At 34.8% G+C, this 60,874-nt stretch overlaps 4 protein-coding genes across 7 annotated transcripts; 2 read left to right on the top strand and 2 right to left on the bottom strand.

Annotated features, from left to right (window-relative positions):
* The first annotated feature begins 10,174 nt into the window (after positions 1-10,174).
* On the top strand, positions 10,175-13,834 carry LOC127798121 (60S ribosomal protein L30). 2 transcript variants are annotated; one of them, XM_052331452.1, is made up of 5 exons: positions 10,175-10,339; positions 10,625-10,730; positions 11,278-11,379; positions 13,334-13,402; positions 13,570-13,834. In XM_052331452.1, exons 1-5 carry the CDS (start codon positions 10,319-10,321, stop codon positions 13,608-13,610), a joined length of 339 nt encoding a protein of 112 aa, XP_052187412.1. In that variant the 5' UTR covers positions 10,175-10,318; the 3' UTR covers positions 13,611-13,834. The 2 variants fall into 2 exon arrangements, with proteins under 2 accessions (XP_052187412.1, XP_052187411.1); XM_052331451.1 differs by having other exon boundaries at positions 11,266-11,379.
* A 4,132-nt stretch (positions 13,835-17,966) lies between these two features.
* On the top strand, positions 17,967-40,542 carry LOC127797586 (protein ROLLING AND ERECT LEAF 2-like). Of its 2 annotated transcripts, none has more exons than XM_052330617.1 (6): positions 17,967-18,179; positions 19,507-20,673; positions 21,549-21,620; positions 26,907-27,115; positions 37,929-38,182; positions 39,415-40,542. In XM_052330617.1, the coding sequence occupies exons 2-6, from the start codon at positions 19,557-19,559 to the stop codon at positions 40,088-40,090; spliced, it is 2,328 nt and encodes a 775-aa protein (XP_052186577.1). In that variant the 5' UTR covers positions 17,967-18,179; positions 19,507-19,556; the 3' UTR covers positions 40,091-40,542. The 2 variants fall into 2 exon arrangements, with proteins under 2 accessions (XP_052186577.1, XP_052186578.1); XM_052330618.1 differs by having other exon boundaries at positions 19,490-20,673.
* Positions 40,543-43,413: 2,871 nt separating this feature from the next.
* On the bottom strand, positions 43,414-45,415 carry LOC127796443 (NDR1/HIN1-like protein 13). 2 transcript variants are annotated; one of them, XM_052328590.1, is made up of 2 exons: positions 45,152-45,415; positions 43,414-44,375 (listed from the first exon to the last, which is right to left on the bottom strand). In XM_052328590.1, exon 2 carries the CDS (start codon positions 44,365-44,367, stop codon positions 43,573-43,575), a length of 795 nt encoding a protein of 264 aa, XP_052184550.1. In that variant the 5' UTR covers positions 44,368-44,375; positions 45,152-45,415; the 3' UTR covers positions 43,414-43,572. The 2 variants fall into 2 exon arrangements, with proteins under 2 accessions (XP_052184550.1, XP_052184551.1); XM_052328591.1 differs by lacking the exon at positions 45,152-45,415 and adding an exon at positions 44,481-45,129.
* A 7,153-nt stretch (positions 45,416-52,568) lies between these two features.
* On the bottom strand, positions 52,569-54,441 carry LOC127796897 (ETHYLENE INSENSITIVE 3-like 1 protein). Its single transcript, XM_052329304.1, has one exon. It carries the CDS (start codon positions 54,435-54,437, stop codon positions 52,569-52,571), a length of 1,869 nt encoding a protein of 622 aa, XP_052185264.1. The 5' UTR covers positions 54,438-54,441.
* Positions 54,442-60,874: the final 6,433 nt, after the last annotated feature.

Here is a 60,874-nt window from a genome sequence, read left to right as displayed (position 1 = left end):
TTTGAATTAAGTTTATGAAAATAAATAATATACTTTCAATTCAAAATTTATTTTGATAGACATAAAATGAACCTAATATAGTTATAATTATGTCTTTTTTTAATTAGTTTTTAATATAATATTATCGTTATTTTAGTTATGCACCATTCAATACTTTCATAATAAGTGAATATGTATAATAATGTGTGATTGTTGTCATGTATTTTGTTAATTATGATAAATTAAAAATATCATAAATAATAAGAAATACCATATATTTTTGTTACTCACTATGATCAATTAGACACTTATAAAATATATAAATAATATGCGAAGCCTAACACTTTAGGTAATTTGTCAACTAAATTGAAATTTTTGATTTTAAATATGAATTATAAAAAAGATACGAATTGTATTAACATGTAATATGTGGGTGTAACCGTCACATGTTTATACATTTAAACCCGTACAAATAATATAATTGTTATAATGTTCGGCCTATTTGCAAACCGTCACCGCTAAAACATCACTACTGCTATTATATCCAACATCCCAATCACACATAGGTTTTCTATCATAAAAGTTTAAATAATAATAGACTAACAACAAATTTAGATAATGATTTGTAATGGAAAAGTATGCACTTCAGGATATTTATTAAAGTTACTTGATAAAACTTGCAATTAAACTGAATTTGTAGTCACATGTCATTAAATTATAAAATATTTATCATAAAAGTTATAATACTCTATCTTATATGATATATGATTCAAGTATATTAGTTTTCTCCTTTTGTTATTGTTTATTTTTCATCTTCATTGTTCTAGTTCAGATCCACTTTGTCATTCATTTTTTGTTCTAAAATATTTGAAATTTTCAAGTGATTTTGGTGTTAGTGTTGTGTGCTCTTATGCTAGATTTGAATGATTTTTTTTTAATCCATTTGAATGATATTTAGCAGGCTTATTTTTATATATTCATTATATATTTGTATAAATTAATAAAAGTCAATATTTTATTCATTCATATTTTTCTTCAATCAATTATATGAATGAATCCATAGATTTTATGTGTAAGAATCTTATTTTTAAGGTATTGAGACCGTGTAACAGGATTATCTAGTAACATGATTTCTTAAACTATTTATAGTCATTAGATTATTTGGAGGAAAATCCGATTAATCAAGTATGGATCAGTACAAGATTACCATCATTCGGTATGGGGATACCGATAGGAGGATGATGTGTCACATGCTATGTGACATGAGATATCGCTAGTAAACATGTAGGTGGTCGTTGGGAAATGATCAGTTGAATGTGATGTCGATGACTGATCACATGGCATGGTGGATAATGGTCGAGTCATCAAGTTGCGATGGTGTATTAATCCTTATACTTTAATCGACACGGTTGTGTTTGTGTATTGGTGTGCAGAATTTAATAGTGAGTCGAACCATTAAATTAAGATGTGGGAATATTCATATATGTGGTTCTGTATTGCTGATATATGGAGACAGGTATCGAGAATATGATCTGTCGCCTTCGTTGATATTTGATATGGTGAATGTTCTATGCGATCTACTATTGATGTGATAGGACAGTCCATGCCTAAGGTAGATTGAAAGTCAATAAAAATATTTCCTAAGGTGTCATATAGTCACATCATCGCTATCTATAATATATTGAATTGCTGCTATGCGTTATTTAGGAACTTGAAATGTTTTATGGATTTGAAAAAGTTTCAGTGATGGGTCAAGGGTTGACTGATACCAAGAATGATTTTGGTGTTATCTAATTGATAACGGGTAATGAATCTAAAAAGTCACACACCATATATATAGTGTTGCATTTGGTATTAACGTCATGTGCTTAAAATGTATCTGAAAGTGATTGGTCAAATGTTGACCATTGGACCCTGTTAATAATGCATAGTGCATAATAAATTGCATGATTTATGCATCATTAAAAGGGAGCAAATGTGAAAAGAGATTGAATTAGAAGAATAAGAAGAAAAATGGGGACGGGAAATTGAATAAAAGAAAATGAGACAGGGCCTCCGCTTTTTCTCTATCTCATTTTGCGTGCATGTATATTTTATCTTTACTTTATATGAAAATATTATGTTGTCATAAAAATTATACATGCGAGAGTTACGCGTATAATTTTGAGACACGAACAATGGTGATATGTGAAACCTCTATGTCTAGCATGGGAAAAGGTAAGATTATACATGCGAGAGTCACGCCTATAATTTTGAGACACTGACAGCGGTGATATGTGAAACCTCTGTGTCTAACATGAGAAGAGGTAAAATTATACATGCGAGAGTCACGCATATAATTTTGAGACACGGACCGTGGTGATATGTGAAACCTCTGTGTCTAGCATGGAAATAGGTAAAATTATACATGCGAGAGTCACACGTATAATTTTGAGACGAGAACAGTGGTGATATGTGAAACCTCTGTGTCTAGCATGGAAATAGGTAAAATTATACATGTGATAGTCATGCGTATAATTTTGAGACGCGGATAATGGTGATATGTGAAACCTCTGTGTCTAGCATGAAAATAGGTAAAATTATACATGCAAGAGTCACGCGTATAATTTTGAGACGCGGATAATGGTGATATGTGAAACCTCTGTGTCTAGCATGGAAATATGTGATCAAAATGGTACTATTCGGCATATTATGTGTGAACTAATTAGGACCACCACATATTGAGGTGGATTCAATATTAGTACATAAATCGTTTATGTACTTTATCCTTACATCGAACAACATGTATGTATTTATTTATATTCAATTGTTGAATATGCATGTTACTTAAATATTTTAAATTATATATGGTGTGTGTATTATATTTCACTGTGTGTATCTGATACACGATAAAAAAAAAAAAAAAATTTACCCGTATGGCCGTACATTCGATTCCCTTCAACTATAATCTTGCAATTTTTTTAATTGAAAATTCTGTAAGTAACTTTTTTTATTAAACAACATGAGTTTAATAAATAAAGAAAATAACTATCTCAAACCCTTCATGTTTTTCTTCAAGTTCATATCTTTTAATTTTTTTCTTGACTTACAATTGATGATTAGTAATGTATATTTTTTAAATAAATGATTCCTATCATAATTTTTTTTTTATAAAATATTGAGGAAAGTGTATTGATACGTTTTTTGCTTATTGAAAATTATAGTTTGATTTATAATTTTTCATCTTGTCCATAAAAATTCAAAATGGTATAGTTTCCCAATTTTTCATTTAAATGATAATAATTAACTTTTATTTTGGACACAAATATTTTTTCTCATAAGTTTTGAATTTGTACTAATAAAATTAAACTGCGTGAACCTAATATATTTAGAAGTTTATTAACATAAATGTTTAGAAATCTTTATTTTTCTTTATTGAATAGCACAAAATGTTGTATTTTCAATATTGTCATCCATTCTAAAATGTATCTTGTACCTCAAATGTCACTATTAATTTACTTTATTATTAATTTTATTTTAAAAAGTAGTTTAATGAAAAAATTGGCTTAATTTTATTTTTCTTTTTACCTGATCAATGGATATTTGTATTATTTATTGCACCCATTGCATATATATGCACTATTATTGGACATTAACTTCTTGCTACAAATATTGTATGAAATATAACACCAACCAATAAATGTTTCAACATCCATTACTTTTGTTCAGAGCGAAGATATGTTACTTATAATATAATAAAGATAGTAATAAAATTTTAATTATTTTAAATGGTGTTTTGAATCATAGCAATTAACTCGTCTATTTCATCTACGAATTTAAAGTATTATATTCAATAATTTTTTACATGTTATTCAATAGTCCATTCCATCATCAAAACTTATGAAATTGTCTATTTTTTGCTACTCTAATAGAACTTGGAGGTTTTCTTTACTTTCAATAACTTGAATTTTATATCTAGTTATAGAAAATATGTGATTTAAATGTGATACAACATATCGAGTTATTTAAGTAAGTCCACAAGAGAATATAATTATGATGTGGTAAGAGGTTAACCTATAATATAATTATCATATTCATAGGTAAAAGATGTGAAATGGACATTTCAATAATTGATTTGACCGATGACACTTTTACATTGATATACATTTTGGTTGCACCTGTCAAGAAGACTATGAAGTCTCATGTTAATAACAAAAAGTTAATAATGTTATTTGTATGGTAAATTTTAATAGTATTTAAATGTAAGACAACAATTTTTAAAAAAATTAACAATAAAGTTTATATATTTGTTTGTACTTGTAATATTATCTAGCTTGAAAATTTTTAATTATCATAGAAATCTATATATATATTATAACAAAACAGCCGTCAAATTTTTTCCCGCCCATTTCCGATTACTATTTTGATATTTTATTATGTTTTTTTAATTTTTTTTGCTTACCTGAAATAGAATTTTTATAAGTTATTAATTAAGTCTTGGAAATATAGTTCTTGGAACATGTAAATGGTTTTTTCATAACTAAATAGTGTTTGGAAAATGTGTAATCATGTTGGTATATGAAGAGCCAAGATAAATATTATTAATTTATCTATATTATTAATTTTTAAATATTAGCATAAATTTTAATTGAAATAAATTACAAAAAAATGAGACTTTTTTAAATCGGGATAAATCTTGAGATATTAAGTAATACTGTTGAATACCGACTGTCAAGTAAATTTTTTATTTTATTTTTATTTATATATAGTTTAATTAATTTAAATTTATTTTTTTATAATTTTAAATGTTATAATTTTATATATAAATTAAATGTTATAATTTTATTTTTTTTGTTGCTTTTTAAAAAATGTGACATGTCTTAAATGTGATAATTGATTGCTAGGATAAATATGTAAAGTCATGTATGGATAATCAATTTTAAAATTTTGATTATTATTATTTATATAATTAATTAATTATTTAAATTGTCTTTATTTTATACATAGTTTAATTATTTTAAATTTATTTTTTTATAATTTTAAATGTTGTAATTTTATATATAACTTAAATGTTATAATTTTATTTTTTAACTTTATTTTTGTTTGTTACTTTCTTAAAAATGTGACATGTCTTAAATGTGATAATTGATTGTAAGGAGAAATATGTAAAGTCATGTATGTATAATTAATTTTGAAAAATTGATTATTATCATTTATATAATTAATTATTTATTTAAATTATCTTTATTTTATATAGTTTAATTAATTTAAATTTAATTAAATTATAATTTTAAATGTTATAATTTTATATATAACTTAAATATTATAATTTTATTTTTTAACTTTATTTTTTTTGTTGCTTTCTTAAAAATTTGATTTGTTTTAAATATGATAATTGATTGTCAGAAGAAATATGTAAAGTCATGTATGGATAATCAATTTTGAAAATTTGATTATTATCATTTATATAATTAATTGATTATTTAAATTATTCTTATTTTATATATAGTTTAATTAATTTAAATTTATTTTTTAAATTTTTAAATGTTATAATTATATATATAATTTAAATATTATAATTTTATTTTTTTAATTTTTTTTTTTTACTTTCTTAAAAATTTGACCTGTCTTAAATGTGGTAATTGATTGCGAGAAGAAATATGTAAAGTCATGGATAATTAATTTTGAAAATTTGATTATTATCATTTATATAATTAATTGATTATTTAAATTATCTTTATTTTATATATAGTTTAATTAATTTAAATTATTTTTCTTATAATTTTAAATATAACTTAAATGTTATAATTTTTTTTTTACTTCCTTAAAAATTTGACATGTCTTAAATGTGATAATTAATTGTTAGGAGAAATATGTAAAGTCATGTATGGATAATCAATTTTGAAAATTTGATTATTATTATTTTATATAATTAATTGATTTTTTAAATTATCTTTATTTTACATACAATTTAATTAATTTAAATTTATTTTTTATAATTTTAAATGTCATAATTTTATTTTTCAACTTAATTGATTATTGTCATTTATTTAATTCTCATTTTTTCCATTAGTCTACACTGAAGATGTGTTATATGTTGGACTTGGAGAAATTAAATACAAATTAAATTTGTGTTTTGAAAATTATGTTAAGTGAGTAAGATTCAAATTGTGTGGCAAAGCGTGGGAAAAAAGAGAAATTTAATGGTGGCATGTGATTTGATAAATTGAGGAAAATAGGAGAATTTGAATGAAGAAAAATTAATAAAAGAAAGTAAATATCTTTCTCTTCTTTCTCTCCATTCCCGTTCAACTCTTCCATTTCTTCTCTTCTCCTTTCTCGATTATTCTTCTCAAATTTTCTCTTATTCTTTACTTTTATTTAGTAAATTTTAACCGTATTTTTTTATCCAATTTGGTCTTCTGGTGTAACATAGCACCACTATTCTGTCAAGTGAGTGATGTGAATGTAACTAAGAAAAATTAGGCTTTGAAGGTTCGTGTGGTATGCACATATGAGACAAATACACGTAAAAATTCCCCCCCCCAAAAAGTCTACCCTTGAATGCATATTTCAAAATAAAGAGGTTGGTTATCGTTTATTTTTTTTTTCTGTTATTGTGTAATTTTTTTATTTTTTACGCATTGCTTATTGTATTACATGTTAATTTAGATTTATTTTTACATAGTTTCGGGATAGAGTTATGTGCTTTTAATTATTTGTCTACCCTTGAATGCATGTAAGAAAATCTTTCAAAATTTATAATTTTTTTGTTATATTTTCATGATTGTAACACGATTATTTTATTTATTTTTTACTTCTTTATTATGATTTTTATTTATTGTAACTATTAAATTATATAATTTTTATTTTAATAATTTTTTTTTTTTTACAATATCCATTCATCCATGCATCGCATGGGTGATCCACTAGTGACAATAATAATGAAAGGACCGTGTTTATCATTATAGAAACTAAGACCAAAGGGTTATGCTAGTTTTTCCCACAATGTCACTTTCATTATAATTACCCTAATGTCCCAAAATTTTCATGATACTAAATTAATTATAGGCAAATATCTGTATAGAAACAAAAAATAATTTAACAACGTGTTTGCAATATTATCAAGCTTGATTTTTGAAATGTTTGAAAAATTAAAATCTTACTAATTTACAAGCACGTGGAGTTCATATTTTGCAATGTTTCTTGTTATGCCAACATGGTCAATGTTACCGACTCCTACCAAGCAACCAATGATATCTATAACTTGTGCACAAAATTATAATTGATAGTTGTTTTTCAAATATTGGTAATTATAAAATATTTTTTAATTTTTTATTAGTTTTTCATATCTGTTAGTGTTGTGTTGTCATTGACCCTTGCATACATGTTTTTTTGAGTCATGGAGTGAAATATATGTCTTGGAATTTGAATAACTTCATCATGTAAATTTCTTACATATGTTATAACAATGAAATAAATCACGTATTCATTAGGAAGCGGTTGATATTGTCCTGTTGTTGCAACAATTTTGAAGTTTCTTATTGCAAATATAGAGCTTACGATCAGTGTCGTATTTGTTTATTTGATTTTTATGTATTGTTGCCTACATTCTATTATCACACAATTTCAATAAAATAAAACTTTAGTTTTTGTTTGTAAACATTTTACAATTCTTACAACGTATTCAAAATTATATGATTAGTAATTGTTAACTTGCTTTTTCATCAATGAAAATCATGTTCAAACTAAGTAAACCATTTTTACTTTGAGATTGATTAATCACCATGTTCTTGATATTTTAATTCTTATTATCCAATAATCTCTTGTTAGTTTCAGAACTTGAATAATAATAAATATTTATGAATATAAAGTGTAAAGTTTAGGTAGAATAACAAATTATTAAGTTTAATAATATTATTAGATTATATTATATAAATTCAATGTATACATCTAGTTACATTCAAATAATATAGATATAGTTAATTAATAAAATAAATAATTTAAAAATCTATAAATCACCACAAAATTAAAAAAATGAAATACTAATTAAAGAAGATGTTAGATTCACCATAGACTAGGTAGATTCAATGTATGCATCTAACTATATTTAAATAATGTACATATAGTTAATTAATAAAATAATAATTATTAAATTATAAATAATTTTAAAAAATTAAAATATAAAAATCACCACAAAAATAGAAAAATAACTTAATTTAATAATAATAAATATTTATGAACACGAAGTGTTACTTGGATGTGTGAAGTTTAAGTGGAATAAAAAATTATTAGACTTAATAATATTATTATTAGATTGGATAGATTCAATATACACACCTATTTACATTCAAATAATGTACATACAGTTAATTAATAAAATAAATAATTTAAGAATCTAGAAATAATCATAAAATTATAAAAATGAAATACTCATAAAAAAATATTTACTTGAACAACTATTTATTTTTTTCCTGTATGCAAACCGTAACTAATTAAGCATGCGGTATATTTTGTATCAATATTTCAAATGGATTATTGAATTACCGACATAAAACAAAGAAGAAAAATAAAAGTAATATTAAAGCAAACCATACTCATATATGCAAACGATATAAGCTTAGTTTGACTAGACTTTTATTTTTTAAACTTTTAAATTAAGTAGTGTTTAAACTGTTAATATGTTTGGATAAATGTACTTTTAAGCTAATAGTTAATAATTATGTGTTTGATTTGAAATAACTGATAAACTATTACAACATGATAAAAATACGAAAATAAACACGTTATTAAATGATTTAAAATTTTATCATTTTTTTAAAAAAAAATTTAAAATTTTATCATTAGATATTAATAAATTATACATAATTATTAAAAATATATGAATACAATATTATTATATGTATTATATATGTTACATAACAACAATATATATTATTATGTGTTATATATAATATATTATTATATGTATATATAAGTGTTTATTATTATTATTATTATTATTATATATATATACACACACAAACAATAGCTGGGAGGCGAGCACGGATGGAGACAGGTAGTGACCAATGGGGCGATGGATGGTTAGCGACGGCCAATGATGGGGGAACTTGAAGTAGATCGAGGTGACAAACGACCTGTGACGGAGAAGATGATAGGAGCAGTGGTGGGGGAGACGACGACCGATGGGGGCGATTGTTGACTGAAAATAGCCGGTAGGGGTGACGATGATGGTCGACGGTGGTAGTTGGAAGAGCTGAAGAATAATAAGAAGAAGAAGAAAAAGAAAGACAGAGGTTGAAAAATAAGGCATGACTGGAAATTAGCAAAAATACGGGAATAAAATAGTAAAATACTTTGTCAACCCAAATACGGGAATAAAATAGTAAAATACTTTGTCAACCCAGCTTCTAAATAAGCAGTGTTTTGCAAAATTTATTTTTCAATAACTTTTGCAAAGCGCTGGTGAGGTTCATCCAAACACCTCACCAATTTTTTCTTAACATATAAGCTATTGATATAACTTATAAGCGATTAAACCACTTTACCAAACTAAACAATAGAATCCACAACTTAAATGCTTTCAATTAATATGTACAAAAAGTTGTGTTTTTGTGTGCGTGTCTCTCTACACACACACACAACTTCGTTACTTCTATCAATTTACATAAAAGTGGATAGTAACTGTCTAATAGTTACTTTTGACTCACAAGCTCTTTATGAATGGATTTGTTAAATTCATAACTTCGATTTGAATCGATATTTATTACATATCTATGCATCATAGTGACATAATATATTATTAAAAGCAAACTATACTCATATATCCATGTGTGTTTATTTAATGGGATGATTTGTTAGTTATATACGTCGAATAAATTTATTACCCCAACTTGTCAAAAAATAAACATTACTATCTCATTATAAAATAATAGAGAGGATCTAAACTTGTTTACAGAACACACGTCAAGTGATTGAATCATGATAAATTAGATTTACACTAATAAATCGTGGATTTAATTTTTTATTAATAAAATTTTTACTTATAATTTATTTTCTCTCTCAAAATTAATAACACAAACGACGAGACCAATCATCCCCCCCCCCAAAAAAAAAAAAGTTCAAAATTTTGGAAAAGAGTAATAAAAATTGAAGTAGACTTGTCTGGGTCGGGCTACGCCGAATACAAAAGCCCAATTAGTGGTCGGGCTGAACCGTCGGCGGACGGTTCATTCATCAAAACCCTAGTTTTGTTGATATATAATATAGGAAGGACTGCATCTTCTTCATTTGCTTCAGGGTTTTGCTTCTCCGCCGTCGAGATCTCAGGTTCTGCAGTGCTCTCCATCAGCAACAAAAAATGGTCGCCTCCAAGAAAACTGTAATATTTCCCTTTCCGAGCGTTCTCACTGGTTCTGTTTGGTTACCGAGAAAATGTGTTCGAAATCAAGGATCCTGGGTTTTCAATTACCGACACTTTTATTTTTAGATCTTGGCGATCAGTTAGACAAGTTGCGAACAACTAACAGTATTTTTGCTTAGCGAATTCGCGGCGTTATGTTACTGAGAATCAATGTTTTGTTGACAGCTAAACAAGCAGCTTAGTTTTGAGCTTTACTTCGGATTTTTAGTTTTTCCTTTTCTTTTCTGTTCTTTTTAATTCCAGAAGAAGACTCACGAGAGCATCAACAGTCGGCTTGCTCTTGTGATGAAGAGCGGAAAGTATACGCTAGGCTACAAGACCGTTCTTGAGTCTCTCAGGAGCTCCAAAGGTAATGTTTTGTTGGCTTTATTTGTTTATTTGTATTCTAGATCTAGTTCATTTCTGCTGCAGAAGATGGATGAATCACCCCTTACATCACATCCTGTTTGGCTTACTTGCAAGATGGGGGTTCAGAGAAGCACAAATCGGATTCAAATATCCTTCTAAGACGGAGTGTTGTAAAACAGAGTGGCTTTACTTGTCTTCTTTGAGCAATGCTCTCGCAGTTAGCTGAATTTTGTGTTTACTGTAAATAACGGTTTGGTTGTTTAGGTTCAGAGAAAATAAGTCATTGTACTTGTTTCATTGCATTGACCGATAAGAAGTTGTGGTTCCTGCTTCAGAGTCGCATGTTTTTTAGGTTACTATTGTTAATCCAGGCACTTAGTTCGCTGGATCAGAAAAATGCTAATTTCCTTTGTAACAAGCCAGTGTTGTACAATTTGATCACAAGCTTTAATCCCCCCTCCCCCCAAGCGCGTCAATTGTCTTAACTAGAATATAAAAGGAAAAAAATGAATCTTTTACCCATTTCTGTTTTTTAGTTTCTTTCACAGCAAAACTGGTTATCATCTCCAACAACTGCCCCCCTCTTAGGAAGTCTGAGATTGAGTACTATGCAATGTTGGCCAAGGTTGGAGTTCACCACTACAACGGGAGTGAGTTTCTTACCTCTATTACTTGGCTAGCTGTTTTGCCCATTGATGATTCCTTTTCTGTTTCCCTTTTAGTGTCTTACATATAAATATATATATTTGCTGCAAATAAATTGGTATCTTAACAAGTAAGAGCTGTGCTTGTTATACCACCGTGTTTTATCTTTTCTTTATGTTTGAAAATTTCTATTGTGGCATCTAAGAGGTCGTTTTAGCTTTTGAGAATGTTCTAACTTCTTGTTGACACATTAGTGCTTTTCAATATTTTATATTTTGAGTGCATGCATGTTTGTTTTACAGCTGCTTGCACCATTCTCCAACATGGGTGCATGCAATTCTGTAACGGTTAAACTGAACATAAGGTCTTTGCTTGTGGAAATGTATAAGATCATATAGCTCTGATGAAATGCTCCTAAACTTTCCATTTTAAACTGAATTATCTGTACGGGGTATTTATCTAGATTAATCATGCAGCATCATCCTTGTCAAGTGTTAATAACTACTGCTGCATGTGTCGTCCTACAAATTAAAGCTTGTGAGTTAATTAAAAAGTAAGACTTGAATTGTGAATATGGTCGATAAACATGTTCTTCAAACTGTTTATGCTGTTTTCCTTTGTTGCCAAGGGAGACCAGGTTCTGCTCTGCCCCATCACCCAGAGATAAAGTCTGATCCCTTAGGTAGAAAGGAAATAGAGAAACTAGAAAAGGTTTTTGATACAATTAAAAGGAACACTCTCAAATGTACCTTGATCAATTTTTAACGATTTGGTTGAAAGTTTTCCAGAAACCGTTTCTTGCGATATTTTTCCTGAGCTGTAATTACATTTGATTTAAAAATTGAACTTATTCATAGATGTGAGATATGTTTGAAGTAGCCCGATTTTGCTCTGTATGTCTTCCTGACTGAAAGCCTAATATTGTTCATTCAGTTATCTTCAAAGTTCAAATATTTTAGATAGTTTCAGAATAAATGTAGTTTCTTAAAGGCTCTTGTTTACCCTCAAATAAAACTAGTATACCTCCAGGTTGCAATTTTGAGCAATTCATTACTTAATAATTCAGTATCCTCTATGTTTAGTTCCATTTACAAGTTCGAAGCTGCTTGCTTTGGAGACAAACTTCTGATGTGTCCTTTTATGGTCAGTTCCCTAAAAAAAATAGTATTGTGTCTTTTTGAAGTTTTCTTCTTCTTTTCTCTTTTTCCGTCGGCTAAATTTATAGGTAGTTCTTGAAATTATAACGCCAGTCTAATAGAACAAGGAATTGATCTGAAAGAGGGTTGGTTTTTACTCCTATTTGAACTTATTTCTCTTCTCTGGATAATTGCTAAAACTGCAATCTATAGTGCAACTTTTTGGCATGTGGTCTCTGTGGCTTTGTGAATAAGGATGAGAAATACAGATGCCTTGTGTGTAAAAGGTCATACTGATTCAATTGCATATTTTCCATATTTCTGGCATCGATAATATATTTGGCCCAAATTCTACAATTACTTGGTGAATTCTGATTTGTGTTTAGCCCAGTTCTGTTTCCTAGCAAGGGCGAATCTTGGTTGCAACAAGGTTACCCTATTGTGACTAGAAGGTCACAAGTTGGAGTTACGGAAACAGTTTCTTTGAAAAGTAAAGGGTGAAGCTGTGGATGAAAATAATTCTCTCCTGACTCTTGTAAAGCCGGGAACTTTGTGCATTAGGGATGCATGAGCATTGTTGCCTCTACTTCTTGCAAATTTATTCAATTTTTGAGTTAAGTGACGCAATATAAAAAGCTCAAACAACAAAAATGTGGCTAGTCTGTCTATAAAAATTTGGCTTATTGGGATGTTATTGTTTCCAAACAAGTACCATAACTGGCCTTTAAAATCCGGAATGCTGGGGCCATCATTTATGGATGGGCTTTTATAATCTTTAAGGGGTTACCTTTCCTAAACTACATTTGGAATTTTGTTATGTCAGACAATGTGGACCTGGGGACTGCCTGTGGGAAATACTTCAGAGTTTGCTGCCTCAGCGTAATTGACCCAGGTAAGAATTATTTTTTTATTTGAGCCTTACAGAAGATTCGTCAATGGATAGAAATGAATGGAAATCTAGAAGTCATGTAACCAACCCAACTTAGTGGGATAAAAGCTTGGAATGTTGTTGTTTATACAATATGATTTGAGTTGATAATGTAATATTCTGCCTTTCAGGTGATTCTGATATTATAAAGAGCATGCCCGCTGATCATTGAGGACAAACTTGGTGGTGAAGGCTCTAGAGTAATTTTGATCCAAGTGATGAAAATTGTTGGTTGTTTCTCTATAAGAAGTGTGGTTAATGTAGATGATACCTGTTCTCTGTTTCTGTTAAGATTATTTTACCGAAATTCTTAATGATTTTAAGTCGACACTTCATCTGAGATCTCCTAAATAGCTATTAAAATATCATATTTTCGGGTTGCTTCTTGTGGGAAAAGATGGCGTGATATTGATAGCCAGATCTTGCAATTTGGAAGCAAGTGGCAACCTCTTCTCTCTGATGAGAAGGTGCTTACTGGCTTCTTTTTACAATTTTTTGCCTAGTATATTGGTTCCTTTTTCAGAAGCTTGTTTGTGTTCTCATTTTAATCAAATGGTACCTTTGAAAATGAAAGGTGTCTTTAGATCCATTGTCACGCTCTAGGTTGCAAGGAAATGGAAATGTGGAAACGAATTTCTTCTAGAAATGTGGTAAATGAAAACGTAGGGTAAATTATATATGGCTTTTTTTTAAATATAATTTTATATATAAAAATTATATAAAATAGTTCAAACATAATACAAATCAAAATTAAATCAATTATAGAGTTCATAAGATCAAATTTTACCAAATCAAATCAATTAAAAGTAATGTTGGAATTCAATTAAAAGTAATGCTGGAAACTTTCCCTATGTTTAACTCATGGGTCATGTCACTTTTCTATCCCCCAAATCAAACTCCAGTGGAGCGTTCCGTTTTCACTTCAAAAACTGATTGTTCATCTCACCTTGCAGAAATAAATAAAATGATTGGTTAATTTTGATTCCTATGCCATTCTTCAATCATTTACCTTACAAGGTTAATCAATACTAAACTACCTTTCTCATTTCATGTCAAAGGAATCTGGAGCAAACAATAATTGTTAATAGACAACAACAACAATTACATGGGAAAATATCATGAAAATGAAAGTGCATAGTACAAATTTTGGAGTACACTGCATTATTTGGGGAGGGGGTGTTTACTTAGAGCGACGGGTGAAGAGGAGGGGAACGAAACAAAAGCGAGAAGGAAAATGAATCAAACCTCGAAGTGGGAGGGGCGAGAGGGAACGACCACGACTAATAGTGAGGGAACTAGAAATTGAAGCGATGGGCTTGATCTTCGGTGAATTGTGGTGAGTGAGCATCGGAGCAACAAGAAATGATGTGGGATTCGAAAAGTAATCGCTAGAAGAAGAAGAATAATATTGAAAAGAAAATAGGAAAAAGATAAAAAAGAGACTGAATAAGAATAAGGAAAAGAAAATAGGGAAAGTAATTGCTGGGATTCTTGCCTGATCTATATGGCACTAATTGGAAACGCGTTTCCAACAAATTTATATAAATTCTGAAATAACCTAATTTTTTTCATAAATTACAGAAACGACCCGAAAAACTTTTTGAATTATTTTTCTCATTTTTGAAAATCAAAACGACTTAGAAATGTCGAGATAGCTAATATGGGCCGTTTCGGTGCTTCATAGGTCACATTGGCATCATGTAAATGGCCATACCTATTATGAGAGACCTTGAGGTGTTTTTTGTTAATATAAGAACTTGTTTTATATAATTTTTGATTTAAATTTTTTATATTTATGTTAAAAAGTAAAAATCAAAATTATTTTTATTATTTTTTGTATTTTTTTCACTTTTTCTCGTATCCTTTGTCTTTGGCAAATTTTTTTGATTTTGTTTACGAAGTTTTAAAAATGAAAACAAATAATTAAAAATGAAAAGTGTAATCAAACGAGTAATAAAAGATGTGTCAAATATAATACAATTGTTATTGTCCCTTCTAATTTTACATAGAAAAAGGTTATCATAAGATTTTTTAATTTTTTTTTATCTAAATTTGATGTTTAATCTGAAATATATTTAACAATTAAATTTATCTTATGTTTAGAATGAATAATATAATGAACAGAACGGTTGTGATACGTAATTGAGAGGGTGAGCCTTATTATAGATGTAAAGGGAAATAATATAGTTACGAGTAGAACTTATTAAAAATTTGAAATTTATGTAACTAATCAAAATAATATATATATATATATATATATTGAAGGGTTGTGAATGGAATGGAATGTGTGTTTTTGGATCAAAATTTTCCTCAAATTAATGTTAGATCCTTTGCATATGTTGAGTAGTGCTTGCTTTCTCGTCTTGAACTGTTGGTTTTCTTGCATTATTGAACCTAAAATAATGTCACGTATCAAACATATTTCTCTTCGATTGAGCCATCATTATGCCTCAATCTCATCCTCGAAAAGCTACCACATCATGCGTGCCTAGTTTGAAAAGTAAACAAACATGCAAGCTGCGACAAAAAGCTCAAGTCTCAACAAAGTAGTAATAATTCTTAATTTTTTTTTTTATTATGTCCATTACTAACGTGTTCAGTCATCTTATTCTTAGAATTACATTGAGGAGATAAATCGAGAAATGTGCTCAAATAATTATGATGGTAAGCCTTAGCACCACTAATATCATTCCTAAAATCCTCCCCAAAAGAAAACATTCTACTTCTTCTAAGAATCAAATCCACACTAGGAATCTTCAGACAAGCTTTTAACCTACCTCTTTACCACTTGGTTATGGCCCTTGAGGACAATAATTCCCAGTTTTACAGCATGAGAATGGTCATCTCACATGTAAATCATCAATTTTTTCGTAACAAAAGTTTTATTTATTTATTTATTTATTTTTCACTTTTTGTTGTTTAATAACAGTTCCCTACTCTTCCAAAATGGGATCATACAGAACCCCCCCCCTCCCGGCAAATCTTAAATGCATAAATTATAAATGATTTTTCTTTTAAATTTAGTGGGAGTTGTTGGAAGAACAATGTGATGTGCAGCAGCCTGCCAGTGCCATGCTCTTATCTATTTGTGTCATTCTTTCCGTTGAAGGTAGGTAGCGCATATGAAACTTGATGTCAATCCGTACAGTGCAATCATAGCGCAAAAGCGAGATATTCGCTGTGGTAGCACTTAAAAAATATGCGAGCATGGCATTGGTACCATAACTTTGTCAGGACACATATTTAAAGGAAGGAATTAACCTACATTGTCCAACAAAGGCCTATTAAAGGGCGTTAAAAAGGACCAAATTACATTCCCTCAAGTTATAAATTTATAAAATTTGTCACTCGTTTTTTTCTTTTCATGACCGTCGATGCAATTGTCGCTGCATTTACCTTATTGCCTCACCACTACCACCTCACATTCCTACCACCGTCTTATCGATCGTCACTGCATCCTCCCTCCACCAATGATGCAATGCCGATTCGCGAGACGAGACGACGAATTAGTAAGGTGAAGACATTGACGGCCATGAGAAGGAAGAGAGGAGATAGTAGCGGCAGTGATAGATTTTACAAATTTGTAATTTAAGAAATAATATTTTAGTCTTTTTGACATTTTTTGATAAGTCTATTGATGCATCTATCATGCAAACTATTACTGTTCTATTTAAACACATAATAAATAATAATTTTTAAAATAAAAAATATAATTTATATTTTTATTCACAATTATATATCAAAATTTATATTTATATATTTGACTTGATTTATGATATTATGGGACACACACAATGTAATATTATAACTACATTATTATTATTATTATTAAATATATTGTGAGTTAGTGAATTAGTCATCCATTAAACTCTTGTTAACAATCTAGGTGATTAGTTATTAATATAATAATAATAATAATATATCATATAAGTTGAAAAAAAACATAAAATAAATATATTTGTACATTTTATAAATATATATAGATATATAAATTCAAAATGTGAAGATGTAGATTATAATTTAGTAAAATTTTCCCAAATAATTTATCTATTTTATTATGCAAAGGTGTCTGAATATTATATATTTTATTTAAAAAACACCTTTAAAAAATGGACTCTAGTAGAGCAATAATTATTATTTTATTATTGCACAAAACTCATACGTTATTAAAATGAAAAAAAAAATAAATTCAACCATCAAGTGGGACTTATTTATTTAATTTTTTATTTTTAAATTATGTGTACATGACACGAAGACTCTTTGAGGATGAATATAAGATATTAAATATTATATATTTAATAAATACAATGACGAGAACACTTTATAAATAAATACAAATACGTGTATTATTATTATTATTATTATTATATAAGTAGCAAAGTTAAGGCGTTACAATGCCACGTGGACAAGAGAAGAGTCGAGTGGGCTGGCTGCGTAGGGCCGACGCGTTCATTCGCCTCAATAATAAACGTATTAAATTGGGCCCCACACACATACGTCCCCCGAAGAAATCAATTTCCCCCCTCTCTCTCTCTCTCTCCGTTTTTTGCATGGAAGCAGCCAAAGCTTCCACCGCTCGCTCTCTCTCTTTCCCTGAAAAGGCGATCTTTCCATCTCCCTCCCTCTCCCTCTCCCTCTCTCTCTCTCTCTGGCGTTAGATATTCTGGCGGTTCTGTCAAAAGCGTTTTCTGTGAGATTCACCGCCTGCCGTAGCGTCCGGTACAAACTTAACGCTTGACAGGTACTCAGCTCTTTCTTATTTTGGTCTATCGGATTGATTTCACTTGAATTCGATCGGTTTACTTGTGCTATCTCGGTTCGGGAATTTTAGGTTCGTTTCTGCTTACTTGCTTGATTTGTATTGCTTCCCGGACGTGATCTCTCTTTCTAGATATTTCCAAAGGGTTACTATCACTTGTTTTGCTCTGTTCTGGACTTGAATTCGACTGATTGATTTTCAGTTTCCCCTCTCTCTCTACACTTATGGAGCGTTGCATTTACTCTTGTTATGTTGATCACGGAGATTCGTGTATCCACCGTTATCTGCTTATGTAAGTGAATTTTGATAAGCTCTATTGATTGATTGCTCGAGGGAGTCCATTGATCAGTACTCAATGAGATTTCTCATTTGGGGTTTCTGTTTTTAGGCTTAAATTTGATTGTCTGCAACTTTTCAATTTGTTCCTCTTCTTCTATATTGCTCAGAGACGTTTCTTGCTTCAAAATCTTTGGCTACTCAGAACATACTGTTTGCTAAGGAAATCCAAGACATCTTTTTTTAGTAGTAACTTAGCGGCTTTAGTGCTTTGGTTTTTTTAAATGTGGAGTGTTTATTCTTTTTTTTTTTTTTTGGATTTTGTTTATATAGTGGTTTGTTTAGTGCTTAGATAATTGTGCTTTATTGTGAATATTCATATAGAATTCTGTCTCCTGAGTTCTCTCCGTGATTGTGGCCGGGCCAGTGTTTTACTTCTTGGTGTTGATGCCTGATACATTCCCTTCTATATGGAATCTATGCCTGCATATGTTTTATGTTTTATATTGGGTTGCCTAATTCGTTACATAACCGTCTTAACGAATTCTTAACTAAATTCCATATCATGGTGTCTGGTTGTTCACAGTTTTGGCTGTTTTTTTCTTTTGTAAGAGAAAATCTTGGATGGTTTTCATTTTTCTTGTTTTGTCGTTTTTTTTTTTTTTCTAATTTCTGGTTCATATTGTTATATGTGTCTTTATTCCGGGTATCTAGGCATATATATAGCTGTAGCGAAAACTTTGGCTCTATGTGGTAAGTTATCAAGGAAAAATTTGAAATTCATGATTGAGTAGCTTGCTGCTAGAATTAGGTTAACACTTTGTGTTGGAATTCTATAAATGAATTGTACTTGTGCAGCTATTTTATCTTTCCATTTCTAAGAGGGCGCATGATATGGTTTGGCAATTATATCTTTTACACTTTTTTCCCCTCTTTCTCTCTTTTTGATCTCTTTAGTTTCTGAGAACTTGAATTTCTCAGGATCAAGTCTTTTGTTGTATTTCTCATATACGCAGAACACCTTTCTTTTCAGGAAGAAGCCCATGCTGAACCAAGTGGAACTTTAAGAAAAATTCAGGATTAATGGGGGCTACAAGCTCTAAAATAGAAGAAGATAAGGCTTTGCAACTATGCCGTGAGAGGAAGAAGTTTGTGAGAGAAGCACTTGATGGCAGGTGCTCCTTGGCAGCTACTCATGTTGGATATATAAATATGCTAAGAATTGTGGGAACTGTTCTAAGGAAGTTTGCAGAGCCTGAAGCTCCAAATGGATCTTTTTCGTACACTTCTGCTAGTGCAACTCAAGAACCACCTGTGAGAACTGAGAGGTCCCCATCTCAGCTATCATTATTTTCTCAAACAGTGTCACTTAATGTAGATGCAACTGAAAGCATGTCTCCATCTTGTTCGCCCACTTCTGGTCAGTATCAGGTCAATCACATGCAATTTATGGGGAGTGTTTCAGAGAAAGTTGAAGAAAAGCCTTCTACACCAATTATGGGGTTCATAGCTTCTTCAAAAATCTTGCAGAGGAACAAACTGCACTCTACTGAATTACCCGAGACACAATCAACAGAAACCACTCCATTCCCTTCAGAAACTCCACCTTGGGATTACTTCGGTCTTTCCCACCCAATTGACAATCAGTTCTCTTCACAGGATAGAAGAGGATTGAACTTGGACCAAGAGTTGGATAATGCCAATATCTCTAGTGAACTGAGAGAGGAAGAGGGAATTTCTGAGTCTGAAGTTGATGAAAACAAAGATCATTATCCTGGAAGGGAGAATTCTCAGGAGGACTCAGAAGATGAATTTGATGAGCCTTCTACTGATACACTGGTTAGGAGTTATGAAAATATTAATAGGGCACTGAATCACAGTGCTTCTAGTGCTTCACCAGTCACTCCAGCTGCTAAAAGTCTGGAGTCAGAAACTGAGTTTTTGGATGGACAGAGACATAACTCTCCTGATTTGTCACCATTGATAACCATGCCTTCAAGTGTTGGAGTTCCCAATGATATAAGGAGAGTACTGGTGAATGCAGATGGCCCAGAAAATGAGGTTACTCCTAAAGATTTCTTTTCAAGCATGAAAGAAATTGAAAATCTCTTTGTCAAAGCTTCCGAGTGTGGGTTAGAAGTGCCACGGATGCTTGAAGCAAATAAGTTTCATTTCCGTCCAACTTCAGCGGGGAAAGAACGTAAACTCTCTCTCTCCCTCCCTCCCTCCCTGTGTTGCTTCTTGAATGAATAATGGCTTCTTTTATGGCTTTGGTTCTCTAATTTGACCACAAATATATGTGTAATTTGAAAATTTTTGAGGGTGAGGTTCAGGAATATTGCTCCAGGTTTTCTTGATTAAAACTTCTATTATATCTTATGATACTAGAAGTCCTCAACTTTCGTGAAGGCTTATTGATTTTGACACCCTACATTGTTGAGAAATGGATGCTTGACAGAAAAAAAGGAAGAATAAAATACTCTGGGCTTAATTGTTTGTGAAATTAGAAGGTTTAATGGATTTAATGAGGCCATAATAGTTAGTGGTTCTAAATGTGTGCATGAGAGGAATAATTATGAACCGAAAATAATGGCTACCAAATATGATAATAATAGTCAGCTCTTTGAATTTCGTAAAGGGGTTAGGTGAAGTAGAAATTGGGGAGTTTAGAACAGTAGACTGCTGAGATGTTACATTGAAAATCTCTTTTGCCTCATCTTCATGGGATGGCTAATCATAAATATTGGGGAGCTTTGCCTCATCTTCAGGTTCAGGAGGGTATATCTCTCCAGCTAGGCCCTGACAAATTCAAGGGAGTGTTTGTTACATGGTTGAATAATATATAAGATTTCTGCAGTTTCTGTTTTCTGGTTTCCTGGTAACTTAGATTATTTTGGTTTGTATGTCTTTGTATGTGACTGTGCTTATATGGAAGCATCTGGAAGCAAATGTGTACATGTATTCTGACCAACAAAATCCAGACAAGCAAACAAAATAAAAAAAGAAGTTAACAAAATTGGGATTAATTTGAGGTTCAAGATTCTGAAGGCTTTGACCAGAATTAATCTAATGCAGGTCTGTCAACAACTTTGACATTCTTCAAGAATTGTCTCTCTTGTGGGGAAGATCTTGACCAGGTCCAGGAAGGTATATCTCTCCATCCTGATGTTAGATCTGTTAACTGTCATTTTGAGCATGTAGTCTATTCTGAAATCTTCATATTGTTGTAAGCATGCTTAGTAACTTTCTTGATGTTGCTGAACATTTTATGGAAGACAGGTGATACACAAGGAATGACTACATTACCTTATTTATAAATGCAACATTAATTTTTCTTAAAATTTGTTCAAAGTTCCATCAGCTATCCAAAGTATTGGCCTATTTTGGATTTAAACAAATGTTATACCTAATAAGCTTCCATTTATAAATTGAGATGTGTAAAGAGCTATAAACGATAGAAGAATCCTTAGGGGTCCATGTAAAGGAAATAATACTAATGTTTGTCACTTCATTGTTCCATGCACTAGTTTATCCAACAACTTAGTATTTGCAAATACTTTGAACTCCTTTTAGATTGTTCTTGGTCACATTGATTTACAGAAGGAATTTGAAAGTAAGAGTCTTGGATGTAACTCAGTTACTAACAAGGTATATGTGAAAACAATTTTCCCTTGTAATTAATGGGTTGTATTTGAGGATCGAGGGAGCAATAAAGGAAGTTTTCAATGACACCTAGGTACTTACACCAAGAGCCACAGTGCCTGCTGTATGACACATATTACTCTATTGGTATCGATGAGTAAGTTCGGTTTGAACTTGTTTATATTCATTTATTAAGTAAGCAAATGAATTTGAACAAAAAATCTCGGCTCATTTAATAAATGAGCCAAGTCTGAACAAAGGCTTGTTCATCTCGTTTATGTTCATAAACAAACTTGCTTTATGTTTGTGAACAAGCTCATTATAATTCGTTTAAAGATTGTTTATTGTTCATTTAAAATATTATGCACTTGTATTTTATATATTATGTGAAAATTGAATATATTCTTACTTTATTCGTACAAAATACAAGTCCTCTTACAGAGATGAGGAATGTACAACATAGGAAGGATTTACAAAGGCTAAACAATAGGAAAAATTTGACTATACACAAATAGGAAGTTCCCTAAACAATATAGGAAAGTTTCCTAAATTATGATTTAGAAATTTCCAAAAGCTGAAGATATGATTAGCTTCTAAGGATAGCTTGACTAACAACTCTCTTTGAGATTCTAGCCAAGTTTCCTTATTTCTTTCTTTGGGAACCAACACTCCCCCTCAAACTTGTGAATGGATATCCACCATTCCCAGTTTGCCTACCAACTCTACAAACCTTTTAGTGGGGCAACTCTTTTGTCAAAAGATCAACTAGCTGTTTTTCTGAGGGGACATGGTACACAAATCAGGCCAGCTTCCAACTTCTCTTTTATGAAGTGTATGTCTATCTCCACATGCTTGGTTCTATCGTGTTGCACGGGGTTATGTGCAATACTTATAATTCATTTGTTATCACTACATAACTTAATTGGTCCACTACTAGCAATCTTTAGGTCTTCTAGAATAATTCTTAGCCACATCAATTCACACAGCCCTAGAGCCATGGCCTTGATTCGGCCTTAGCACTAGCTCTAGCTACTATACTTTGCTTCTTACTTCTCTAGGGCACCAAATTCCCCCCTAAGGAGACACAATACCCTGTTGTGGAGCGTCTTTTAGTTAAAGACCTTGCATAATCTGCATCCGTATACCTTGTAATATCCAAGTCATTGCTTGATTCGAACAAAATTGCTTTGCCAGGTGTAGTTTTTAGAAAATATAGGATTCTCCTTACTGCTTGCATATGTTCCTCTGTTGGACTATGCATGAATTGACTCACTAAGCTAACAACAAATGCAATATCTGGTTAAGTGTGTGACAAATAGATTACTCGCCTCACCAGTCTTTGGTATCTTCCTTTGTCCATCGGCTAACAATTAGAATTTTCCCCCAACTTGATGTTGGGTTCTATTGGGGTATCTGCTCCTTTACCTCCCAGCAATCCTGTTTCCTTTAACAAATCCAATATATACTTCATTTGTGACAGAAAAATCACTTCTTTAGAGTAGGCCACCTCTATTCCCAGAAAATACTTCCAACGCCCCAAGGTCTTTGATCTCAAATGTTCTAGCAAGACTCTTCTTTAATTGTTTATGCTCTTCAAAATCATTCCTAGTCACTATAATGCCATCTACATAGACTAGTAAAGCTATCATTCTTCCCTCCATCGAATGTTTAATGAAGAGAGTGTGATCTCCTCTACTTTGGTGATATCCTATTTGTTTCATAGCCTTCGAGAACCTATCAAACCATGCCCTTGGTGACTGTTTGAGCCCATAGAATGCCTTCTTTAGTTTGCATACCTTTCATGCAACTCCTTTGTCAAATCTTGGTGGTGACTCTATAAATACTTCTTCTTCTAAGTCTCCATGCAGAAAGGCATTCTTGACATCAAATTGCTATAACTGCTACCTATAACATGCTGTTAGGGCTAAGAGGATCCTTACTTGTCACGACCCTAGGGGTGAATCAATAAATGGTTGTTAATAAATACTTGTATGTGTTGTTAGTTGCTAACTAGATGGGGGTTAAGTGGTTAGGGAATTAGTTTATTGTTTTGGCTATTATGTTAGTTAGTTGTTATATTGTTAAGAATACTGATTGCTAGAAGCTCTATAAGAGACCTACAATAGTATGAGGTAGGGCATCATAAAATAATGACAAGTCCTTTTCTTTCAATCCTCTCTCTCTCTCTTTTTTCCCTTAATCTGTTCTCTCTCTCCCTCTAATTCTGTTCTTCTTCTTCTAAATTCCAATTCAAACCTTAAGACATCCTAGAGTCTTGACATTACTGTTGTCATCTTTGCCACAGGTGCAAAGGTCTCTAGGTAGTCAATGCCATAGGTTTGGGTGTACCCTTTAGCAACTAACCGAGCCTTATACCTTTCTAGAGTGCCATCTGCATTATACTTTAAATTAAAGACCCACTTGTAGCCCACATGTTTGATTCCCTTTGGTTTAGACACCATTTCCCAAGTCTGATTCTTTTCCAAGGCTTTTATCTTCTCCTGCATTGCTTGTATCCAATTTTGATCCTTTAAAGCCTCATCAATTGTCTTAGAAATAACAATGGTATCCAAAGAGGTGAAGAAACTTCTATGCTTTGGGGACATACGATGATAAGAGAGATAATTAGCCAATAGATGTTGTGTACAACTCCTAATTCCTTTTCTAATAGCAATAGGTAGATCCAAGCCATTAGGAATAGGATTAGAAGGATTAGAGGGATGAGAGATTTCAGTACCTGAACTTGGAGGAGATGCTGGTCCAAGTTGAGGATTCGAAATAGGCTGAGTTCTTCTCTTGAAGACATAAGGGGAGCCTTTAAACCTGAATGAGGATGACAACATTGGTAGTGGCTGTGCTTCTTGGGGGTCTGGTATGTCCTATTCACCCGAGGGAGAAGTAGATGAGTCAGGTACAACGGGGTGTAACTCAAGAGGCAAATCTAAGATAGGAAGATCACCACCTTGGTCACCAGTAGGAACATTCTCCCCCTGGTGACCAAGACTAGAGGACCCAAAGAATGACTGAGTTTCAACAAATGCATCATTGGACACAAAGAATTTTCTAGTGAGAGCATGATAACACTTGTATCCTTTTTGTGTAGGGGAATAACCAAGAAAGATGCACGCTTACTTGATCATACTTAGCATTAAAACCAGTCAAAAACTCAACAATTATGTTCCTCTCAAATATAGAAGTAAGGGTACTTGCATCTTCACTACACACCATCTTAATATCTTGATAGTGATCTAATTCCAACCAATATCCATTCATCTTATTATAATAATTAGTTACTGTCAAAGACCCATGTTTTGTACTACTTATCTTTGTTTTAATTTCAAAGATAACAAAAGCATCTTGCACCTTAGCATAAGTATGTTTCACAATATCTCAAATCTCTTTAGCAAAAGATACATATAGTTCTTGCTTACCTCAGGCTGCATTAAACTCCAAAGCCAAGACATGATCATTGAATCCTCAATATCCCATGCAGGAAAAATCGGATCCAAGGCCTTGGGGGTAGGCTCAGTTAGATGAGTTATCTTCCCTCGACCTTTCAAGAACATCCACACAAGCTGAGACCATTGTAGATAGTTTCTACCATCGAGGCAGTAGGAATGATGCATTCCCGACAATTCACTAGTTGAGATGTTTCCCGTAGGTGAATCAAATGGAACAACATCTCCTGCTGCTGTAGGGGGAGGAGTGGTTTTTTGAAATTTCTGACATGGTGGAGGAGATTAATGGCTGATAAGCTGGAATCAAACCAAAAACAATATTGTGGCAATGAAGGCACACAATCTTTTGATCGGATTAAGAAGATAATGAAGGCAGATCACTATTGCTTTGATACCATGTGAAAACTGAATATATTCTTCATTACTTCATTTGTACGAAATACAAGTTCTCTTATAGAGATGAGGAATGTACAATGTAGGAAGGATTTACAAAGGCAAAATAATAGGAAAGATTTAACTATATACAAATAGGAAGTTTCCTAAACAATATTGGAAAGGTTCCTAAAGACTGATTTAGAAATTTCCAAAAGCTGAAGATATGATTGGCTTCTAAATTAAGGATAGCTTGACTAACAACTCTCTTTGAGATGCTACCCAAGTTTCTTTATTTCTTTCTTTGAGAACCAACATATTATAGTACATATAATGTATTATATGTAAATAATTATATAATTATTTTTTTCTTTTCATAAACAATTTCTTTCTCTTTTTCTTTTCTTTTTTTCCAATGAAGTTATTTATCTTTTGAATACACTCGTCTATTGTTCATGAACAATAAATGAGCCTGAAAATGACAAACTCATTTATTCGGTTCATTTATTGTTAATGTTCAAGCTTGAAATGAGGCTCATTTAAGTTAAATGAACCAAACATGAACATGAAAATATATAAACGAATCGAGCTTGAAGACATTCATAAGTAAACGAGCAAAGCCCTAACAAAGCCCAACTTGACTTGTTTACACTCCTGGTGGGGGGGGGGGGGGGTGTTTACCCAATATGAAGGAAATACTGAAAAACAATTTATATTCCTTTTTCTTCTTTAAGTAGGCACTATGAACATCTCTGTACCCATATAAATAAAGATACAAGAAAGCAGCAAACAAAGATGCACTCACCATATCAATGGTAGCTAAAACACACATGATATGTACACACACACACGTTTTTGCAACAAAAAAAATGATAAGCATCTTCACGTTTGCCTGAATGTCCAATTGATTATTGTTGATTACTTATCTGTTTTTTTCCCCTTTTTTCGGTTGTCCACCTAGAGCAAGCTCAAACTTCGGTGAAGTATTTAACTTGGCATCGTACAACATCATTACACTTCTCTTCATCCTTGGATCCTAGTGGCACAAGAGATGATATCGAAGACCCCAACAGTAGTGCATTTGATAATTTCTGTATGACCTCAGGAAGTCATGCGTCTACATTAGACAGATTATATGCATGGGAGAGAAAGCTTTATGATGAAGTCAAGGTACTTGTTCTTCATTCAATAACGAATGGTATTTAAACATTACCTTTTGACTCAGATTCAACTTCCAGATTTCCTCATTTTAATGGGGGATATTATTTTGGTCTAGTGTTTGCTACCTCTCCTGTACAATTTTTCAAGTTCATTTGTTTTGCTATGTTATATTGAGAAACATGTTTTTGTTATGTTGAAGCCTGCCAGTCCACAATGATCTCTCTCTCTCTCTGTAAAGTCAAAGTGGCTGAAGCTAATTCTGGAGTCAATTGGCATGCTTTTGAACATTTAATGTAGCCTTTCTTATGTTTTTGGCTAGATGATCTGAAAACATGAACATGAAGACTGATAATCTTTCGGGATTCACCAATTTCTGTTCTGACTTCTGGGCTATGATTATCATACTCATGCATGTAATGAGTAACATACGGTTATTATTGCTGCATTTGGGGTGGAGAATAATGGTTGTAGTGGAGTGCCTCCCACATGCTTTGTCCACGGGGTGGGGGGGTTGGGCTGAAGGAGGTGGCATTGCAGTGATGCAGTGCCATCATGATTGTGATTAGATGTAAAATGACATATCTGACATTCCAATCCCTAAATTGAGTATTGCCATAATAGTGATATAAATATTCAATTTCTTCTGTAAATGGACATGCTATTGACTGTCACCATTTTGTGGCAATATATCAAAATTTATTTGTGGAATTTGATTTTGTATTTTTCCCTCTGTAATTCTCAGTTCTCAGTTCCAGGTGCCCAAAATAACTTAATATGGTATAAAGATATATCCTCATAAATGTAATTCATTAATGTCCGAGGCCCTTGCCTGGGCCTTTTATTGGTTTGCAACATTGTGACTCATAGTGTGACCAAATTTCCATAAAGGGTGTCCCAAATGGATGAGGAGCCCCTGCTTTTTGAGCATCTTTGGAGGGTTATTTTTGTACATCCTTACCATTGCTTGCAGATAGGAGGTACTTGAATGTCACAACCCTAGGCTATAGGAGGGATAATTGTGTAAATTGGGGGGGAGGGGGGGCTAATGTTGTTATAGATTGGTTAGAAACGGCTGGGGCCTCGTTGTTGTAAATCAGTTTGAACCGTGGCTGTTACAAGGTTGTTAGGGTTTCAGTTACTGCAACTGAAGGTAGCTGATGAACCCTATAAGAGGGTGGTTGTACAAGAAAGAAGGGATGCAATTGAAGAGTGAATTTTTCTCCCTTCCCGATTCTCTCTCTCTCTCTCTCTCTCTCAATTCTCTCTTACTTCTCAATTCACATAATTAACGCTTGTCAAATCCTAGTGCTATTAGAGCTGACGGTCTTGGCAGGCGAAGTGGGTTTGTTAAGCGAGTTCGATGGAATAGGCACGGTCAAACCCAAAGGTTCGAATTGAATCGGGAATTAGACGACATGGGATAAGATGATGGCCGGTGGGTTCATTGATTTGGGTAATTCGAGCTTACTAGAGAGTTGCTTTGACAACCAGAGATAGCAGTCGAAAGAGACATGGCGGAAGGAACAAGAATGAGACAATTGGAGGCCCAATTGGATGAGATGGAGACAGGCTTTCACCAAACTCTCAAACAATTAGAGGGTCAGTTCGAGTTGGTGGAACTTGGCCTCTACTAGACTCAAGAGGAGGTGAGTAGGGGCAGAGTCGAGAATGCGGTGATGAAGGATATGATAATGTCAGTGGAGAAGAGCGTGAAGGCTGAGATCACCGACATTCGGGGGGACATTTCTAGTCTCAAGGAGGAGTTTTCAAGGTTCGGGCAACAATTGAGTATTGTCCTAAGGAGTTCGCCTGCTGATTTTCCTTCAAGAACAGTCACCGCTTCGATCTTGATAGGAGCAGGGAATCGTAAGCATACTTTCGATCTTGTGGAGATAGAGGATTGATCATAATCCATGGCAGGGGCTTTCAACCGAGGGGGATATACGACCCAGGGTAATATGCCAATGTTGAGGCTGGAAATACCGGCATTCGATGGGGGCAAGTCGCGTTGGTGGTTTTAACGCTGTGAACGGTTTTCCCACTATTATTGCGTGGTCGACAGTCAAGAGGTGAATCTGGCTACGACATACCTTAATGACATCGCAAATGCATGGTTTCAAGGGTGGAGTGGTGGAAGATCTGAATTAAATTGGTAGGAGTTTGCAAAAGAATTTTGTGCTCGTTTCAGGGAAAGGGCTATGACCAATTTGGTGGAAGAGTTTAGCAAATTAAAACAGGTAGGTGTAATAGATGACTACCTAATCAAGTTTGAAGAATTGAGGTCGTTGCTCATGTTTTCACACCTGACTTTAGAGGAACCTTACTTCGTGTCGAGTTTCATCAGTGGCTTAAATGATGAACTGCGACCAACAGTAAAGATGATGCAACCAACCACTGTTAAGCAAGCTACAGAGAAGGCCAGGCTCCAGGAGTTAGCACTTGAGGCGATCTTTAGGAAGCACCGAATGCTGACTAAGAATTTCGAGGGAAGTGGTTCTTAGATCAGTAGTAGTGGGAGTTATAAATCAGTCAATCGGGCTGTGGAAAAGAGGGGTTGATGACCGAGGGATCATCAAATGTGACTCCAATGAAGGCTCTTTCGATGGAACAAAAGAGACAACTTAGGTTGTGCTTCAGGTGCAGCGAAAAATATGTTCCCAGCCACCAATGTTGGCGACAACTAATGTAGATGGAAGGTAGAGATGAAGAAGTGGAAGATGAAGAAGAGGGGTAGAGATGAAGAAGTGGAAGATGAAGAAGAGGCTGTCATGGAAGAAGAGGAAGAGGCTGAAGTATAGGAAGCAGGGGAGGAAGATGGTGAAATCTCATTACATGCTCTTCAAGGCTGTCTATCAGGCAAGATAATCAAGGTTAAGGGGCAACATGGGAAGAGGAAGTTGATTGTCCTAATTGACAGTGGGAGCACCCACAGTGTTTTGAACGAGGCTACTGTTAAGGAGTTGAAGAGCCCAACATTAGCCACGTTTCCTTTAGCTGTTATAGTGGCCAACGGCAATAAGATGTTTAGCAAGCTGAAGTGCCCGAGTTTTCCATGGGTGATGCAAGGTTAAGAGTTCACTACAGATCTTAGACTCTTGAAATTAAGAGACTGTGACATAGTTCTTGGGGTGGATTGGATGTGGATAGTCAACCCCCTAGTGTTTGATTTTAATAATCTGGAGGTGACATTTGAGGTAGGGGGAAAGAAGGTGACACTGATAGGGGGCTTAGAGGTTGGAGAATGCAAGTTGATCACGGGGAAAAAGATGCAAAAAATGTTGCAACAAGAAGGGAATTATGAGGCACAATTATATTCCCTATATGTTGTGGAGTTGGGGGAAGACAACAAGGGTGACCAAGTGATTGGTGAGTACTCCACCTACGAATATATCTACCTTACTCACACTTTCAAAGGTACACTCCCAAGACTCTTTACAATTATTGTTGGTTGAGTTTAAGGATATCTACACTTTCAGAGGTACACTGGTTGAGTTTAAGGATATCTTCGCTGAACCCTCCACCTTAGCCTTAAACGATTTTTTTGACCACTCCATATACCTTAAGCTTAATGCTGAACCTGTAAACATTAGATCTTACAGGTGCCCCCCTGTCCAGAAAAATGAAATAGAAAAATTGGTTAAAAAAATGCTATCCAAATTGGTCATACAACCTGTCATGGCCTTAGGAGCAATAAAGGGACATTATTATAATAGAGTATAATAGTTAGTTAGGGATATTTTACAAGTTGTTAGAAGCACATGGGTGCTGCTAGGATATTGATAGAAATTAGTTAAGCATCTAGCTATGCCTATAAAAAGGCCAATTGTAAGATGAGAGAATTTTATGCTTGAATTGATTAATGAAACTCTCATTCTCTCTTTAAGAATTCTCTCAAATCTCCCTCTCATTTCTCTCTACTGCTCTCCCTCAATTCTCTCTAATTTCTCCCCATTTTTGTCCAAATTCCCCTTTAAATATTCTATTCTTAATCCTAAGCCTCTTGGATCCCTCCGAATGCCAATTTCAGCCCGCTATGAACCCTAGGTTCATGACAAATTGGTATTAGAGCAGCGTTTCTTGGCTGTTAATGTCCGAAGGCTATCAACGACTCCTTTGTGATTGATTTCCGACGATCTAGGCCGCGATTTTTAGCAACCCAGACTGGTTCAAGGAGCTACCATCTATTGGTGGTCCTTAGCCAATCATTAAGATTGCAATAAGGAGTTGATTCTTCAGGTTGATCGGAAATTATATTTGAATCGAACAAGAAGATTTCCACCCGTAGAATTCGTTGCGACTGGCTCTTCCAAACACCGAAGCAGACTCAAGGCCGGGTGATTTCGAATTGGAAGTGTTGTTGATTTTTGGAGGCGAAGTCGGTAGTGACGCTCGGTTGTGAAACTCAAGCGTGTTGCCGACTTCTGGAGGCGACTTCGAAGGACGATCAGGTTAGTGAATTTTTAGATCCGACCGTGATAGAGGAGGTGAGATATGGCCACGATTCTCGGCAACCCAGGCGAATGCAATAAACTATTTGCTAGTGGTCCTCAGCCCAAAAGGTCGCGATTGGAGTGGGATTCCAAGTATTAGCAGTTATGTGGGTGTCGTTATTTGAACTCGAGAGTGACACCATATAGTGGGTTGGAATTGAGAGTGTCGCGATACAGTGGGTGTAGTGATTGGAGTAGCAGTGAGTTCTGGTGATTTTTGGAATTAGAAGCAATTGCAAATTGGGCTAGAAATCATGTAGTCATCGGCCTTACCTAGACCTCTGGGGGAACCCATTGAACATCAACCCAATTGAAAACACCAACCAATCAGGTTGGGAAGGATTCGAGTACCGAAAAGAAGCAATGACTACGTGGGACACGAACTGAGGAGCATTCGCGATTGGTGCGGGAGTCCGTTGAAGGCGGTGACGCAGATGACCAAGAGGTTCATGAGTGAGTTGGACAAGGAAGTAGGAGACCTGACCGTTGTCAATTGCGGTCGGTGGTTAGGCAGAGCAAGTTTGGCGACTCTAGTCACTTGGAAAGTGGTTGATGTTGGGAGATATTAATCTCCAACAATGATTTACGAAGGTGATCTAGCAATAGATTCGGAATGGGCGAGGCAAGATGTTAACGAACGGCAGTGAATTTTAATAAGTCTTGCTCGAAATTGGCATGAGAAGGAGCGTCAGACGGATTTCGGCTTGAATCCGGCAAATTGTGTCTATTGCATTAGAGTCAATCAGCATGTGTAATTGAGGACGAAGCAGAAATTCGATTTCGACGCACAGAGATTGAGCTTGGGCTAATAGCTAAGGCCGAACTTGGAAGTGCGAAGCAAATTCCAATGAGCTCCGGCAATTCCGACAAATTCGAGTTAAAGGCCGGGGCAATCAATTTCAGTGATTAGAAGTTTAATGACTAATAGCAGCGAATTAGTGAAGAGCAGTATGTATAGAACCCCTATCCCTTGGTCTTCCAAGTGTCATGTCTGTGAGATGTTGACCATGGGAAGTAGGGCACACATGAAACAAATGGGGTCTCAATTGCAGCCGAATGATGTTGCATTTTCAGTAGTTAATTTTCATGCAAGAGAGTAGCCTCAATTGTAGCGGAACAATGCTGCATTTTTAGTGAGATGTCCTACTCGGGAGGTTTTGGGAAGCAGTGCCCACATCAGACAATCAGATCCTCAACAACAGCAGAAAAATGTTTCATTTTCAGTTGACCAGAAGCATCAAATATGGGGAAAGAAGTTTGAGAATGAGTCTAGCCGAAGAGACAAAGGAACCAGGAGTGGGATTGATGAAGAGTGCGAGGAATTTGGCCATATGTTCCACGAGAAGCTGCAGGAGTTTGCAATGATACTAATTAAGAAGTATCATTACAACTTTCCCGTTGAATACTTCGATGATTATCGTGGGAGTTTTAACAAAGACGAATTCCTTAAAATAGAGCCGCTGAAGGAGAAATTGTGGAGGCAGGAAGCAGATTCATTGCTCACCTCCAATAGTGAGCAGAAGAAGTATACCGGTTTAGGCGAAATTGACAAGGAAGATGCCAACTCATTACCCTCGTTGGCTAGTGCATGGGCTGAAGGATTTGGGGGTGTTTCAGATCAGAAGTTTGTGGGAAATGGAATAGCATTGGATCAAGAAAATCTAATTGAAGGACCCTCAATCTACACAGATATTGGGGCTAGAATCCTTCCTCCTATTTTGGACCTACCAAAAGCTAAGGATTCTTTGACTTGGGGTAAAATGGGCAGCAAGAAGGTGGAGAGGACTGAGGAGTACATGGAATGAGGGATTGAAGAATTGGGGGATGGCAGTCCAACGGTTGGCAACATCTCAAGCACCCCTACTGGTACTGAGAATCTAAATGTTAAAACCCTCAATATGACACCGTGGGAGGAGATAACTATTGAGCATGAAGCTGAGATGTTCGCTAGCAATTTGGGAGCCAAAGATCTTGGAATGGAAAGGACCAGAACAACCTTTGATTGTGGAGATCTTAAATCTATTTCTTTTGAGAGAATAGGAATGGAAGGAGTTGTTGAATTTCCTACTATGGATCAGCAATATGTTTCTGATCTGGAGCAATGGAGAACGCAGAAGGATAAAGCAAAACAAGATGAAAGGAAGAAAGATAAGGAATTCTTTGTTGAAGGGACCGAGACCCTTGATGTTTTGCTCATTCATGTTTCCATTGGTGTGGCAACAAGATATAATGTTGTTGCTGCTGAGGAGAAAGAAAAGAGAAAGCAAAAGAAAAGGGAAAAACAAGATAAGAAGGAAAAGCGAAGAAGAAACCAATGGGTGAAGATGGGCATTGGATGAAGAAACAATGGATTGGTTGTAATAAGTTTTTTTGGAACAAGAAACCTTTCAAGGGGAGGGGAATTGTCATGACCTTAGGAGCAATAAAGGGGCATTATTGTAATAAGGTATAATAGTTAGTTAGGGATATTTTACAAGTTGTGAGAATCACATGGGTGCTGTTAGGATATTGTTCGAAATTACTTAAGCATCTAGCTATGCCTATAAAAAGGTCAATTGTAAGAGGAAAGCATTTTATGCTTGAATTGATTAATGAAACTCTTATTCTCTCTCTAAGAATTCTCTCAAATCTTCTTCTCATTTCTCTCTACTGCTCTCCCTCAATTCTCTCAAATCTCCTTCTCATTTCTCTCTACTGCCCTCCCTCAATTCTCTCTAATTTCTCCCCATTTCTGTCCAAATTCCCCTCTAAATATTCTGTTCTTAATCCTAAGCCTCTCGGATCCCTCCGAATGCCAATTTCAGCCCGTTATGAACCCTAGGTTCATGACACAACCCAGTCAAAGTCCCTTGGCTTCTCTTGTTTTGCTTGTTAAGAAAAAAGATGAGATTTGGCATTTTTGTGTGGATTACCACCAACTTAACGCCCTCGCTATCAAGAACAAGTTCCCAATCCCTATTATTGAAGACTTACTTGATGAACTAGCTTCAGCCACCATTTTTTCTAAGTTTGACCTACGAGTTGGGTATCATCAAATCCGAATGAACCCTGCCAACATCTTGAAAATTGCCTTTCAAACCCATCAGGGTTTATACAAGTTCACCGTTATGCCCTTCATATTAACTAACGCACCTGGAACCTTTCAATCCTTGATGAACCACATATTTGAACCCTACTTGAGAAAATTCAATGATATTCTCATCCACAGCCCCACCTATGAACAACATTTAGATCATTTGAGAACAGCATTTGAAATCCTGCGATTCAACCAATTGTATGTAAAGTTGTCCAAGTGTACTTTCGCTACTAAGCAGGTAGAGTATTTGGGCCATATTATATCAGGAGAAGGGGTGGAAACAAATCCAAAGAAGATTGAATCCATGGCTGAATGGCCGCAACCAAGGACCGCAAAGGAGTTGAGGGGATTTCTGGGTCTTACGGGCTACTACAGGAAGTTTATTCAAGGTTATGGCATTATCAGTAGGGCCCCTGACTGATTTGCTAAGAAAATATGGCTTCCAATGGAACCCAAATGCAGAGGCTGCATTCCAAAATTGGCTTTACCCGATTTCTCGAAAACGTTTATTCTGGAGACTGATGCGTGCGATGTGTGGATAGGGATGTGTTGGTACAAGAGGGAAGGCCCTTGGCTTACATTAGTCAGGCCTTAGTCCCACGACATGTGGGATTGAGCATATACGACAAGGAGTTGCTTGTGATGCTTTTTGCAGTGGAGAAGTGGAGGCATTACTTGGAGAGTAATCAATTTGTAACATGGATAGATCATGAAAGCCTCAAATTTTTGTTGCAGCAGCGCCTCCATATTCAATTGCAGAAAAATGGTGTTACTAAATTGTTGGGATTGGATTATGTGATTCAATACCCAAGGGGGAAAGAAAATATAGTGGTAGATGCATTATCGAGAAGGGATGAGTCAGGCAGCTGCCAGTCTATATCTGCCATAGTACCTGATTGGGTGAAGGACATCACGGCTAGCTATGAGAAGTCGGAGTGGGCTCAGTCTCTTGTGTCACAGTTGGCCATACGGCCTGCAAATCAGCCTGGTTATGCACTGTCAGCAGGTATATTGCGGTTTAAGGGCAGGTTAGTAATTGGAGATGATACTCAATTAGAAGAGCAGATTTTACAATCTTTGCATAATTCTCCATCGGGGGGACATTCAGGAATAAGGGTCACTTATCACAGGGTGAAACAACTGTTCTATTGGAGGGGACTTAGGAGGGATGTAACTGCTTTTGTGTTGGCCTGGAAGGTGTGCCAACGCTGCAAGCATGAGCAGGTTGCTTACCCGGGGTTCCTGCAGCCATTGGCTATTCCAGATCAGGCTTGGGAGCAGATTTCCATGGATTTTGTGGAGGGGTTGCGGGTTGCCTAAGTCCGAGGGAAGGATTGTCATATTAGTCGTGATAGACAGGTTGACTAAATTTGCCCATTTCATAAGCTCATCCCTTCCCTTTACAGCTCAAGAAGTGGCATGCACGCTGCTGGATTCCATAGTTAAAATTCACGGGCTGCCCCTATCTATTGTATCGGATAGAGATAAAATTTTCACCAGAACTTTTTGGCCGGAGATGTTTTGAAATCTAGGAGTGAAGTTGCACATGTCGTCGGCCTATCACCCTGAAACTAATGGGCAAACGGAACGGGTCGACCAATGTTTGGAGAATTATCTCAGGTGTGTTAGTTTTTTGAGGCCTAAGAGCTGGAATAAGTGGCTGCCACTCACTCAATGGTGGTACAATTTGAGTTATCATAGTTCCATCAAGCGGACCCCTTTTGAAGCCTTATTTGGATTCAAACCCCCGTTATTACCTGCTTCCATACGATCCTTAGACACTGGAAGGGCAGTGGATCATTATTTACAGCAACAGCAGGAGGTGTTGCAGGTGATAAAAAAAAGAATTGGCTATCGCTCAGAACAGAATGAAGCAAATGGCGGACAGAGGAGTGAGAGGGAGTTTGATATTGGGGACATGGTGTATTTGAAGGTCAAGCGGTTTCAACAGCACATTTTTTCTCCTACACCAGCATCCAAGTTAAGTCCTAAGTACCACGGACCTTTCAAAATTGAAGCTAAAGTGGGAAACGTGGTCTTTTGCCTTCAGCTGCCCCCTGAAGTGCAGATTCATCCAGTTTTTCATGTGTCCTTGCTGAAAAGGTCTATTGGACCCCTCGATACTACCAGTTTGGAACTTCCCCTTCCATCTGAGGACTTAGAAGAGAATGTGGAACCATTGGCAATTCTTGACAAGCAGGTTGACTACAATGCTTCAGTGCCCCTAACCCAAGTCTTGGTACAATGGTCTCATTTACACCCACGACCACACCTCATGGGAGTACCTTTCTGATTTACTCAAACAATTTCCTAGGGGTGGCTCAGTTATAATTTCTTGGGGACAAGAAAATTCTAGAGGGGGGGGGGGGGAATTGTCACGATCCTAGGCTATAGGAGGGATAATTGTGTAAATTGGGGGGGCTGCCATTGTTATAGATTGGTTAGAAAAGGCTGGGGGTTGCCTCGTTGTTGTAAGTCAGTTAGAAGCTGTTGTAAATCAGTTAGAAGTGTGGCTGTTACAGGGTTGTTAGGGTTTCAGTTACTGCAACTGAAGGTAGCTAATGATCCCTATAAGAGGGTGGTTGTACAAGAAAGGAGGCATGCAATTGAAGATTGAATTTTTCTCCCTTCCCGATTCTATCAATTCTCTTTCAATCTCTCTTACTTCTCAATTCATGGAATTAACCCTTGTCAGATCCAAGGATCTAACACTGAACTCGAACTTGTGACTTTAGTCACAATGGAGCATCTTACTGTTATTATCAAGGCTCGCTTTTAGTGCAATAAAATTCCCATACCAATAATAATTGTAAGTTTATACCTTATAAGCAAAATGATTTACATTACTACCCATATACTGGGTAAAGCAGTAATGGATTACCCTGTAACAGGAATATGGTCTGCCAGAAGTTCAATTGTAGTTTCAAAATTTCAATGGAGCATTGATTATATTTTTGCTTTGAGTTTTGAATTCTAGAACCTCAATCAATATGTTTTATGTTTCATTCTTTAGCTTTGTGCATTTCTAAGTTCACCAGAAATCAAAATGTTATCTGCTTAGCTTCTGTATTTCATATTTGTTCTTTTGGTCTACTATGAACCAGCTGACATCATAAGTTGAAAAGGTGATTATTTGGAATGATATCTGCCTCTTGAAATCTGGGAACTAACTTTACTTGTCATCAAGTAGTTTTGAAATATTACAGTGTATGTGCAGTCACTAATTAGGGTATCCCGAATAATTTTGTACTGTCAGGCCAGTAAGTTGGTCAGAAAGGAGTATGACCTAAAGTGTAAACTTCTAAGACAACTAGAATCCAAGGGGGAATTTTCCAGTGGGGAACCTTCTAGCAGGAAATTTTCCATCAGGATTGATAAAACTCGAGCTGCTGTTAAGGATCTACACTCAAGAATCAGGGTTGCAATTCACAGAATTGACTCAATTTCAAAGAAAATTGAGGAGCTAAGAGACACAGAGCTGCAGCCACAGCTTGAGGAGTTGATACAAGGGTATGTGGTTTTTAATCCATTTTGTGTAGTGTTTCAATCTTTTGGCTAATGGGAGGTATGGAATGTCTACAGAATTTTATTTGTCATTGGGGTTACTTGACGCACTAACAAAATTTTGTTCTGTTCTAAAACCGATGAATCTCATAATACTTGGTCCAAAACCCTCTGTTTAATAGCATGTATAAACCATGGTTTATATTTAGATGTGAATCTTGATAATAATTTGAATCTCAGTTATTCAAAACTAGAAGCAAATAAATAAACGAAAGACATGTACAAGTTTTGTGCCCATGGCAACTCCTTCAGTGACCACCTGAGATCATTGTCCAGCTTTCATCCAAAGCATAGCCATCCTAGTCATCAGGGATCCTGCTGCAAGAATACATTATACTGATCCAATATTATTATTCCCCTAGTGATTACCAGCAAGATGATCCCTTACTAGAGAAGCCCAATCCGTCCTACATTTTCTTGAAGATGAGCTGAGATTTTTTATATGTTAACCTGTGAAACTTAACATAAGACAAATGTGTTTCCAAAATCTCCAAGAAATTAACCCTATTGAATAAAATATGCCATATAGAAGATAATTGAAGCGGTGGTTGGTGGCTAAGATTAAATCTGTTGACTAGAGTAAATTCAAGTTATTGAGAGCTTAATGAGCACAGGAAAATGGCTACTATATATGCTTTTATGCACTATTGTTATGCACATTGAAGCATTAATGGATTTACACAAATATTCTTGGTTACTTGTGAATTTAGTTCACTAAATGGGCACTGGACGCTGCAATTTTTGCTCACACACTTGGGTCTCTTGATTCTCCACTATCAAAAAGCCTATGCATCATTACTTGACAAGTTTAAGATCAGGATTTGTCCTTTTTGCCTCAGAAACAAGTTGTGAGCATCTTTTTTCTTTATTTACTTTCCCAAATTAAGAATGCTTATGTGGTCAATGTGATCATTTTTGTCTTTAAATTTTAGCAAGAACCTTAGTAATAGTTGAGGAGTAATCTGATAGACAACCATTCATTAATGGACAACAAAGATGTCTCTGTGCTAATCTGACAATGCTTTTGTGCACGATATAGTATCAGCAAGGAAATATGCATATGTACGCTTACACGCAAACGTGTGAACATGACTTCATATTATATATGCATGCATTCTTTTTTATTTGTGTAAGTTGTGCATATAATTAACCATGTGACTGACTTATAAATATATCAGGTTAAAACGGATGTGGGAAGGGATGTCCGAGTGCCACGCCCTTCAGTTCCAAATTATTTCAGACACATGCAATAACGGAAACATCAAAATCTCCTTACAATCAGAAGCACACAGAGAGATTACCATCCATCTTGAAAGTGAACTGAGCTTGCTGATTTCAAGTTTTACAAATTGGATTGGGGCTCAGAAAACATATGTGAAGGCTATAAATGACTGGCTTTCGAAATGTGTGTGTCTTCCACAGCAATCTTCCAAGAGGAAAAGGAGGATGCAACTCCCACCAGTACGAAATTATGGCCCACCCATATACGTCACATGTAGTGTTTGGTTGGACTTGCTCGATACACTTCCTTCCAAGGACGTTGTGGATTCTGTGAGGGGCTTAACCACAGCAGTAAGCAACCTGTTACCTCGTCAAAAGAAGCAAGGGAAGGGTATGAATCCTCAGTCATCATCCCAGCAGGCTGGCAGCAACAGTGAGATACCAATTAATTTATCGGAAAACAAAGTTTCAGAGGATTGGGTAGCAGGTTCTCATCGTTTTCAGTCAAGTTTGGTGGGTTTTATAGGTCAGTTGAAAAACTTTGCCGGGTCTTCTTTTAATATGTTTAGTGAACTTGAAAGGGCCATTCAAGAAGCTAAGGTTAGTTACAATCAGTTCAAGTCACAACCGTGAATGGCTTTTAACTACCCTAGAGAAGGAAACAAACCAAAAGAATTAAGGAAAGAAGAGATAGGATATAGAGAAGCAACAAGCACCGCAGACAGTGGCCATAGATTGGAGAAATATTGATCAATAACCAAGTGGGAGGAAGTTACTTCTGGAATTTGTGCATCGGGTAAAAAAATAAATAAATGAGTACTTCATTGGAGGTTCCCCCCATTTTCATTTTGGCAGCAAATAAGGGGAGCCGGTTATAGTCGGCAATTACTGCAAGGTGAAAATTTTAAATGGAATGCTTGGTTTGGTTGTAGGGTAAATCTGTTCTTTGTTTGTTTATCGTGAACCTGTACAGCTTATCTGAACATAAGAATATAGAATCGAAGGTTATATATGTATATTACATGGATAATGTCTATATTTCCAGTCGTCTGGCTAATTTTAAATTAAATGCTATTTCTTAGTCAGGAATTGGTGCATGTCATACTGCCTGTGGTTCAGCGCAGGCGCATGCCTTATAGTGTAAAGGGTTTATAGGTGGTATAAGTGGTTTCAACCCTGAATTTATTTGTTTCAACCAGAAAGATCACTGTGACTCTGAGTTGGCTGTGACTTTTGGGTGCTGCGTTATGATCCGAGGCACATTTGAAACAAATACAGCTTTTATTGTGCATAATCTTTCATGCAATTTATCGACAATTGACCATTTCCAAGGCTGAAATGGTAGTTGGAATCTTGTGTGCGCTTGCCTTGGGTTACCTTTTCTCATCCTGAACTGTAATAATGGAATCCTGGAATGTAAGACTTGGAAAGCTATTGCCCAAAGTACTTGTTTGGCGTTAAATATCTGGATCTGTTCATACAAAATTCTTCACTTGCAGACTGAAACTTTAAAATTCTCAAGCTTGAAATGTAGTTTTGTACTATGTCTTGGCAGTATTTTTTTTCATTGGCAGAGAAGAAGTTATGTCAATTAGGGGACAACATAAGAACATGCGTGAAGTGAAACTCTACTATAGAGAATCAGGGGCGGAGGGGGTTGGGGGTGCATGGCCCGTGGTCGCCCCCCCCTAAACTTTAAAAATTTCCCCATACACAAATTTTACTATATACTCCCAAAAGTTGTGAAAGTTTTGCAATTGGCATAATTAAATTTTAGTGTGCCCTAAATGTTTGTATCTTGTGCACGAGCTAAGAATGTTAACTGCACTATAATTGGATATTAAATGCATATGGATTGAAATATATTAAATGATTTACACATGTCTCCAATTCTTTTTTATTTATATATTAATTTTTTAAACCCTTTAACGATATACATGGATCTTTTATACAATTAACCAAATAGACTTTATTGGCAAAAGAACATTAATTTTTTATTCGAATAAAGATCAAATCTTTATAAAAGTGAATTCAACGCCGACTTAAGGCATGGGCCAACAAGACCTATGCCTAAGGCCCATTAAAGAGGGGAGGCCCCCAATAAATTTTTTTTATCAAGTTCAACAATAAAAATATTTTAATATTAAAAATATTTTTTATTCAAAAGGGCCCAATAAATTTCTAATGATAAATATTTTAGTATTAAAAATAAAAATTATTATTGTTAAAAAAAATCAAAGAATCAAATATTTTTAATTATACTTGATTGTTTCATAAATACAAGTTATAAAGAACAAATATTTTTTATATTAAGATGTGTAGATATTTTAATAAATCTGATAAAAATAAAAGAGTATTTTATAATTTTTTAAAAAGTTAATAATACCTATGGTCAATATATTCTTAATGTACTTAAAAATAATATAAAAAATTTTGAACATGTGATAGGGCAAGGATATAATATTCACGTGTTGATGTTATAATATTTTTTGGAGTCATACAATGCATTATTTTTTTCTTCTACAAAAAGATGAAACTTTTACAATATCATATTTTAAATAAAAACACTACTTGTGATACTAAATTTTATAAAAATATATATATATATTTTTAAATACATAGATAACTTATAAAATATTATTAACCATTCATATTATTGTAGTTTCGGTGAAAAAAAAAATTAAAATTAAAATTAATAAAATCTTACTTAAGCTCAACTATGTCACAAGAAAAGTTAAATAATTTAACTATATTGTTAATTAAAAAAATTACTTTTTAAGTTAGAATATAAAAATTTAATTAGTAATTTTATATATTAAAATTAGAAAATAAAAATTTTATATTTTTTAAAGAGTCTCCAAATTTTAAATGAACTAAGGCCCCAACTCCATGCGCTGACCCTAAGTGAGTTTACACTCTTTATACATCAATTTTTGTGTATTGATCTAATGTGCAAGGTTTGTTGGTTATTGCATGTGATGGTTTCATGCATTACATGATAGTATATAGACACACAACAAAATTTTAAGGTGAATTAGATTTTATAGTCATTTTTAATTTTTACCTCTCTTTTAAAAGAAAAACAAAAAATGACACTTAGTGGGCGTTTTTGTTTCCAAAAAAATGAGTAGGATTTAGGTTTCCATATATTTATATACATATTTTTTTGTTTCAATAATTAGGGACTCGTACTTATCAACTTAACATTTATTCACACTGCATATGCATTCATCATCAAGTTAATATAAATTTTTCCTAAAAGATTAAATTTGACATTGACAAACACATTTTTTACAACAAACAAACGAAGGAATAATAAAATACCACCAATTAAATTAAACGGTCTTCAATTTTTTGGAATACTCTGTTCTTAAGTATATATATATATATGTAGATTACACATTCATAAGATTAGGTTTATCTTCTTCTTCTTCTTCAATCTAAGACTAAGAGTGGTGAGTGGGTTAGGTAAATGAGATCAAAACATTCTAAAAGTTTGGTTTTGGTCTTTATTATTATTATTATTATTTTTTAGAAATCCATATATTCTCCAAGCCGGCCTTTCGGCATATGATATCAGATTCTGCCTGTGGTTTAGTATTTAGTCATTTTTTATCCTGGCTCCTAACCTAACCTAACCTAACCTCAGCTTGTAATTGATACCAGTTTTTGGTCTAATCCCATGATCGGATTCGATGGTGCAATCTCGATGGAAACCACCATACATACACTTATATTCCAAAAAATGGAGCCCATCTCATCTCAAGAGGATATTATATATATATATATACATATATATCTAATTTTTGTTAAGATAAATACAAATGAGTATTTAAGATATTTAAAAAAATAATAATAAGAATCACCCAACTAAGTTGGTAATATGCCGCAAAAAATGGCATTTCAAATTGTTGGGTTGGGCCCACTTTAATTCTTAAGTCATAGAAGAACAATACTAAGATAAAAACGAATAATTAATTAGCTCCCAAATGAAATGATATATAACAACCAGAACTAGAAGTGAACCAAATATGAATATAAAATATTTAAAAAAGGAAAATGTAATAAACAGTTCGATTATGTATGTAGCTAATTAAATCGATCTATATCTTCTTCTACCATATCTTCACACTGTAATCGCACTCTTTGGAGACAATCTTCGACGACGCCGTCAAGTTATCCACCGTCACCCCGCACTTAACCTTAACGGTAATCTTCCATGTCTTAACGGCGCCGACCTTGATCTTTACCGGCGCTTCCAGGTTAAGCCTAAATGGCACCTTCCGTTGCTTCTGATCCGCCACTAACGCCGACAGATCGCCCGTCCCCATGAGAACGTTGGAGCCCCTTAACACCGTCTGAAACACCGTGAAGTTATTCGACGGCTGGTAAAACACCGGCAAAGCTCCGTTAGAGAGCTCGACGTCGGAGTAATAGACGGTGACTGAGCTTCCCTTCTCGTAGTAGATGCCGATCTTGTCGTTAGGGTTTTGGGCTCTCACAGTGACGTCAAATTCCGGCGAGAGCGATGAAGGAGACGTCAGGTTGAAGCCTCGGATCGAGACGTCCTCGACAGAGTAGCTGGGGGATTTTGGACGGAAGACGAGGTAGAGGACGCCGGCGACGGCGGCGAGGACCACGAGCACGGCGAGAATGCAGCACAAGCAACGGCAGCAGGAACCGCGGCGGGGTTTCTTGCGGTAGCGGCGGGCGTTTTCCGGCGGCGGGTAGCGGTAGATTTGGTCTTTGGGGATCTGAACGACGTACGCTCCGAGCGGTGGGGGGACAGGCTTTGCCGGGGGCGGTTGGGAGGGCCTGGATGAGCCGAGGGACTGGCTGTCAGAGAACGTCGCTGAGGATTCGCCAGAGGAGGGTGGGGAGTATCTGGGGTGCACTCGATCGGCCGCCATAGTTGGCGCTGCCAGGGACGTCTAACGTTAGAAATTTACAGACGGAAGGAACAAGATAGATTGTGATTTATAATTAAATGTAGAAAGAGAGAGAGAGAGAGAGAGAGAGAGACGTGACAATTTGTTTATCGTGCTGTGAAACCGCGTGAGAATTGAGGCGCTGGCTTTCCATCGACGGATCGGTGCGACATCGACTCACTGATTGCTTGTCCCCTAAAGGCCATGACCTTCACTTAAAGTTGGGTGTAAATGCATTTTCGACATTTAATTATTATATATATATATATATTTTTTAGGGTGGATTGTGAGTATCTGGGGTGACCTCGTTTTATTAATTTACATTATTGTCCTTCCTTGTCTCCCGTTCCCCTGTACTCGGGAGAGGAATGCAGGCGTGAACAAGGCTTGAAATGACATGACAGCTAAGCCTCGCCATATCACAGACGCTAATTGCGAGAGCGCCGCTGCTGGAAACAGACAGACAATCGCCGATAACGAAAGTCTTCCATTAGCCTAATTATTAGCTTTGATCTTCAAATTAACACGAAGATGAGCAGTAATTTCCTAACTAAAGGAGTGGATTTCGAAAGTTATCTATTCGATTGCTCTAATAAATCGAAAATTACACCCAAAAAAAGAAGAAGAAAGAAGTACATTCGTAGTTTCCTATCGCTTACCGTCGAAGAAGCAGCAGGACGTACCGATCGAAAAAGAAGCATTAATGGAGAACAAATCTAAAGGAGGAGATGTAAAGGAAGAAAGGCGATCGAGCTAATTTAATTACCTGAAATCAGAGGAAGGAGAAACCGATCAAACGCTTCAGTACCGCCGGCGGCAGTAGATCGTGGATGAAGAGCCAAACTCTTGAGTTGAGCGATGTAGAGAGAGAACGAGCGAGTCACCGACTTGTACAAATGGATTTGCAGAGTTGTTAGGAACGAATGATTGGGAAGGAGAGCTTAGTGCATACATGTACAGTCGATTCTTCGATGTCAAGACACGGGAAAACGCGAGACGGCAAAGGAATCGCCCTAGTCATTATATCCCAACGGACTGCGAGCAGGCAAGGCACTGGCACGATGCAAAAGAGGAGGAGAAACCTCGTGGACCGGCATGGGCTTCCCAGGCCCAGTCATCTCGAATTTGGGCCGGTCCGGGCCCGAGCCTAACTTATTGGGCCATCGGCCCATATTTTTGGATCAAGCATCAGAGCCTAATGCAAGATTATGAATATGCGTTGTGTTTATCATATCATATTATTTATAATGTTTAAAGTAATATTATAAACTCAGAGTTATTGGTGGATAAGTAAACAAAATAATAGAAAAATATGTTATTTATTCCACAAAAGATAATAATTTATAATTTAAATTAAATATAATGGTGCTCCTAATAATATTCGTTGTCTTATATTTCTCTTTCTTGTAATATATTCAATAAAATGAAATGACTCATTAATAGTTATACATTAAGAAGAAAAATACCTATCAAATTGATTTATAATTACGAAAGTATTATGTTTGCTGATATTTTCCAATAAAAGTTTCATTAGCACATTATATTATATATGAATATATTTGGTTTGGCTTGAAATAAAAATATATTCAACTGACTTAAAATAAATTATTATTTAAAATTTTGTATTTTCTTGCACATACATTAATACTTTTTATGCATCACATTATCTATGATGCACGTAAATATTTTGGGGGTGTCATTTGGATATTTTCGAAACATTTTATGAATTGAAAAGTAAAGAAATGCTAAAAAATATTTCTATAATTTTAAAAAACTTTTGAAATCGTTTCGTAATATTAGAAAAATATTGAAAATGTGTTTTTGATTTGAAAACGCATTTCCATCCACAAATAGATTAGAAATTGAATTTTTTTTGCTATAACTCAAAATTTTTAATTTTATTATTTGTTTTTAAAAGTATATACATTTTAAAATTTATTATTTGTACTATGTTTGATTTTTTTAATTTATTAATTATGGAATTTGTGTTTATTTTTTATTAAATAAATATTTTTTATATTAAAAATATATTTACAAAAAGACCCCTATATTTTTTCATTTACGCATTTTCAATTCTTACATTTTTAAAAAATATTATTTTTTCATTTTCGTTCGTATCGTGTTTATTTTCTGTTTCTATTATTATACAACTTAACAAGTTATCACATTGAATCTACCATTTTTTTTTCACATTCTTCAGTCTTGTATATGTTAACATAAACATAGTTTTCTTTACAAAATGAATGTATTCATATATTTTAAAGTTTACCACCTTGTGTTCATTCACTTAACGATGAATGAATATGTTCTTAGGATGACCAAAAAATAAAAAAAAAATTAAAATGTTATCTAAAGTTGTTGTTGTTTGAAGGGAATAAAGTTAAATAAAAAAATTTAAGTTTAAATATAACGCTCTCGCCGATTAATTAGGTATTCGTTCATTGTATGGTTCATACGTTAAAGTGTAAAAAAATCAATTATATCAATAAAGGAAATTTATTTTGATCTTAATGACAATTATTTTCGACAATGGAAAGAATGAAAAAAAAAAATTTAGGACTTGTTTAATTGTGTAAAATATTTTAAATACCATTATTTTTTTAAATATAAAATGTTAAAAAATATATAATTATAAATTAAAATTTAAAAATAATTTTTACAACTAAGTTATATAAAATTTATTTAAAATTATCTTTAGTTTAAATTAAAATTATTTTTCTATCCTTGATTTGGTTAAATTATCTTTAGTTTAAAGTTATTTAAATTTTTAAGTTGTATATTTTTTTAAGTTAATGAAGTGTTTAAATAAAACGGGCTTTTAAATTATTAATTTAAAAGATATATTTGGTGATTTTTTTTTCTTATAAATTGTGAGAAGTTCTAAAATGATCAAAAAGAGCATATTATTTATTTATGTAAATAAATTCATTAAAAAATAGTTATAATGAAAAATTATAACATATATTATGATTTAAATTTATGTTTCATTAATATATTATAAATTATATATTATCTATAAATATCTTCAATAAACTTTTATATTATACATATATAACCATATTTATAACTCCACTATCGACAATAGGGTTGCTTGAAGACGATGCGCGATCGTTGGTAATGTTAGGGAGAGAAAGAGCTCGATGGAACTCACTTCCCATGGGTTTTGTTGTCGATTGTTGTCAATAAAATTAGAGATTCTAACTAAAATCTATTGGTATGATGGGATCTAAATAAGGTAACTATTGTCACTTCATCTTCTTTTTTTTTGTGATTATTATTTCTTTTACTTCATCTAATGATCAGTGATAGGTGACAAATGACAACGATACCAGAGATGAATGCAACGACGACAAAGATGAATGGCATGAGGAAGGAGAAGAGATACGAGAAGAAAGAGGTACGAGGTCTTGCAAGAATTTGGGTTAGGGATTTGGGACATGATTGGAAATCTTTAATTTGTTTAATGATAGAATAGTTTTGTAATTTGGTCAAAATCAATTTTTTCTATTTACTTTTTAAGAACCCTAGTCTCATAATTTTAAGTTAAGTAATGTTTTGGCCATCAGATAGATAACTCTACCAAAAAGATAAAAAAAACTTAATCATAGTTTAAGAAATGGTATTGACTAATTTTAAGGCTAATCAAATACCCCTCAAAGACACATCTCAATAAGTACTAAAACTGATTCGATCAAGATACAACCCATAAATAAAAAAAAAAAAAAATTCCAATCTACGATGAACATGTAGTGATAAAAAATTAAGATGATTTAATTGTTTAAGAAAAAATATCATAGATACTCTTCTAAGGAGATTCGATATAATGGATCAAGTATTCTAGTAAAAGTGTAGCAAACTTGAATAATGAGTATGCGTTTCTTGCTTAGGATATAAATTATAAAAATCTTATAAAAAGTAAATAATGAAGTAAAAATTATTAACGAGTTAGAATTCATAAAATATCCCCCATATAATAAATTCAAATTTTGAAAATTTATTGTTATTATACAAAAAAGAAAAATTCGATTGCCTCTTATTGCCAAGAAATTAAATATACTTGAGAATATTAACATAGATGAATGATCTGTTGCTCGTGTTACTCGACACAGGCTAGTGCAGAGAAGAGAATGGGTGTGTGGGTCTCACCCCCAATGGGCCCACACCCTACTCTCTTAATTTGTTTCTGTCAAACAAATATTATATTGTCCGATACAGACAATATAACAAAATCGTATTAACATATTTACTCGTATTTACTTAAGTTGCACTCAAATGTTTTGTAGTTTGGATCATTTATATAGAGATGGTCTGCAATACAAATTAAGATAAGTCTAGAGATCTTAGATGTCTAATTTGTTTTCTTGGACACTTGTTTTGTCACAAATAATGTTAATTAAATCTCAAATAATAATTAAAATTAAACTAATTAAGTTAAAATACACTAATTAAATTATTCGTAAAGTTCAAATTAATCAAATATAAAATAAAAACAAAAAGTCACAAAATATATTTTCTTGATTGGTGATGGTCCAATCACTTGACTCCGTGTCAATTGAGATTAATATTTCTAAATCAACAATTGATAGGGAAGAAGAATCCTAAGAAAAAAGGACGAGAGAATTGTTAACCATGAAAAAAAAAAGAAGAAGAAACAGATTATAGATTTAATATTACCAAGCAATTGTTAACCATTTCTCGTATATATTTGTTTATCTCTATTTATCATTTTCCTTAATTTGTCATTATCGAGGACACAATTTATTTTTTTCGTCTTGGTTTTTTCTCGATTTTGCGTTATATGACCATTAATTTTTTTTCTTCTTATTCTTATTGTTCTCCTTATTATTTTTCTCTATCTTTCTTTCCCCATTAAGTGCATATTCGAAACCATTAGTCTTGACAAACAACAAATCTAAGTTGTCAGAACTCAACGTTTAAGTGACATCAATGGCCAAAATATATTTTTTTGTTGGTTTATTTTTGTTTTAATTAATATTATTTTAACTTAATTAGGTTTATTTAGTTAAAATTTAGTTAACGTATTTTTGTGAAGAAATAAGTATTCAAGCCCAAAAAACTAAACCATGGGTAACCCTTAAACCCATTTCAAATTCGGGTTTCCATTTAAATAACCAAAACTATGGGACTTTGGGTGCAACTTACCCAATTCATTAACTACCCTTAAAGATTAACATAATTATAAAGACCTCCACTCTAGTTCGAGAATGTTATACATATTTTTTGCACCACTTCTTATTGGCTAGACTCAGTCTAATAGGTCGACTCAATCGCCTAAAGTCCAGTAAACCCAACCGAGCTCGTCAGACAATCTCATATATTGCTGAAATCTGAGCTTAGATCGCGGAATCAAGCGAGCTCCCAGTAAGGCTTCCAGCGAGCTCTTAGCGACATACCTAACGAGCTACCAATAATGCTTCAAGTTCGCTGGCCTTATCGATTAGCTCGTTGGTCAAACTATTCAGTTCGCATAACAGCATTGTTACTGAATAACCGGAAACAGGGACTCACCTACTTTATCTGATGCAAACCAGATCCCCGGTAATACGGAGCGCTACTCCCAATTTTATGGAGATGATAAGGACATCTTGTCCCCCATGATATCATTTCCACAATTTTGTATTTTATGCAATTGCAAACACCCCTCACTATAAATAAGGGTTAATAACACCATTGTAAGAGAGATAACACTAATAATATTATACTGTTATTCTGTCAGAATACCCAGAGAACAGTCATAGAGTAGGTATCGTTCTGGCTGAACCACATAAAATTCTCTTATCTTTGCTTCTACTTAGTTCTTCCTTCTTGCATTTTGGCTTATTTTCTCATTACAAGCCTATAAATCACGATCGATTGAATTTCAACGTTGACAAAGAAATTATAAAAACTTCTATTAATATTTGGATCAAATATCAACTAATACCAATACTACTAGTCATTGATAGTTAAATTTTATAAAATGCTAAAAACACCCTCTTATTTTAATTGTTATCCATCTTCTCTCTCCAACAATGTACCTACCATCGCTACTCATTTAGGAATGGTCACGAATCGATTCGGTTATGGTTATATCCATAATTATAATGATGGTTTTACATTCGTAATTATAATTGTCTGATTATAAATTTTTATAATTATATCTATAATTGATGAATTAACCATATTTAGAGTTTCTATTCGTAACCATTTTAATAAATTATATAATTAAATATTTTTTATTAAATTGTAAAATGGGCAACCAACACATAAAATTGACAACTAAAATTGCAAATGCAAATTTAAGTTAGACTTAGATTAATGATAACACAAATTAAAATTGGCCTAAAAAAATTTAATAATTGAAATAAAAATATTAAAATAATTACATATTTTATGGAAAATGATTTTGCTATTTTTAGGATATTATTGTAACATTTGTCTTTATTTCTTTAATTGTAATTAATGATTTTTTTTTTCATTTCTTTAATTATAATAATTATCTCCGTATCCGCATCCGTACGTTTGACTGATTTTAACTATATATATATATATATATCCATCGTCAAACTTGATTATGAATTCTTTCAAAAATTAATTGATTCATGCATGCCCGTCAACAGAGCCCCCATCCCATGCAATCGATCGATCTTTACAATATATATAATATATATATAGGCTTCACTGATGAAAACCTGCGTACGTATAATTGCACAAACCACTTTTGGCCACTGCCGGCTGCCGGTCGATCGGCGGTACCGTCGCCATCTTCACACCGAACATCCGAAAGCCCAGATCAGTGGGTTATGAAGCCAAGTTTGCTGGTGAACAAGCTGCAATCGCCGAGATTAACGTGAGGGACTAGCTACAGCTGACTGTGAGGTGCTTCGTTTCGACGGATCACTTCCATTGATTAATTTGTTTCATTGAGATTAATTAATCCAATTTAAAACTATTGATTTGTTTCCTGTATTTGAGTTTAATTAGCAAGTCGATCGATCGAGGTTGCTTGATTTCAGCGTGCGTGCGTACGTACGTACTGCCGTTGATTAATTTGTTTCCTTGAGATTTCCGATTCCAAGCTATTGATGATTTGTTTCTTTTATTTGGTTTCAGCAAATAGCAAATAGAGGCTGCTTGCATGCGTGCATGCTTGATTTTAGCATATTATTGCCATTGAGATTTGTTCCCTTTATTTGTTTGATTCCTGAGGTAACTTAATAAATAATTAAGGCATTGAATGCATGAATGGTCATTAAAATATTGTTTTCTGGTCATTAATTATACTAGGTTGTCTCAAATCAATTTTATATATGTATATAATAATGGTAAACTTAAAATAATAATAATCAAATTTTACATATTATTTATGAGCTTAATAATCTTATCATGATGTGGACACTTTCTCTTACGGGAATTCACAATTGATCAGCTGTATGATGAGGCAAGCAAGCAAGCAATCAAGCTGCTTATTAACCAGGAAAATCAAACAGCTAGCATAAGAAGATTCCAATCAATCAAAGCCTATGATTGAACTCCATTATCTCTAGATATATATATATATATATATATATATATAAAATACCCACATCGATCGTGTGTGAAAAGTGCTAGGATAATGATTGACGTATCGAAAAGCGCTCTCACTTGGGGTAGCAGAAGCAGAAGTCACCTTTGTTCCAAGGAAAATGATTTGAATTGAATATTATAAATAAGATTAAAATTATAATTTTACCCATATTAGTTATTGACCAATACAAAAATATATCCTGGTCCATTCTTTTTTGTCGTGTACATAATAACATCTCTAAGTCTTATAACTTTTATTTATTATTATTATTATTATTTTCTATTTTTTGTTTTCGAAGAAGAAGTCTTTAGAAAACATTTCAAAAACGTGGGTACGTATAATAAAGCAGCAAACCTCATATGTTTTATTATTTCTGAAACTGATAGCCCTACAAGCCAACACTGAGGGTCCACCATAAAGCATGGTGGCACCTAGCTAGCAAAAGGATTACTCCGGCCGCGGCAAAGTTATCCAAGGCCGGAACGAGGGTGGATCACAGCAAACTGGGCTTTACAGTTTCTGGGTATATATATATATATATATATATGCTTCTATAGACTCTGAAACGAAAGGACGACTAGTCTGGACTATGGACGTTCATTTTGGGACCTTCTACCTAGTACCAAAATGAGCCATCTGGCTTGGAGAGTTCATCGCTTGCCGTTCCTGCTCCTGGCAAGTCCACAGAGAAGTCAACTGGTGCAAGATTGAATGGAGATCCCAGCATAATGCTTAAGTTGTCATAGGTGTCGGCCTCAAATGGGGGATTCAGAACATTGTACTGCGCCTCGAAGCCACCTTGCTGCTGGGGAAGCACCTGAGTAGGAAGCCCATGCCCAGTATTAGCTTGTTCGAACACACTGTTGCTGCCCATCACAGCCCCCTGGCCATGGAAGTAGTTGTTAAATGTGATGTTGGGCAGGGGAAGAACAACCTGCTGATCCTTGATAACTGAGTTGTTTCCTGCATAATTTTCATCATAGGAGCCTAAAAGGTCATTGATCAGTTTCTGGGCATTTTTTGTAAGACCAAGTCCTGATAGATCAAAGGCAGGCTGCTGCACGGAGTGAACTGGCAGAGGAGGAGCTGGCTGGGGCCGGACAAGAGGCGGGGAGTAGGAAATTGGTTGGTTTGGCGGCACAAAGTTTGAAGGCTTGCGTCCATACGGGCAAGTCAACTGATGAACGTCTCTCAAGGTCTGGTTATGGAAGCTACTGCAAAGTTGACTGCGAGGACATTGAGGGAACTCACATGTGTAGACCTGTTTCGGATCCACATGAGGATTCAGATCACCGCTTGGCTTCCTCTTCCTGGCAGAATCTGAGTTGGTGGTGATCCCATTCTTGATTGGATGGAATCGCTTCTGAACCGGCAACACACCTCTCCTTTTCTTTTTCTCTTTACCTTTGTTTAAGTACTCCAGCAATCCAATGCCGCTGGGCTTCAGCTGCTGGACATCAAAGGTTGATTCTTCATCAGACCCATCATCATCATCATCATCATCGACGTCAAACTCACTACAATCGCTAAAAACCAAAGACCCGCCAACATCGCCGAATGACAAAGGGGGGTACAAGCCAGGGTATGCCTCTCGGGCCAAAGCTTCCTCTTGATTGATAATGGCAAGCCAGGTGATACTCTCTTTGGCCGTCATCTTCTCTTGCAAGCACTTAGATTGCCTCACAAGCCTTCGGATCTTAGCAATGTCAGGGGAAATATGCCTGATGACCGCGGTCAGAACACCCACCTTCCACGCCTTCTTCAAATCATGTGGCTTCTTATAAGGCGGGGGGCCTTTATGCTCTGCCGGCAATTCCAGTTCCAACCACCACTCCTCCTTCCCAGTGGGCCACCAAGGCGGCGGAACACCTCTCTCCAACGGGAAACGCCTCTGCGGGGGGTTACAATTCTGCATCAGAGCCGAGAGCAGAGAACCAAGAGTTGTGTCTTGAAGCTCCATCAAACTGTGAGAGGCAGGACTACCAAATTTCAAGCCCTCGTTCTTCCCGATGATTCCATTCTCTGCTTGGAATTTTGATATTGCAGCAGGGCCATTGCGATGAAACCTCACTTTTTCCTTCCACCACTCCCGAAGATTGTCAGAAGCTCCACTCACTGGCTTCCCGCTCTCCGGAACAATCCCGTAAATGAACCCTTGCGCTTTACAAACTTCCATCAACTTCAGCATGTACTTCAGGATTTGACCTTGGGCCCTCGACATCTTCTTCTTTCTTGCTTGTTCCTCGGCCAGTTGTTGCTTGGCACCATCAACAACTTCATTGTCTTTCTTACGCTCCTTGAGCCGCTTCAGTTTCATCCTATCCTTCCACATCCTCCTCCGAAGCTCGTCTATTTCAATGTCTTCATCGCTGCAGTCACCACCCGCTGCTAGTTCTGCTTCATCATGAGGCATGTCTTCGTCAGAGAGGAGGACGGGAAAGAAATCTAGGTCAAGCAATTCCATATCGTCAAGTACTTCCATCATGCAGCAAATCCTGAAACAAAAATTACGAACCAGATTACGCCAAAAATAACAAAACCACTGTTACAACGAAATCAAAAAATTTGTAGCAAACAAGTAAGAGGAAATCATACGACGGATAGAACCATGTATGGAAAAACACGCGGAATTCACATAAAGGAGAACCATGTATGGAAAAACTAGGTGAAAATATCCTTCCAAATTAGCAAGGGCGCCAAGACTTGTGAAGATCACGATTCACAGACAACAAGTACTTTATCCGAAATGTAGACGAGAATAAGAAGAATATCATTGAAAGCCCAGTTCAAGGCAATCCTGAAACTCATCACCTTCTTGAAATCATATCAGAATGCATAACCGACTAATATATAGGAAATGGTCCAGATCCATTCATCCTCCAATTTCATGGGAAAATAACCTAAAAAAGAAAATTAAAATTCCTCCGATAACCGAAAAAAGAAACGATAAGCAGTAGACTGGTTAGATTTCCGGCCAGAACTAGATACGACGGCGACCAAAAAAATTAAACAGAAAATAAGAAAGGATCGACGTAACAACAACTGCAAGTACGTAGACAGAGAGCAGGAAGGACAAACCGGCGGAGAAAACGATTTTCCGGAAGCAACAATAACAAAACCAAGCTTACAAGAGATAAAAGTAGAAGTATGAGAGACGGCTTTGATCCTGACCTTGCAGACGTCCACAACTCGAAACCTGCAGAAACCAAACAAAACAAAACAAGTAATCAGCATCTGGACAGGAAAGAAAACTCGAATCGGACAGGAAGATAACTAGGGAGAATTTTAAAACAACTTGTAGCGGAGAAATGATTCAGATACTTGCCTGGCCTGACTGCAGCGGCCTCTTCCTCTTCGAACGAAGAAGATTGAAAGAGGAAGAGAAAGGTGGTGGTGGTGGTGGCGGTGGTATGATGTTGACAGTGGCTTTACCTCCTATTTATAGCGGGTGAAAAAGGTCCGATTTCGTAAAAGAGCCATTTTCTGGAAATGAATTATTTTCATTTTTGAGAAATAAAAAAAAGGAAAATACATCCGTCCGTTTCCAGGGAGGCGTTTGGTAAACGTTGGGCTCACTCCAATCCATCCTGCTTGCTGCCTACTGCTGCTGCAATTATAACCCCCCCCCCCCCCCCCACATCCACCTGTCCAGTGTCCAGCCACCCAGCCGCCACCCCCCCCCCCCCCCCCCCCCCCTCTCAATTAACCAGCCTTAATTACGTCACCTTTCCATTTTACGCATGGAGCGTGTTTAATCACGTGGTGCAAAGCAGTTTTGCGTTTTCTCTATATTTCTTCCCATAATAATATATGTAATAATGTAAATAAATGGAACGGCTGGATTACATTAGATTTTACAAATTTATTAGTAACGGATAGCCTATCTACTTAATTAAATTGTTAATCATAATAATAAAAGTAGTCTGTCCACGTGATGTGAAGTTCATTCATTAACTAGTTATAGTTTTTTCTTGTTGATTAGGTAGTACTAGTGGCGAAAATTTTATTTATTTAGTGAATCACATCATTTGTATAGCCCTCTGTAGTTACCCACTTGTTAACTATTCATCTAAGTCTTATGTTTTAATTTGCTACAAAAATGACGATGATAATCACGGATTATATATTTTACGATTCAATGTTTTTTTTTTCTCTTTTATGTATCTACTTTCTAATATCATTCAATATTATAGCGTAAAACTTGCAACAAACTCAGCGGTAACATTGATGTCAATAAACAACGTATGTTACTTTTACAGGTTGAGTAAATGACTCCTTTAATAGCTACGACGGTATTTGCGGGTTGCTAAAAAAGTCAAATGCATTAATAACACGACGATGGTGGTGACTCAAATGAATGAGTCGATAAATATTACATAAAAAGGGATGCAGACGGTTTCCTTCCATCGGCATATTCGACATCTGTCAAAACTCATTAATTGAAAATCGTGTATGCATGAATCGGCAGGATTCTGTTCGAGATTACATTGTTGAAACTTATCAAGAATGGTGACGACGATGTTGACACCGTCTTTTTAGTGGATCAATCAAATTTAAGCATGTACAACGTGTGCGTTTTTTATTTCAATAATTATTATTTTTTTACATTTATCAATATTAAAATGTCAAACTTATCACAAACATGACCAAAATGCCAACTTCATTTATGAATAAATTGATAAATACTATTTCCACATAAAATGTAGGATTTTTCTAACATTTGCTAGGGTGCCTCACTTTTTATTATTCATGAATTTATCAATTTATATCAATTATGAGTTATAAAAGAAAAGGAGTTTATATTCACCAATGGTAGTGTTGATATGATTTAAGAAGAACTTCAAGCATAAGGCACAAACATGTCCTTCAAGTTGGGACTTATAGTTGTTTGTGCCCTGAATTTGAATAGAAACCTATCATGTCACTCAAATTTTAATTTTGAACATATTACACACTTAGGTTAACGCGTGAGTTACATGCGCGGTTGAGGTGCGTGAAGACAACACCATCATCTTCTTCTTCGTCATTCCCAGCACCGGTGACCTCTCATCTTCCTTGTCGTTGGTAATCTCTCGCCTTCCTCATGTTAGTGCCGACGACCATCTTCCTTAATAGCGGTCATTAGGGTTGTTGATCAAAAGGAATAATGAAGAAAAAGTCCAATCGCCATGGTCGAGAAGAAGCAAATCGATCGGCTATGGTAATGAAAAGGCAACTCGATAATGACAACATAAACCCATAAGGCCGTGATTGATTGGACCATCCTATCTGCCACCGGCAACTCGCGAACAGTGCGGGTCATAGAGACCCACATCAACAGACCTCCATGATGGCGATGGTAGTACAAGGAAGGCGAACGACCAACCGACCACCCATCTCCTATATTGTAGGCCAGGTTTGCTGCAAGGCTAGGGTCACCAGCTCTGACCTTTGTTGTGTCGTCTGCTACTGGCCCTGTCTCTTCTCTTGGAGAGTCTAGATACATGGTGCATTCTCATTGGCTTGGTCAATGTGGGGCCCACATTAGATTACACGTGTAACTCACGCGCTATGTTTGCTGGATTCAAGTATGTGATTATTACAAAATTAAAAGTTGAGGAACATAATAGATTGAAAATTAAAAGTTGAAAGGCACAATAAATTTAACTTGAAGTTGAGGAATCCAATGACCTTTTATCCAAAGTTGAGGGGAAAACTTCACAAACAATAGAAGTCATGATCCGGTATAGTTGTAGGAGTGCAATTTTGTGCACCTACTTTAACGTAGTTGCATGTTAGGCCATCTCCAATGCTGGCGCCATATCCTCACTAAGTTAAAATTTGAGGAGGAAATCGATAGAAACCATCTCTAACAGATCTCTCTATCCACCGATTTCCTCCCCAAATTTTTATGGAGCTTCAAAAGGCTCTCTACAGTTGAAGAGTGAAAATTTGCTCTCTACATTTCTCCAACGACTCTCTGCTGCATCTAAAATTTGAAGAAGACTCCAACGACTCTCAGTTGCATTTAAAAATTGAAGAAGACGCCAACGACGAACAACAGTAGCGGCGGCGACGACGAGCAACAGCAGCAGAGCAATAGCGACGGAGAAGAAAGAGCACCGGCGACCAAATTCGGGGCCAGAGAAGAACCAAACCTGGCTACTAGTAGCGACAGCGGCGGCTCCAACAGCGACGGTGAAGAAGTCCTTCTTTCAGCATCCAACAACTCTCTTCTTCAAACTAGGTTTATGATTTATATAGACCAGATCAATTTGTATATGTGTATATTTGAAGGAGAAGCAGAAATTGTTTTGGAATTTCTGTGGAATTGTTTGGGAAATTTTTGTGTATTTATTTATTGATTTGTGTATTTAATTATTAATTTTATGTATGTGTATATTTGATTATTTTGTGAATTTAATTAATTATTAATTTTATGTATGTGTGTATATAATTATTTTGTATATTTAGTTATTAATTTGTGTATTTAATTATTGATTTTGTATATGTGTTAAAATTATAAATAAAATAAAATAAATAGAATTGAAATTTATAAAAAGAAATAAATGAAATAGGAAGTGAAATAAAGAGTATAATAGAGAGTGTGGGTTGGAGCACACACAGTTTTCAAGGTAAGTTAAAAATAGAGTGATTTGTTTATAATGTTGTAGAGAGTGGGATAAGGAGATGGGTTGGAGATAGCCTTACCTTCATAAATTTGGAAGGTAAATTCGCCAATTTGTCGGAGTTCATATTCTCTCAATTTTCTACCAAAATTGATTTTGTTAATTTTGGCGCATGGCCCAATGTTATCAACCTGCCCATTTTCCTCATTCATTCTCATCCTTTTTCTCTCTCGCGACTGTCTCTCTTTCGCAATGCACCTTCCGCCATCCGATCCTCCACCTTCAAATATGTGGCGACTGTCGCCGACCCTTTCGATGCCATTTCTTTGCTGCATATTTGCCGCTACCACCTCTCCTCACCGTTATTGGTACATTACTTTTCTTTTCTCTACGATTTTCTTTCACTTTTGGCTTCTTTATGAATCAAATCCATCCTTCTAGCAGTAAGTCCAAAAACGGGAAAAAAAAGTTTATTCTTTTTGGTGGTTTTGTTTGTATTTATTTTTATTGCTATGCATCTACATTTCTAGTTAGGTGTATGTATGTTTGGAATATAAATTATTTTTGGGGGTTTGGGGCTATATGCATCTACATTTGCAATTATTTTTTTTGATATGCATATATGTTTCCAGTTATTTTGTTTCCAGGGAATATAAATGTAAGGGAAGTGAATTTGCTTAGTATTATCTTCATTTTATATCAAAATTACTTCTTGGGTCATTGCGAGTGTTTGATTCATTTTGTGATGGACAGGATACAGTTGTTTTCTTCAACCAATACCAATGGGATCTCTCTGATTTCTAGGGCCCATCAGCTTGTCATGGAAGGTTATAACCGGTGTCAAGTATGTAGAGTTATAGCGAGATAAACATCAGTGTTCTCTTTTGCTTTCCATTAATTTATTGCTCATGTTTATTTGCTAGCATTTTTATCCATGCTTCCCTTTAGGAAAAAAATATGGTGGCAGTATTTAGTACTCCTAACTACTGTTATCGGTGCGGGAACATGGCTGCAATACTGGAAATTGGGGATAACATGGAGTAGAATTTCCTTCAGTTCGACCCGACACCTTGATAAATTAAGCCCGACACCACTCGCAAAACTCTAAATTATTTTTTGTGATCTTAATACCTCAATTGCCTGTTTGTAATCCCAATTTGCATCATCTTGTAGCTGTAGGTTTGTCTACATGAATGAGTTTTGTTTCCTGAGGCCCTTTGTTAAAACATCATTATTTTCCTGTGGAGTTTTGTTTTGCTGCTCGAGGATCAAGAAGAGAATCGTCGAAAAAATGCACCAAAAAACTCTTTTTCTTCTTGGGATTATCGCCCTTGCGTGGTGCCCCATCGCTCGTGCCCTCGATTTTGACATAGGAGGTAAATCGCAAGTGGAAGCTTTGCGTTATTGTGCAGGGTAAAGAATCTAATCCACGACCTACTGGTATAAATCCCAACTTATCGTGACACAACCACTTGACTTATGCCCTAGGGGCACTCTTTTTCTTCTTTGTATATTGTCAAGTGGTGGAAGCAACACTGACAATGATATATTTGTGTTATGTAATTTTATAATTTAAGATAGAAGTTAGGTCTTTGTTTGGGTTTGGGTTAGATGTAGGGGTCGGTTGCCTTCTCTTAGCTGGAAGGTGGTAGCCGAGAATGTGCATACTGTTATTCAAGTTTATAGAATTAGATTTTTGTGTCTTTTGGAGAAAGTTTCTTTCTGCAGCCATCAAGAGAAAGATAAGCCTGTCTATCATGAGATAAGTTTCTTGAATTATAATCAGAATCCTTATATTTCTAAATTATGCCAACGGTAACAGGCAAATTGATTTTATATAGATTTAGGACTACAGAATGATAATAGTTTTTAATGACCATTGGTATTTGGTTCTATATAGATGTCAACCTTGTACAAATGTCATGCATTTTTTAATAACTAACTATTTATTGAAAGTCGTCGAGGGTAGAGCCACCAACAAAGGCAACATAATTGACTAACAAGCTCTGAAAACATTTCCAAGTCTCACCCTCCATTACTAAAGTGTTTGGTATTGTAATATTTCTGTTGTGAAAACTACCCTTGTGAAAATGACTTTTATAGAAAAATAGTTCGACATTTTTCTTTGTTAGGCCATCTTCAACGCAGAGGCAAAATGCTTACTAAGCCAAAATTTGAAAAGCCATCCCCACAATTTCTACTACAACGCTGCTACGTACCTACTTGTCTTATCTCTAGCCAAATTTTTGTGGAGTTTCAAATTGCTTCACAAAGATGGAGAGCCAAATATTGCTCTCCAAATTCACCACACTGT

The sequence above is a fragment of the Diospyros lotus genome, chromosome 3 (assembly GCF_014633365.1).
Source record: "Diospyros lotus cultivar Yz01 chromosome 3, ASM1463336v1, whole genome shotgun sequence".
Lineage (NCBI taxonomy): Eukaryota > Viridiplantae > Streptophyta > Magnoliopsida > Ericales > Ebenaceae > Diospyros > Diospyros lotus.
Note: the sequence above shows the minus strand (reverse complement) of the source record. Positions and strands in the feature narration are given on the sequence as shown.

Bases quoted from the DNA above. Each gene is read 5' to 3' on its own strand.
- LOC127798121 (XM_052331451.1), top strand. From the start codon at position 10,319: ATGGTCGCCTCCAAGAAAACT. The intron at 10,340-10,624 runs GTAATATTTCCC...TTTTAATTCCAG, and splicing joins TGGTCGCCTCCAAGAAAACT to AAGAAGACTCACGAGAGCAT. The intron at 11,380-13,333 runs GTGAGTTTCTTA...TTGTTATGTCAG, and splicing joins AGTTCACCACTACAACGGGA to ACAATGTGGACCTGGGGACT.
- LOC127797586 (XM_052330617.1), top strand. From the start codon at position 19,557: ATGGGGGCTACAAGCTCTAAAATAGAAGAAGATAAGGCTTTGCAACTA. The intron at 21,621-26,906 runs GTATATCTCTCC...TTGTCCACCTAG, and splicing joins TCTTGACCAGGTCCAGGAAG to AGCAAGCTCAAACTTCGGTG. The intron at 27,116-37,928 runs GTACTTGTTCTT...TTGTACTGTCAG, and splicing joins AGCTTTATGATGAAGTCAAG to GCCAGTAAGTTGGTCAGAAA.
- LOC127796443 (XM_052328590.1), bottom strand. From the start codon at position 44,367: ATGGCGGCCGATCGAGTGCACCCCAGATACTCCCCACCCTCCTCTGGC.
- LOC127796897 (XM_052329304.1), bottom strand. From the start codon at position 54,437: ATGATGGAAGTACTTGACGATATGGAATTGCTTGACCTAGATTTCTTT.